We start from the raw sequence: 60,948 nt of genomic DNA, 5'->3' as shown, positions 1-60,948 counted from the left end.
CAAATTGTGAAATTATTTGTTCTAGTTCTGTGAAAAATACCGTTGGTAGTTTGATAGGGATTGCATTGAATCTATAGATTACTTTGGGTAGTATAGCCATTTTGACAATATTGATTCTTCCAATCCATGAACACGGTATATTTCTCCATCTGTTTGTGTCCTCTTTGATTTCTTTCATCAGTGTTTTATAGTTTTCTATGTATAGGTCTTTTGTTTTTTTAGGTAGATATACTCCTAAGTATTTTATTCTTTTTGTTGCAATGGTGAATGGTATTGTTTCCTTAATTTCTCTTTCTGTTTTCTCACTGTTAGTGTATAGGAATGCAAGAGATTTCTGTGTGTTAATTTTATATCCTGCAACTTGACTGTATTCATTGATTAGAGAGCTGAACTTTAAAGAAAGCTGAGCACTGAAGAATTGATGCTTTTGAACTGTGGTGCTAGAGGAGACTCTTGAGAGTCCCTTGGACTTCAAGGAGATCCAGCCAGTCCATCCTAAAGGAAATCAGTCCTGAATATTCACTGGAAGGACTGATGTTGAAGCTGAAACCCCAATACTTTGGCCACCTGATGTGAAGAGCTGACTCATCTGAAAAGACCCTGATGCTGGGAAAGATTGAGGCCAGGAGGAGAAGGGGACGACAGAGGATGAGATGGTTGGATGGTATCACCGACTCAATGGATATGAGTTTGGGTAGACTCTGGGAGTTGGTGATGGACAGGGAGGCCTGGCGTGCTGCAGTTCATGGGGTCGCAAAGAGTCAGACATGACTGAAAGACTGAACTGGACTGAACTGAACTGAATGATAAGTTCTTCATAAAAATACAAATTGTTGTATAAAAACTGAGCAAACCAGTTGGTATATTTAGCCACACTACTTAAAATGTATCACCTTGAACAACAAAAGGATTTCAGTTTCACTTGAAGGATAAATTACATCAAGAGTACATCTCACTTGAGGTTAACACTTGACATGTACATTGCCAAATGTATCTGTTTTTCAAATCCATTCCTTTAAGAAAACAAAAGTGCAAAGTATAAGCTCTAGAATAAAAAGAACTGGTAATCAGTAGCAGAAGCCAGCCCTCCGATTCCTGAAATGCTATATGGAACACAGAGTAAGGTAGGACTTTAAGATGAATGCAGTTTATGTCACGGAGGGGTAGCACAACTGTCAACACGGCCCTGGTTCACTGAAGAATCGTCCCATTTGTTCTCTTCAAAACATACTCAAGATGCAAGCAGAATCACAGCAGGCTTACAGGACTTTGTGGTGCCCCATGACTTACTGCAAAGCTTGCTGTCCACCATGCCACCTATGCGGTACTCCAACAAAAACAGTTTAACCTAAATCCAGTTATGAGAAAACAGGCAGAGCTTCTGCAGGACAGCTGAACTCAGGATCCCAGAAGATAGGGACCTCCTGCAGATTAAAGGAGACTGAAGCAGACGTAGCTCAAACGACAAAGAATCTGCCTGCAATGCGGGAGACCTGGGTTTGATCCTGGGTCACGAAGATCCCCTGGAGAAGGAAATGGCTACCCACTCCAAGTATTCTCGCCTGGAGAATTCCATGGACAGAAGAGCCTGGCGGGCTACCATGGAGTAACAAAGAGTTGGACACGACTGAGCGACTAACACTTTCACTTTCAAAGCAGACATAAATAAATGCAACGTCTGCCCCTTGGCCAGATCCTGAACTGGAGAAAAACATACAAAGGACATTTTGGGAACACCTGGGGAAATTGGAATATATGCAAATTTTAGACATGGAATTATATCCATGTTACAGTTCCTGAAAGTGGTAAGTGAATTGTCACATAGCCATGCCCTTGTTCTTGAGAAACAGATGATGAATATTCAGGCGTGAAGTGTGATATAGACAATTTAAAATTCACAGATAATGTAAGCAGTTCAGGGGGGAAAAAAAAGGTGTGTATGTGATAGACAGGGGCAAATCTAGTAAAATGTTAACCATTGTGTAAGTCTAGTAAAGAGTATAAGGATACTCAGTTTATTTTTCTTGCAAATTTTTCATAAGTTGAAAGCTTTCAAAATGATAATACAAAAAAAGTTAAAAATTATATAAATTTTCTACTTCTGCTGTTTCTGTTATTGCAGGACCAAATCTTTACAGCTCTGTTCAGCTATCTTTAGTTTGTCTACAGAACCACTGAGATTCTTCACTTGGTAAGTCTCTTAATTAAAGAGTTCATTCTGTCCTCCTGGAGTTTTACAGCCCATAGCGTGCCACCATTTCCTCTTAAGCAATTTATCTCGCTTCAGCTCTGACAACACCACCCTTTGGTTATTCACTTTACTCTCTGCTCCTTTGGCCTCCTTGGCATTTATCTTGCTCTCCTATTCTATCACATTAGGACCAGATGTCATCCTCCAAGTTGACTTCTGAGATCTTGACCTTTCCCATTTTTCCTGCAGGGTCATGAAGCACCCCCACTCACGTGGTTCTCCTTCCATGACACAATCTGTTCTACATTTCTGCTTTATCTTTAGGCACATAACCTGGAAGATCTTTGGAACTCCTGCTAACTGAATATGCCTAAATCCATTCCACTCTATCCCTTTGGAGTGTCCGACCTATGTAAAACTCTTCTCATCCCCCCAATTCATAACCTAGATAGAAAATATCCTATTGACTATATAATCCAACTTAAAGGAAATAATGAACACCACAAAATATACTGATATGTTCATGCCACTTAAATAAAGGATCATGGGGATATGATTGGCTCTTAAAGCTAAACTACCCAGAAAGTGCATCTTTATTGGTATGTCCAATAATTGGGAATATCTCGAACCAAGGACAATAAATCACCATTTTACATTTTACCTCAGTCTCTTAACACTTCCAACTTTTAGTGGGAACTTCAGCCACCCTGAATATCTCTGCGTCATTTGGAAGATCTCCAGCAGGAGTAATCTATATGCCTGTCACTATAGACCTGTACTTCCCATTCAGGATGCTATAGCCTCTCCCCTGCGAGCAGCTCTCGAAGGGCAAAGAAAGCATAACTCAACCCTCAACTCAGTCACAACTGGCTCTGCTGTCTCCATCTGTCCCTACAACTTCCTTGTCACATCCTACTCCCACTAAAAAGTTTAATAGGATTTTTTCACTGTGCATCACTTTGTTTTAATAAACAATTTGCAGTGACAAAATATTAAACTTGCATAAGCATCTATTTACTCATCAGTGAGGCAGGAGAAGACTGTCATCACTGACATACCTTCTAGCCCTGAGAGTCCCTGATTACAAGAATGCTACATAAAATCTTCTGCAATTAAGATGGTAATACCTTGGTAGACTTCCCTGGTAGCTCAACTGGTAAAGAATCTGCCTGCAATGCAGGAGACCCCAGTTCGATTCCTGCATTGGGATGATCCCCTGGAGAAGGGACAGGCTACCCACTCCAGTGTTCTTGGGCTTCCCTTGTGGCTCAGTCAGTAAAGAATTCACCTGCAGTGTGGGAGACCTGGGTTTGATCCCTGGATTGGGAAGATCCCCTGGAGGAGGCATGGCAACCCACTCCAGTATTCTTGCCTGGAGAATCCCCATGGACAGAGGAGCCTGGAGGGCTGCAGTCCATGTGGTCACAGAGTCAGACATAACTGCAGGCCTAAGCACCCATGAGTTGATAGCAATAATTCATTGTTGAATATACTAACAGACAAATGGTGTGCAGAATTCTCTATACAATTAAAAGGAGTCACAATTCAACAAATACACCTCCGTACAAGCCACAGAGATGCACTCCTGGCCCTGCCCTCCCAGGGCTCTAGTCCAGACACATGTGCACGTGCATGCTGATGGAGTTGGGAGGGTGCAAGGTGCAGAACGGCAGAGGGAGGGTCAAACATAAAGCATCGAATCACATTGAGAATTCCACCTCTCTGTCTTAGGGACTTCAGAGGTATAATGATGGGAATAGCTGACATGTTTTTAGGGCTCACCACGTGCCATTTAGTCCATGCCTTAGCATGTTAGTTGCATGTTAAAATGCAGTCTTGTTATCTCTAATTTTCAGAGTAGGACTCTATGGATCTTAGTAGGATACTAAGATCCAGGAAAGTGGAATTGCCCAAGTCCATAGTACTAGTAAGTGGCAGAGTGGATATTAAGCTCCATTTGGCTCCAGGACCTGCTCTCTTAAGAACTACTATGGCCCCCAAAGCCAGCAAGTGGGTTTCCTCACTACCACCCTGGGGCCTCCTGCAAATTTAGCACCTCCTGTATGAGGTGTATTCCTTCTTGTGACGCTGGGTCAGAGCTGGGGCCTCTGTTCCTCCTCCATCGTTGTATCGTGGTCTAGCAATCCCCACTTCTGCCCGCCTCCCCACCCACTGGAGGCTCTTTGGTCTCCTTTGCACCTCTGCCCAACGTCACCATAGCTTCAGTGGACTGGCAAACCCAGGGCATCAATTGTCCTGACGTTGTTCAGCTGGGTGAATGCTTGGACGCTGTGCCCCTGTGGAAGGAACAGAATCATTGCTGACCCAGCTGGTACAGGAGGGGCCATTGATGTCCTCTGTGTACGGAGCAGGAGTCAGAGACAGTGCAAGGCTGCCTGCACCCCTTTGCATCACCATCTTCCTTGTGGCTCTCCTGAGCCTGCTCATCTGCCAGGTATACTGGGGCCAGGTATAACACCTTCATAGCAGACAAGCAGTCTACGGTCCTCCTGGGCCTCACCTCTGGGATTATCTTTTTCATCCCAGTCCTGACCCTAATCGGCATCCGCTGGACAGCCCACATCATCCCTGACATTGACAGGCATGTGGGCTGGGCCATCCCCGCCCCTGGCCCTTTGCTAAGTGAAGGTAGGAGGCTGCTGAGCTCTCATTGCAGCTCTGAGGGCTCCAGAGCTCCAGCCCTTACCCGGAGCCTTGCTCTGCCCCTTCCGGTACCGCTTCAGGAGCCTCTGAACATCCAACTAAGAATTCTCTCTGAGCAGAACAGAAGACTGAAGACTCTCAACAATGGAGGCTTGTTCAACTGGAGTCGTCAGAGAGAGAGTGATGCTCGTCTCTGTGAGGCTGACTCTGACCCCACTCTGGGCTGTGCTGCCGGCGTTCCCATCCTTGGATGCCGGAGCCAGAAGCAATACTCTGAGGTTTCTACGTCTTCATCCCCCCTCCACCTCCTGGAAGTTGGAGCTCCTGCTCACACCCTCCCCTCGGCGGCAGAGCTGAAGCTGAGGACCCACCACGAAAGGCAGCTTTCTGTCCTGACAAAACAGTCTCTCTGAGAGGAGTAGCTGCGACTGGGGGAGGAGACTCCCACACCCACCTCCCTCTCAACCTCTGGAACACCCCACTCCCATCCAGAGGCATGACTCCTGGAACTTCAGCAGGTAAGTTACCAAAGAGCCTTCACCTCCAGGACCTCTGACCTCTGGCTCCTGTGTCCCCTCCAGTCTGTCAATGTGCCCTTGGAGAGTAGGGTCTTCTACCCCTTCCCCCAAGTCCCGGCTGGGCTTCAGCCCCTCCAGCCTTTCACTTCCCATTCACTGTAAGCGTCTACTTAGGCCCTGCCCCAAACTCTTAAGTTTCTTCCTAAATAAAGTTTCTAGCCATGCGTGTGTGTGTGTGTTTGTGTGTGCTTGATGCTGGGAAAGACTGAGGGCTGGAGGAGAAGGCGACGACAGAGGATGAGATGGTTCGATGGCATCACCGACTCAATGGACAAGAGTTTGAGTAAACTCCAGGAGTTGGTGATGGACAGGGAGGCCTGGCATGCTGCGATTCATGGGGTCACAGAGTCGGACACAACTGAGCAACTGAACTGAACTGAAGTCACTTCAGTGATGTCCAACTCTTGCAATCCCACGGATGGTAGCCCGCCAGGCTCCTCTGTCCATGGAATTCTCCAGGCAAGAATACTGGAGTGGGTTGCCACGCCCTCCTTCAGGGGATCTTCCCAACCCAGGGACCGAACCCACATCTCTTATATCTCCTACATTGGCAGGAGGGTTGTTTACCACTAGCGCCACCTGGGAAGCATGTTTTAAAAGGAGGAATGAAGAGACATCTACAGTCCAGGGGGTATCTTTACCATCCGTGAGCTGGGTTAGAAACTCAGCAGATCAGTTTATAACTACGGCAAAACCATTGAGGTTTTCAATATTTATCTTTATCAATTTTATCCTGAATATGAACATGAGGCATTCTGGATCAGTGTTCATATAAGAAATACACTGCCCCCTCCCCCTAGGGTATTGCAGTAAGAGCCAGGTCAGGTGTCTCACACAAGTAGCTGATCACTCTGTAAGGGAGTGAAGACGAACAGCGGTTTTTCTCTTTTGCTTACTAAAAAAAAAAAAAGAAGAAAAAAGGAAGTACCTGTCCCCCTCCCTTCCTGAAATAGTCTCTTTAGAAATATGTCCGAGTCCTTGCTCCTGATGTGACTAAAAACTCCAGGAGCCATATAACCCCATTTATGAGCTAGAGACGTCTCCAAGGTCTGGACTGCAAACCAAAGGATATAGCACTGCTACTGGTCATCCCAGAACCCTGGGGCTCAACCTAGGGGCCTAGTCTGTGTTGTAACAATTCAGCTCTCTTAGGGACATAAGAGAAATTGTATTATCACTTCAGATCAAATCAATTACCCAGACAAGTGGATCCAGATCCAATTCTCATGATCTGTGAAGAGCGCCAGGAGGCTCGAACTTTTTTGCAGGCACCATGAAAGCCAGAGAACCGTTATCTCCCTGTAAACACCCACCATGTTCTAACCCAAGAGTGCCTAGAAATTTCTGATGTTCAAAAAATTAATTTTATCCAATAAACTTTTGAATTTATACTTTGTGAAAAGGTAAGATATAGTTCCTAATTTGCAATGTTGCATGCGGTCAAGTTATTACAGGCCAATGGGACTGGAAACTACTGCTTACACAGTTTCAGAGCAGATCCATCAATATCACAAACAGGCAGGCTAACTGTCAAAGAGCAAGAAAAGATTCTAACCAGATATTTTACCTCGGATCAACCACATGAAAATTGCTGCCTCACTGTCACTGCACACAGTGGTCCTGAAGACCTGTACTATCAATAGAAACTTATCTATCCAGACCCCTCTGCAGTTCACAAAATGCAACGCCCATAGAACAGCTCATTCATCTCCATAAAAATCAGTCAGAAGAGTGATTCGTATAGCCCAGAAGAAGTGAAGTTTCTTGACCAAAGTGATGAATAAAAAATGGAAATCAAATTCTGATTCAGATCTTTGATTACAAAACATGAATCCTTTTCACAAAGTGAATTCTATTTAATTCTAGGTAAGTAATTAATAATGTTTAAAATATTATAATGTTAATTAATGCAATAGTTACAGTATATCTCATCCAAGTTCTAATGACATGAAAATGTTAAAAATTCTTAAACTAGACCAGTTTAAGAAGTTGTGGAAGAATTTGCTGAAGTCCTACATGTTACCATATGGCATAAGTCAAATACTGGAAAGTGCAGCAGTAAGTGGGATAGTAGAGTGCATGGTAATCTAAGATGACATCACTTTATTTTTAATTCCTCTCCCGACAATTCCTGGCAACCACCTATCTTTTTACTGTCTACATAGTTTTGTGTCATAGTTGGAGTCACATTATACAGCCTTTTCTGATTATCTTCTTCCACTTAGTAATATGCATTTAAGCTTCCTCCGTGTAATAGCTTCATAGCTCATTCCTTTATAGCATTGAATAATATGCTATTGTCTTACTATAACACAGGTTATTTACCATCCACCTTCTAAAGGCATCTTGGTTGCTTCCAGATCTGGCAGTTATGAGTAAGGCTACTGTAAACATCTATGTGCAGGTTTTCGTGTGAGTTTTCAATTCTTGTGGGTAAATACCAAGGAGTGTGTTTGCTGGATTATATTGTAAAAGAATGTTTTGTTTTATAAGAAACTATCAAACTGACTTCCAAAATAGTTTTGCATTCCCACCAGTAAGTTCCACATCCTAGGCAACACTTAAAGTTGTCAGTATTCTGGATTTTGGCTATTATAATAGGAGTGCCGAGGTATCACACTGTTGTTTCAATTTGCATTTCCCTGATGACTTATGGTGCGAAGCATCTTTTCACATGCATATTCACCATCTGTATTTCTTTGTGAGGTGTCTATTAAGGTCTTTCACTCATTTTTCAATCAAACTATTTTCTTACTGTTGAGTTTTAGGAATTCTTTTATAATTTGAATAACTACTTTATGATGGAAAAGGAGTGGTCAGATATAAGCCTTACCTTATATCTAATCTTAGTGAGAAAGCATCAATTTTCTCAGCATTAAGTATGCTGTTAGCTGTATTTTTTGTTTATTTGTTTGTTTATTTGTTGGTTGGTTGTTTTTGTAGATATTCTTTATCAAGTTGGGGAAGGTCCCCCTACTCATAGTTTACTGAGTGTTTTTATCATGAATGAGTGTTGGATTTTGTCAAAAGCTTTTCCATCTATTGATATGATCATTAGATTGTTCTCTTTTAGTGATAGAGTAATATTAGTCAATATTTAAATGTTGAACCAGTCTTGCATATGTTGGACAAATTCCACTTGGTGGTGGTGTATAGTACATTTAAATAGTTGGTCCTCCATATCCATGGGTTTCATATCCACAGATTCAAACAACCCTGGCATCAAAAATATTAGAAAAAAATACAGAAAGCTCCAAAAAGCAAAACTTGAATCTTCTGGGCATCAGCAACTCTTTTTTTTTTTTTTTTTTAACTTGGTACCTGGCTGCCGGCTCCTTTTTATCTTTTGTAGTTTTTTTTTTCATTTATTTATATTAGTTGGAGGTTAATTACTTTACAATATTGTAGTGGTTTTTGCCGTACACTGATATGAATCAGCCATGGATTTACATGTGTTCCCCATCCTGAACCCCCCTCCACCTCCCTCCCCATCCCATCCCTCTGGGTCTTCCCAGTGCACCAGCCCTGAGCACTTGTCTCATGCATCCAACCTGGACTGGCAATCTGTTTCGCAATTGATATATACATGTTTCAATACTATTCTCTCAGATCAACCCACCCTCGCTTTCTCCCGCAGAGTCCAAAAGTTTGCTCTATACATCTGTGTCTCTTTTTCTGTCTCAGCAACTCTTTACTTAGCATTTGCACTGTATTTACAACTATTTACATGGCATTTACATTTATTAGGTATTATAAGTAATCTAGAGATGATTTAAAATATACAAAAAGATTCATGTAGGGTATCTGCAGATGCTACAGAATTTTATACAAGGAACTTGAAGATCCATAGATTTTGGTATCTGCAGTGGGTCCTAGAATAAATCCCTGGTGGATATTATAGCACAACTGTATGTTATTGAATCTGATTTGCTCATTTCTTTTTTTTTTTTTTTTTTAGGATTTCTACATCCATGTTCATGACAGACATCAGTCCATAGATTTCTTTTCCTATAATGTCTTGTCTGATGTAGTGTTGGTAATGCTGACTTCATAGAATGAGTTAAGAAGTATTTCCTCATATTCCCACTATTTCTCTCCTTTGAAAGAAATTAAAAGCAACTTGTATAATTTCTTCCTTAAATGTTTGGTAGAATTCACCAGTTGACTCATTTGAGCTTGGTGCTTTCCATTTTAGAAGGTTATTAATTATTGATTCACTTTCTTTAATAGATATAGGTCTATTCAGATTTTGTATTTCTTGTGTGAGTTTTAGCAGAATATGTCTGTCAAAAAATTGGTCCACTTCATCTGGGTTATCAAATTTAAGGGCATAGAGTTGTATGCTGCTGCTGCTGCTAAGTCGCTTCAGTCGTGTCTGACTCTGTGCGACCCCATAGACGGCAGCCCACCAGGCTCCCCTGTCCCTGGGATTCTCCAGGCAAGAACACTGGAGTGGGTTGCCATTTCCTTCTCCAATGCGTGAAAGTGAAGTCGCTCAGTCGTGTCCGACTCTTACCGACCCCATGGACTGCAGCCCACCAGGCTCCTCCATCCATGAGATTCTCCAGGCAAGAGTGCTGGAGTGGGTTGCCATATAGAGTTGCATAGTATTCCTTGATTATCCCTTTAAGGATCATGGGATGTATAGTGATGTCTCTTCTTTCATTTCTGATGTTAGTAATTTGTGTGCTCTTTTTCTTAACCTGGCTAGACACTTATCAATTTTATTCATATTTTCAAAGAAACAGCTTTTGGTTTTACTGACTTTCTCTATTGATCTCCTGTTTTTAATTTCATTTATTTTTGCTCTGTTTTCGGATCTTTTGGAGCTATAATTGACATCCAGCACTGTATAAATTTAAGGCATACTGCATAATGATCCACTTATGTACATCATGAAATGATTATCACAATAAGTTTAGTAAATATCCATCATCTCATACAGATAGAAAAAACTAAAGAAATTGAAAAGGTTTTATCCTTGTGATGGAACTCTTAGAACTTACTCGTAACAATTTTCATATATAACATAGAGCAGTACTAACTTTATTATGTTATACATTATATCCGTTGTCCTTATTTATCTTACAATAGGAGTTTGTACCTTTTAACTATCTTCATCTAATTCCCTCTCCCCCTTCCCCTGCAACCACAAATCTGATCTTCTTTTGATGAGTTTGTTCATAATTTTTAAAATTTTAATATCATTGGGGTATAGTTGATTTGTTTTGAATACTAACTAAACAACACTATGTTAGTTTCTGGTGTACAATGTGGTAATTCAGTATTTTTATACATTTCAAAATGATTGCCACAATAAGTCTATAAGTGTGACAGTTACCATCTGTCACACGAAGGTGTGACATTATTATTGACTGTATTCCCCACAGTGTACATTTCACACCTAAGACTCATTTATCTGGTAGCTGGAAGTTTGTGCCTCTTTATCTCTCTCACCTGTTTCTCTCATTTCCCCACTCCCTTTCCCTCCAGCTACCAGCTATTTGTCTCTGTGTGTATGATTCTTTCAGTTTTGCCATGTTTGTGTTTTAGATTCCACATGTAAGTGAAATCATTCAGTATTTGTCTTTATCTGGCTGACTTATTTCACTTAGTATAATACCCCTTGGCGTCCATCCATTTTGTTACAAATGGTAAGATTTCATTCTTTTTTTTATGGCTGAGTAATATTATATATATATATATATATATAGCATATATATATATGCTATTAACTGGTGCTTAGGTTGCTTCCATATCTTGGCTATTGTAAATAATGCTGCAATGAACAGAGGGGTGCATATGTCTTTCCAAAGTGGTGTTTTTGTTTTCTTCAGATAAATATCGAGAACCGGAATTGCTAGATCATATGGTAGTTGTATTTTTAATATTTTGAGAAACCTCCAGTTTTCCATAGTAACTTCTTTTAATTTCATTGATGCCTGCTCTAATTTTTATTATTTCTTTTCTTCTGCTTAGTAATTTAATTCACTCTTCTTTTTCTGGTTTTCTCAGGTAGAAACTTAGATTATTGATGATAGAAATTTCCTCTTTTCTAGTATGTGCATTCAATGCTATAAATTTTCCTCTAAGCACTGCTTTCACTGTATCTCACATAAGTTGCATTTTAATTTTTATTCAGTTGAAAGTGTTTTTTAAATTCTTGTGAGATATCTTCTTTGACTAACATGTTATTTAGAAGTGTTGCCTAATCATAGCATATTTTGGAAATTTTCAATTACCATTTTTTTTCTTGATTTCTAGTAGATTCCACCATAGTCAAAGAGCAGACATTTCATTATTTCTGTTCTCTTAAATTTGTTAAGTTGTATTTCAGAATGTGGTCTTGGTGAATGTTCCCTGTGAGATTGAGAAAAATGCATATTTTATGGGTTGTTGTTTTTTTTATTTTGTTTTTTGTGGGGTTTTTTTGTTTGTTTGTTTGTTTGTTTGTTTGTTTTGGCTGTGCTGGGTCTTAATTGTCACATTCAGGATCTTCAGTTGTGGCATGTGGGATCTAGTTCCTTGACCAGGCCCAGGATCCCTGCATTGGGAGCACAGTTTTACCGCTGAACCATCAGGGAAGTTCCTGTACATTTTACTATTGTTGTATGAAGTGGTCTGTAGATGTTATTATATCCAGTTGATTGGTGGTTCAGCTATAGTTCAACTGAGGTCAACTATGTCCTTACTGCTTTTTTGCCTTTTGGATCTGTCCATTCTGATAGAGGGAAACTGAAATCTCCAATTATGATAATGGATTCATCTACTTCTCCCTTAGCTTATGCTTTACATGTTCTAATGCTGCATCACTTTTTTTAAGCAAAGATTTCCTGTATAATTTTTAAAATTATATGAATAATGCAAATGCTTAGCACTTAAAATTATCAAAGCTTAAGTAAAAAAACTTCATTAAATAATGATGATTAACTCCAATAATTAGTTCATTTCTGCTATATAATGCCGATCCTATGTGATACAATAACTGCATCCTCACTGTTCATTTTTTCCACTGCTCTTCTGAATTCTAAAGGACAGAGGAGGGAGTAATCAGAGAGATACAAAGCAAAACACAGTCCAAATATAGTGCTCCCAAGCTGGTAAGTTTTGTTTTTACAGCTTAGTAAAAGCTTTATACTAAGTACTTAGTGTACTTAGTAAAAACTTTGTCATAGTTTAAGAATGCATGCTCTTTAAATAGAAATTACATATATACATTTAGTGTCTATAGACACTAGAAATATGTTAGAAAGGGTGGGTCAATGTATTCCTCAAAAGTTGGGTAGGTTTTAAAAAGGATGAAGTAACATGACTTTCAAGGTCCAGGGAAATCCCGCCTGAGGGGTTTATCTTCACTGTGCAGGAGTTAAGGCATCTCTGGGACCCTTAGAGTTTGTCCAAACTGGATTTTCTGGTCTTCAGGATAGCAAGTGCATCTTTCACTCTGTGGTAAATAACATTCTTCACACTAATTTATCTTCATGATTAGTATAAGTTTGTGACAGATACAAGAATTCCTGAGTCAGCCAGAAGCATTAACATGCTCTGGAGAAACAAAATCTTCAAACACTTTGATGTGACTATGTAAATTACGAACCTTACATGGAATTCCAGTTGGGATAAATGCCACATCTCTAGAAACTGTATAAACTGTATGATAGCCCAGCCTTGAATTCCATATTCTTTATGAAGATATTTTCTTAGTGATCAATCTAAATACCAGCTCTAATCACTGATAGGATCATGGCTGCAGGGTTTTCTTGAACATTCTCTTCTGATGCCTTATAAAAAAATCTTCATATCTTCTTCGTGTCTTCATTAACATATATTGGCCAAAAGGCTCCTGGCTTCTCTTCCAATAAATTGCTTTATTGTGAGTTCTTGAGAATTTCCATCTTGCACAACTTTAAGCACTTCTTGGTCACACTGTCCTTTAAGAATTCCCACATAGACCTCAGAACATTAGCTGTATCTGATGTCTCAGTAAAGACATTGCTCCACATTTTTAATCTTCTGGAGTTTTAATCCATACGCATTATGGACCCCATTATGGGACCTCAGTCTGACCAAATAAAGTAGTTAGGCAACAGAGAGACAAAATTCAATTGTCATCTCACCCTGCATACTCAAGTAATGGGATGCTGGCTTTGGTTTGATCATCAAACCTGGAGGACATGGTATCTCTGAACTCCCCTGATAGCCAGTCCTTAAGTATCAACATCATTAATTCTTTTTCATTTTCCAAGAGATTTGGAAAATCTTCAAATCCATTCCAGAAGTATCCTACTGTGGCTTCTGTGATGATTTCATTGTTCCTTGGTACAGACTGAATGTTTGTGTCCTCCCAAAATTTGTATGTTGAAACCTAATCCCCAAATGTGATGGTATTTGGAGGCGGGGCCTTAGGTTTGAAGGCAGAGCCCTTGTGAATGGGATTAGTGTCCTTATAAAAGAGACCCCAGAGAGTTCTACAACCCTCTTCCATCACATGAGGACACATGAAGACAGCCACCTATGAACCAGGAGGTGGCCCTCACCAGATACCAAATCTACTGGCGCCTTGACCTCGAACTGCCCACCTTCCAGAACTGTGAGAAATAAATGTTTGTTATTTTTAAGCTATCCAGTCTATGGTATTTTGTTATAGCAACTCAAACAGTCCTACAATTTAGTAGATCTACTTCCTGGTCACCAAACTTTTTGCTGAAGGACTCAGGTTTCCAAAATTCAGTGTCCAATTTATGATGGCTGGTTGCCCTTGTTTCTACTACTCTCTGAACATATTCCAGATGCTCTTAATATCGGGATCTTGCAAGTACTGGAAGCAATTACCCCCACAGTCAGTAGTAAAGAGCATAGAATGCCTAGTATGTCATGTGTCCTCAAAGTTCTTACATAAATCAGAGAAAGGCATTTTCTACCAAAGAAGGAAAAATGTCATCAAGGATTTTTACTGTGCTCCTAAGTTCATTATATGTCTTTCCCCCTCCCTGTGGACATGCCAGGGGGTTAGATCTGACAGCCAGTTTAAAGGGGAAGCGCTAAACGGACAGGCTGATTTCATGCTGCTAGCTGGCTGGGAGGCTGCGCCCCTCCTCGCAGATGCTCATCCCAACACTGAGAGATTCTGCAGGACGACAGCACCAAGAATATTTTTTTTTTCCTGACTAAGGCACTCTGTTGTATGTCTTCCTTTGAGACCGGCTTTGTAAAGACTTCAAACTGCCTGTATGAACAAGGACAATTTACCTTACTACTCTTACAAAATGAACAGATTTCAATATCATAGAGAGTGATCTCTATGAATGAAGAATGATCTGCGTAGGCATCAAGTTCCCTGGTTCATGTTTTTAACTCTTCATGCATCTCAACCAAGAAGAAGTCTTGTAGGTAATACCCCATTGGCAGTCTTCCCCCTTCATCTAGTAGCAATTCACACAAACGCCAAATTCACACTGAGGATACACTCAGTGCAAACTGAAGATGGTGGAATCACACACATCACACGTTTCCTGAACGCCTTTGACAGCTCACTCCTAGCAACCCACCAAGAGACCCTCTTACTATGTGGCATGGTTTCCTTTTCAGAAACTGCCATTTGATACAGCTGTCTCCAATACTGGCCAGGATGTGCTTTTCTATACCGACATCAGTCCCTATCATTTTTGGTTACAGGTACCCATAAGCTAATTACTTCATTGTTATTAGAAACATTTTGACAAAGGCAAGGTTGTAATAACCTAGTAAAAAAGAAAGTTTTCTAGAATCCATGTGAGGAGGAGACTTGTAATCACACAGCTCCCTTTTCTCTTCCATCACTCACCTCAGAGAAACAGTGCCTAGGGTGACTAAACTGACATTATTTTAAGTGTACTAGACCAAGAGTGCCTTGGGAAGCAGAAAATCTAACTAAAGAATGTAGAGATTGGTGGTCATTGATGTTGGTCAACCACTAAGCCATGTCATCAAGAGCCTAGGCTTTATTTGCTCCATCATCCTTAGCTGTGTGTCTTCCCAGGTGGTGCGGTGGTAAAGAAACCACCTGCCAATGCAGGAGACACCAGGGATGTGGGTTTGATCCCTTGGTCAGAAAGATGCCCTGGAGGAGGACATGGTAACCCACTCCCATAGTCTTGCCTGGAGAATCCCATGGACAGAGGAGCTTGGCAGGTTACAGTTCATGGGGTCACAAAGAGTTGGACACAACTGAACATGCATGTGCAACCTTGATCCTTAGCTGTTAGCTTTACATCGTTGTGTCTTTCAATTTATGGTCTCAAGATGCCCACTGAATTTTCAAACAAAGAAGAAGAGGGAAAGACCACTTCCAGTCCCTACCATGCCTTTTATCAAGGAAGAAAAAGTTTTTCCAGAAGTCCCCAGTAAACATCTTTGCAAATTTCTTTGGCCAGTCTGGGTCATTTGGACACTCCTACCTCCAAGAGAATCTGGAAATCAACTGTATTGAAAAGAATAACAGAATGAGCTTAGATCAATTATGATTCATCCTCTGGAGCTGGGCAGACTGTTGCCTGTATTAGTTGGCTATTGCTGTGATAATGCTTGATAACAAGCAACCCCAAATTCCCAGTGGTTTACAAGAACAAGCATTTTGTTTCTTAATTATGAGCAAGTAGGTCATTTGTGTGGAGTAGGAAATGGCAACCCACTCCAGGATTCTTGCCTGGGAAATCCTTTGGACAGAGGAGCCTGGTGGGCTATAATCCATGAGGTCACAAAGAGTCAGACACGACTGAGTGACTAACACACACAGGTCATTTGTGACTCTGCTGGTTTGACTGGCATCTACTGGACTTGAATGTAGGCTGTATGTGTTTTCATGTCCACTCCATATATCTTCTTATTCAGGCAGTACTGGCCACATAGTATATTCTTCTCATGGCAAATGATAGGTGCACAAGAAGCCAGGTAAAAATCATCCCAACACATTTAGAGAATCTGCTCATATCCTGTCCAGTAACATTACATTTGCCAGACAAATCACCTGGCCAAGTCCAATACAAACTAGGCAAGAATATATGCTCTGCCTATCCCAGTGGAAAGGGCTATAAAGTCATGTGCCAAAAGGTGTGTTAATGGATGTATAATTAGAGAGAGAGAATGAAGGATTGGGAACAAAAATTCAGTCTCTCCCCTAATTCCACCAACCTGGGGAATGAGAGAGAAAGGAATGGCTCTTGGGTAGGCATCAAACAGAGTCTTCCCACCAGAGTAGTCAAAAGAAGCCTTAGAAAGTTATTTTTCTGATTTAGAGAGGGAAGAGGGGAAAGTAAGGAAACAGTAAAGTTACAAACTGCTTTCCTGGGCAGGGGTTTCCAGCTATAACATTGATGGATAGTTGAATAGGCTGACATAGACTGTTTAACAACTGAAACTCTCAGTTTCACAGCCTGACTGCCTGCGGTGCCAGGTATGACACTAAGTACTTCGAATGCATTAACTCACTTTATCTTCACAACAAATTTATGAAGCTTTTTCACTTTACAGTTAAGTGGTCAAGGGACTAAGGCAGCTGCGCACACATGGCAAAACTACCACTGAAGCCCAAATCCCTCGGATTTCATTCACTCAGGCATCTACTATTTACCAGGTGTTGACTGAGGATGCAGGCCAATAACACAGTCCCTGACCTCCAGGACTTCAGATCTCAGTATCGAAGTTTCCCAGCCCACTGGACTTTACATGTCAACTTAAAAAAATGAGTCCAACTGGAGGAATCAAGCTGCCTGACTTCAGGCTCTACTACAAAGCCACAGTCATCGAGACAGTATGGTACTGGCACAGTGACAGAAATATATATCAATGGAACAGAATAGAAAGCCCAGAGATAAATCCACGTACCTACAGACACCTTGTCTTTGACAAAGGAGGCAAGGCTATACAATGGAAAAAAGACAACCTCTTTAACAAGTAGTGCGGGAAAACTGGTCAACCACTTGTAAAAGAATGAAACTAGAACACTTTCTAACACCACACACAAAAATAAACTCAAAATGGATTAAAGATCTAAATGTAAGACCAGAAACTATAAAACTCCTAGAGAAGAACATAGGCAAAACACTCTCCGACATAAATCACAGCAAGATCCTCTATGACCCACCTCCCAGAATATTGGAAATAAAAGCAAAAATAAACAAATGGGACCTAATGAAACTTAAAAGCTTTTGCATAACAAAGGAAACTATAAGCAAGGTGAAAAGACAGCCTTCAGAATGGGATAAAATAATAGCAAATGAAGAAACAGACAAAGGATTAATCTCAAAAATATACAAGCAACTCCTGCAGCTCAATTCCAGAAAAAGAAATGACCTAATCAAAAAATGGACCAAAGATCTAAACAGACATTTCTCCAAAGAAGACATACAGATGGCTAAAAAACACATGAAAAGATGCTCAACATCACTCATTATCAGAGAAATGCAAATCAAAACCTCAATGAGGTACCATTACACGCCAGTCAGGATGGCTGCTATCCAAAAGTCTACAAGCAATAAATGCTGGAGAGGGTGTGGAGAAAAGGGAACCCTCTTATACTGTTGGTGGGAATGCAAACTAGTACAGCCACTATGGAGACCAGTGTGGAGATTCCTTAAAAAAAACTGAAAATAGAACTGCCATATGACCCAGCAATCCCACTTCTGGGCATACACACCAAGGAAACAGATCTGAAAGAGACACGTGCACCCCAATGTTCATTGCAGCACTGTTTATAATAGTCAGGACATGGAAGCAACCTAGATGCCCATCAGCAGACGAATGGATAAGGAAGCTGTGGTACATATACATGATGGAATATTACTTAGCCATTAAAAAGAATTCATTTGAATCAGTTCTAATGAGATGGATGAAACTGGAGCCCATTATACAGAGCGAAGTAAGCCAGAAAAATAAACACCAATACAGTATACTAACGCATATATATGGGATTTAAAAAAATGGTAACGATAACCCTATATGCAAAACAGAAAAAGAGACACAGATGTACAGAACAGACTTTTAGACTCTATGGGAGAAGGCGAGGGTGGGATATTCAGAGAGAACAGCATTGAAACAAGTATACTATCAAGGGTGAAACAGATCACCAGCCCAGGTTGGATGCATGAGACAAGTGCTCAGGGCTGGTGCACTGGGAAGACCCAGAGGGATGGGATGGAGAGGGAGGCGGGAGAGGGGATCGGGATGGGGAACACATGTAAATCCATGGCTGATTCATGTCAATGTATTGCAAAAACCACCACAATACTGTAAAGTAATTAGCCTCCAATTAATAAAAATAAATGGGGAAAAAAATGAGTCCAAGACAAATGTGTTTTATTTTTTAAATCAATATACTTTATGCCAGTTAAACTTCTAAAGGCTTATCATTTTATATTCCAATAAACCATCATGCCTACTCTTTGAGATAAGTACTATTATTCCACAATTTAAGTATGAATAAACTGAGATCCTGAGAGGTTACCTTTGTTCCTTTCTGAGAGGGAGTGTTCTCACATCATGTATGGATGTGAGAGTTGGACCGTAAAGAAAGCTGAGTGCTGAAGAATTGATGCTTTTGAACTGTGGTGTTGGAGAAGACTCTTGAGAGTCCCTTGGACTGGAAGATCCAACCAGTCATTCCTAAAGGAAATAAGTCCTAAATATTCATTGGAAGGACTGATGCTGAAGCTGAAACTCATCTGGTGTGAAGAAATGACTCGTTGGAAAAGACCCTGATGCTGGGGAGGTCTGAAGGCAGGAGGAGAAGAGGACGACAGAGGATGAGATGGTTGGATGGCATCACTGACTCAGTGGACACAAGTTTGAGCAAGCTCCAGGAGCTGGTGATGGACAGGGAAGCCTGGTGTGCTGCAGACCATGGGGTCTTTAAAGAGTTGGACATGACTGAGTGGCTGAACTGAACTGAGAAACCGATGGAGCAGGATTAGAAACCAAGCCACTTGACTCCAGAACTCACCTTTTCACCACACCTGCCATGTGTAGTCCATGACCAATAGAATACAGGTTTCTGCAAGTAAAGTAATAAGTCAATACAGCTTTTCCTGATGCATTTTCTCATTAAAAGATACTAGCTATAAACTTATTGCATAAAGGCCTGTTAACTACTTTATGTTAAAAAGGGTTCCTCACACTTAACACAGGCTTTCCAGGTGGTGCTCAGTTCAGTTCAGTTCAGTCGCTCAGTCGTGTCCAACTCTTTGTGACCCCATGAATTGCAGCACACCAGGCCTCCCTGTCCATCACCAACTCCCGGAGTTTACCCAAACCCATGTCCATTGAGTCGGTGATGCCATCCAAGCATCTCATCCTCTGTCGTCCCCTTCTCCTCCTTCCTTCAGTCTTTTCCAGCATCAGGTCTTTTCAAATGCGTCAGCGTGGCCAGAGTATTGGAGTTTCAGCTGCAGCATCAGTCCTTCCAAAGAACATTCAGGACTGATTTACTTTAGGATCGACTGGTTGGATCTCCTTGCAGTCCAAGGGACTCTCAAGAGTCTTCACCACCACAGTTCAATAGCATCAACTCTGCAAAAGCGCCAGGTGGCGCTACTGGTAAAGAATCCGCCTGCCATTGCAGGAGATGCAAGAGACCCAGGTTCGATCCCTGGGTTGAAAAGATCCCCTAGCGTAGGAAGTGGCAAACCTCTCCAGTATTCTTGCCTGGAGAATCCCATGGAGAAAGGCGCCTGGCAGGCTACAGTCCGTGGGGTCACAAAGTCGGACATAAGTGAGCATACTTTAAACACTTGGGGTCGTGGGTCTGGTATTTTTTAAGTGTTTCAAAATTATAAACTAAGAGGGAAGATATTAAAATATAAAATGACAGTCGTAGTTTCTTTTTCCTTAAATCTCAGAGACTGGATTTCATTGATTCCACTACTTTATCTGATTGATGTTCACATAATCCTTTACAACTGCTAATTAATCACACTACATTTCAGCAATAATTATTAAACTCACCTCGTATGGGGGTGCTGGAGGCACCTCTGGCCCCCTCTTGCCTGCCGGTCCCACCGAAAAGTCAGAAGTGGGGCGCAGCCGGTCATGCCGGCCCCCGGTCCCCGGCCAACTGGCGACACAACTGCGGGCGCGACTTGTCTGCACCCGGGGGGCGCTGCTGAGCGCTGATTCCCCGGAGCTGCTCCGGCCGCCGGCAGCCGCCCGCCTGCTGCCGCAGCACTTCGGTCCAGAGCCCCCGACTCCGCGGTGAGGATCAGACCCCCCCGCCCGCTCTGCAGCAGCCCGGCCCTGCGTCCTATCCAGGGCGCCTTTCAAACGGAGCAAATTTTTCAGAGCATCAAGCAAGACTCTAGTCATTATCAGAAGTGGAGTCATTCAGAAGTTGTTCTTAAAGCTTGTGTTTTGGGAAGTCATCTCTTTCCTCGGCATGCCCAGCGTCTAGGTTCTCCAGGTTCCTCCTGGATGAGCAACAACCAGTCCTCCTTCGTCGCCCAACAAGTTGGAATAATGTGTGAGCATCTCTTAAAAGACTAAAAAGATCATATTTGGGAAGGGTATGAGCAAATCCTCTACAGCTAATTAGCAGAATGGTATGACTCTTTTGTGAAATTCACACATCGTGAGATTATGCCACAAGATGGGAGGAGGCCGACAAATTAAGTGTCCTGAAGCTTTTTGCACATCTGGGTACCAGGCTAGCCATCAGAGAGATGGCTGGTATGTACTTTTTGCAGCTGGTTTGGTTTCGCATTTCACTCCAACTTTACTACATCCTGAGAACACTTAAGTGTTTCTACAGGTCCTTTTTATGAACTTAAACTTTCTGATTGCAACAAGGATCTCATTTCTGTTCGCCCAATAAATAGCCATGCCCTACTGGGATAGATTTTTCAAACAAAACACTTGGAGGAACAACTTAGCAAAATATACCTTCAGCGGCGTTTAACGAATGGAGTTTCCCCATGCACAATTTTGTAAGACGTTTGTGTGTATCTTTTACATTATTGCTTGTTTTGTTCAATTAAAAAAAAAATCCTTGGGGATTCTGGCTGTGAATGTGACACATGATTAACTGTGGTTAAAAGACTATGATCTTCTACAGATCATTAATGTTTTGTGACCATGTATTTAATACATTGCCACAGTGGATTCTGTATAGGAATTATGGTTAAATACAGGGGCTGTTCCCAGGCACAGAATGTGAATCATAAGTTAGTACGGACATCAGATGTTCTTATAATGATATAGCAAAGTCTGTGGTCCTAGGTCTGCAAATGCGTGGTGGGGAAGTAGGACAAACCAGAAATGAACCACTGACAGCTGGATTCTCTCTAGCTGGTATTAGGAAAATACTTTGACTCCAACACTTAAACACCCACGTGGCGCCTGTGTTCACTCAGTCGCATAAAGAGCTCCCTGGACACTGAACCTCTAAAAAGAAAACACTTCCTCTGGAGTGAAAGCATCAGGATTTATTTGGGAGCTTAGCAGAGGTGAGCATAGGGTGGGCCTGATTCAGGAGGCATTGCTGCTTGGCAGAAACCACTTGACCTTTGTATCTGTTCTAAAAATAGAACTTGGATTCTTTGGTCAGATTCCCCCAAATTCTTCTAAGAGGTGTCCACATCCAACTGGCTTGAGCTTGGTTTTGGCAGCCCTTCCGTAAAATTGCTTATGGATTGTTTTTCACATTGTTTCCAAGGCAGAGAAACAGAAAGCAGCCTCTGCTGGGAGAAAGTAGAAGTTAAATATACATTTATTTATTAACAATGACTTGTTCCGGACCACATTTTATAAAATGCTTTGTTTCTTTTATTATTGTTTCTAGAAAGAAAAATTCTATTAAGACTAAGAGTTTCAATATGGAATAATTTTTTAAATAGGATTTATTTGGGGACTTCTCTGGTGGCTCAGTAGTAAAGAATCCACCTGACAATGCAGGAGTCATGGGTTCGGTCCCTGGTCCCGGAAGATCCCACATGCCAAGGAGCGAGTAAGCCCTTGTACCACAACTATTGAGACTGTGCTCAAGAGCCCTTGCTCACCAACGAGAGGAGCCGCCACCATGAGCAGCCCGCCACCACAACTGGAGAGCAGTCCCGCTCGCCACAGCTAGAGGGCGCCTGCACGCAACAGTGAAGACCCAGTGCAGCCAAAAGTAAATAATACAATTATTAAAAATAATAATAAAATGAAATAGGGCTTATATTGAAAAATTGAGTTTAATTCCAATGGGAAAAAAATTTAAAGGTAACCTTATTGATAAATACAATTGCAAAATTCCTAAATAAAATATTCACAAACTACACTTGAAGGAAAGTTACAGGCTCAAAATAGCCTGGAGTTAAAACTCCCCTCCGGATCCTCCCCACCATTCTATGCAAAACAAAGAACTCTCTTTCTCGAAGAAAAAAATGGGCGTTAAGGTTGATTACACCCAGCTCCCAGCCGGTCCCAGCCTCTGGCCGATCTCCAGAATTCCTTACCCCAGCTTTTTAAGAGATAACTAACCTGAACAACCTTGGAGAAGAACAGGCCCCCTTAAGACAGTAGATTTCTACATTCATGCCTGTATATACTTACTCTTTTCTTGGGTTAGGGCAGCAGCTCACCAATCTGACTGCTGCCCCTTCTCGCCTCATTAAAGGTGATCTGTTCCTGTAAAGTGAAGGTCTCCTTTTTCTGAACCTTGCCTTCTCTGACTCCCTTACCCTACAACACTCATCACTGTACAAGAAAAAACACTACATCATAACCAACGGTGGATCTAGAAATGCAAGGATTTTCCAACACTGGAAAATCTATTTATGGAGGTGACTGAAATATAAATAATATTTAAATCTTTAGTAATAAAGGAGATTCCCTAAGAAAGACAAAGTAGATAAAGTGATTCCCAAGAGTGTGATTGGCAACATTTAAAACGTATGCAAAGGAGATCTGAAAGGAACAGCCAGTTAAATGAGGGTAGAACTGGCAAGAGGGATGTGCGGTGTCCAGGCATTGGAGAGAAGGAAGTGTTTCAAGTGGTCAAGCCTTGAGATGTCAAGTAAGATGAGGACTGAGAACTATTAATTCAGAATGGTACTGGTCATTGTTTCTGGGATAATCACAATTTCTGTGGAGCGATGAGAGAGAGACCTCATTAGACTGGGTTAAGGAAAAATATGAAGTGAGAAAATGGAGCTCAGACTATAGAAAATTCTTTTAAGAAGTTAAGAGTTGAAGGGAACAGATAAATGGGGTGGTAACTTGGCTCTTCTAAGAGGAATTGGTAAAAGAAAGGTGTATTTCTTTGTATATTGTTTTATATTTGTTGGTGTTATTTAAAGATGATAGGTACTGGACATATTTTATACCAAAGGGAAAAAACTCAATGAGTAAAAGTTTGATGATGCAGGAAGAAAACACATAATTATGGGAGTAATGCTTTCTCCCTCTGCCAGGAACACCTTGCCAAACTCCAACTCAGGTGAAAATCAACTGTCTTCCATGCTTCTGAGCTTAGTAGGGGAATGGGGTTGGGTGGGTACTTGACTACAAGTCTCAAAAGAACACTTAACGCTAACCAACAATCCTTCCACACTTTGCTAATATGATGACTTCGCCTCTCTCCAAAATAACTACATCACACTCTCTTCTCTCTCCAAAAGCATATGTTCTTTTCCTCCCCCACTAAAATAGGAGCTGTTAGGTAGACATCCTCTCATCTTCACACTGACACATGCACCTGTCTTCTTTCTTCTCTCTGTGTGGTGTGGACCCCACTTCATTATAATAGGACACCAGTTAAAGGATAACTGAAATACGCAGACTTTCTTAGAAGAAAGCCTCAGTCCAAATAAAGCTGAAAAATCACTAAAACTATACACAATAAAAATGTGAAATTAATGGAAAAATTCAATCTCCTTGAAAAAGTTATATTCACAAACTGACCTGGGAAAATTAGATTTGGTAGTAATAATGCACCCAAATAAAGGTCCAGTGCTATGTGTCATCAGCAATAAAAATCTTTTTTAAAGACTCCACATAAGTACAGTATTTCTCTGATTTACTTCACTTAGTAAACTACCCTCAAAGCCCATCCATGTTATTGCAAATGGGTGTGATAACCTTTAATGTTCTTTAGAAAGAACCTCAGTGTCTTTACCGAGAAACAAATTTCAAGCAATTTGCTGCTTTGCATTTAAATAAAGAGCTTGGCCATAGCCCTTTCAACCTAACAACAAGTAAAAAGCTATACATACTGAAAAATCCACAATCTCCTTGGATCCATAAAAAGGGAAGGACACACCACAAACTTCTGCCCCCAAGATTGGAGAGACAGACAGCAAATACAGAGTTACGACTCATCAGACCAAAAACCCCCTCGGGAAACAGTTGCAAGCTAGGAAAGCTGGGCCTGTAACCGATGCACTGCTGGAGGCTCAGTGTGGACCACTCTGAGAATTAAAAACTTCAGGGGACCCAGTCATAGAGAGCCCCCGCAGTATGGTGAGATTTGTTTCCAGGAGCTCAAGCAGGTTCACGTATTAAATGTTGGAGAAAAATGCTCTCCTGTTTCCAGCAGGAGGTGGGGAAAGGGGCCTATTTTGAAATATGTCAGCGCGTTCCCAACTAGGCCGGCCCTCAGGTTAAACAGAGTTAACCAGATCCCGACATGCTGGAGTGTTATTAAAACCTAACTCACCTGTCTGGGGAAGGAAGCCACTCCAGTCAGCTCCAGCCTTCCTCACGGGGAGTGGAAACAGCCAGCCCCAGGCCACTCTCGCCATCCTCTCCCACCTAACTGAGAAACATGTGATTCTCACAGTCCAGAGGTGCAACCTCATTGAAAGACTGAGAGCTAATCACAGGGCTGTAGAATCCTTCCCCCACACCATCTACCTCACGACCGTCTTACTAAAGGCCCAATTCAGCATTTCCTTTTACCCAGTAGATCGTGTCTGGTTATCAGAAGAAAAAGAATTACAAAACATACTGAGAGCAAACACCACCACCAAGACCTACATAGTATTCTAATAGAAGAATGCATTGTATTCTACTTATACAGTCTCCTATTTATGTTTAAATTTTCCACCATGCTAAAATGATAAAAACTCTTGTGTATATATAGATATTTGTAATTTGATATTTGTAATCAGATGGTAAATTTCCTTAGGATGCATTGTTAAAAGTCATTTGCCAAATGTTTGAAAATAATAGATTATCAGCTAGCTTAGTAAACAAATACCGTACAATATTATTTATACACGGAATCTAAAAAATACAACTAGTGAATGTAATTTAAAAAAAAAACAGACTCACAGAGAACAAATGGGTGGTTACCAGTAAGGAGAGGGGAGGGAGGGGGCAATATGTGCATGCGTGCTTAGTCACTCAGTTGTGTCCGATTCACTGTGACCCCATGGACTGTAGCCCACCAGGCTCCTCTGTGCATGAAATTCTCCAGGCAAGAATACTGTAGTGGGTTGCCATTTCCTTCTCCAGGGAATCTTCCTGACCCAGGGATCAAACCCAGGTCTCCCGCATTGCAGGCAGATTCTTTACTGTCTGAGCTACCAGGGAAGCCCAGGGGCAATACAGGAGTAGGGAATTAAGAGGTACAAACAATTAGGCACAAAAATAAGCTACAAGGATATAATGTACAGGAGGAGGAATATAACAAATATTTTATAACTATAAACTTTTTGAATCACTATACTGTATACCTATAATATATAATTTTTTAAAAATTCAACCTTTGGCATAGGAGAGAAGAGCATGGGCAGGGTGGGGGAAGAGGAGAAAATAAGTCAATCTAGACAAAGATATGATCAACCTAGATAGCATATTAAAAAGCAGAGACATTACTTTGCCAACAAAGGTCCATCTAGTCAAAGCTATGGTTTTTCCAGTAGTCATGTATGGATGTGAGAGTTGGACTATAAAGAAAGCTGAGCACGGAAGAATTGATGCTTTTGAACTGTGGTGTTGGAGAAGACTCTTGAGAGTCCCTTGGACTGCAAGGAGATCCAACCAGTGCTTGGTGTTCATTGGAAGGACTGATGCTGAAGCTGAAACTCCAATACTTTGGCCAGCTCATGTGAAGAACTGACTCATTGGAAAAGATCGTGATGCTGGGAAAGATTGAGGGCAGGAGGAGAAGGGGACAACAGAGGATGAGATGGTTGGATGGCATCACTGACTCAATGGACATGAGTTTGAGTATACTCTGGGAGTTGGTGATGGACAGGGAAGCCCAGCGTGCTGCAGCCCATGGGGTCTCAAAGAGTTGAACACGACTGAGTGACTGAACTGATCTGAGACTTATGAACACATTTATTTCTCTTTTTAAAATGTTTATATTAATGTTTTGAGTATGATAAAAATATCCTTGGATTTCAAAGAATGTGTGGAAAAAGTAAGTCTGCCTCTCATATATCTCCCAGTTCCTAGTTTTCTCCCTTGTTTTTTCTCTATGCTTTTAGATATCAGGGTAAACCAAACAAAAAAACCATTTTTGTAGATCAAACACAGTTTAAAGTTTTTCAGAAATGCAATATGGTTCCACCTAATATGATATACATGTCCATTTACTTTTCCAAATATATAACCATAATATGCTCAGTGACATTTTTATATATTTCAGGAAGTTTTGCTGTCAACTTCTCTCCTCAGTGGGGACAAAGAAAGTGAAGTCGCTCAGTCATGTCTGACTCTTTGTGACGTCATGGGCTGTAGCCCATCAGGCTCCTCCATCCATGGAATTTTCCAGGCAAGAGTATGGAGTGGGTTGCCGTTTCCTTCTCCAGGGGATCTTCCTGACCCAGGGATCGAACCTGGGTCTCCAGCACTGCAGGCAGACGCTTTACCATCTGAGCCCCCAGGGAAGCCCCTCAGTGGGGACAAAATATCCACAAATCAGGTTTTAAAAATTAAAACTGCCAAGGGACATCAGATAAGTGGAATAGAGGTCTTGGGGGTGGTGTCATTCATTTTCCTAAAATGAGAAATTGTTTCCTTTAACTTGAAGAGAGCAACACTTTTGAAGTCTCTAAGTTACATAAACAAATGATAAGAAAACATACCATGTGAAGAATATCTCCCACTATCAAAGCCCAATGACTTCCTACAGTAGGAGAAAGCCCAGCCTCAGGCTATGAAGGCATTCAGGCTGGAGGGTGCTGTGGTTCTTCCGTGCTTGTTCCTATAGCCAGGATTTGGGGATAAAATTGCCTAGAATAGTTTTTGTACCATTAGAGGACCATGGGTGAATAGTGTGTCTGTTACAGCGCCACTTCCTGAAGTACCTTTCCTGATTAAAAAAAAAAAGAAGAGGAATTTATTAAAAATACTTAGCTATGTAAGTAAAATAATATCTTTTCAAGAAAATGCAGATTACAGAACTGGAAGAAACCATGGAAACTCCATGGTTCTTAACAGGGAATCATATCTGTTTCACCATGGCATTTTGGCTAATTGTTCAAGGACAGTAAAATGATTTTTTTTTCAAGTTTGAACCTGGATCTTCGGACATGGCAGCCTTGGAAAGTGATCCTTCCTATTTCAGTTGTCCAGCTTTTCTGAACAACAGCTCGGTCACCTCTTCAAAAGGCATTCCTTATCATTCTCTCCACAGAGTGCATCTGGAGTTACTATATCCTGATCGATTCTGCTAACCTATAAAATGCATCTCCTTACTCCCAATCTCTAAAGTAAAATTTTCCCTATACACAGTATAAATTCTGTCTATTCATGTATTGGGTTTAATTTGACCTTCCCCTGCCTCTGTGTAGTGTCTTCAGTTTCCTGTTAAAAGCATTTGGTTGTACGTTAGGCTGTTTGTTTCTCTGGGAAAGTATGTTCTTGTGTCAGTTTAGAAAATGGTGGTTGGGCTTCCAAGCCAAAAAATGATTCAATCTATAATTTACCTCAACCATGATGCTGATGCCCCCCTTTTCAATTATCCCTCCATTCCATTGAGCAAGCACTGACGCGGCATGTACTGGAAGATTTTATTGTGCTCCTCATGTGGGATACCAGCAACAAAAATTTCTCTTAACTTCAATGGGAAGCATGACCACTGGCTGCAGAGTCAGAAAGAATCGCTGGGCATAGACCTCAGTGTTCACTCACTGTATCTGAAGTGCCTCTGGTCCTCAGGGATACTCTTGTTTTCAATAAACAACTATTCTGAAAAATAGCGTGTAATCAAGCTAATGAAAACATGGCAAGATTCAAGTGGGAACAGTTAGTTCAGACAGTATTTCATCTAGTAGTTAAATAAGTGAGCCAAGGTAAGTCTTTCTACAAACTGTTTGCTTTTATTTCAAGTTAGCAGCAGATATGTAGGGAGCATTAGGGCGATAGCAAAAAGGAAACTTAGAAGACTGCTTTAAACATTGCCACTTCTCAAAATGGAAGTAAAAGCATGTGGGGAGAAATTAACAACGGAGAAGATAGAAGGGTTATCTAGGTGCCTTCCATGAGAGGCAGCACTCGTTCCTACAACTTGGTTAGGTGTGGTTTGTTCTGGTTCATTTGTAAGTGGTTTTATGAGGTTTTCCTAAAAGCAACAATGATGTCGCTGCTGTGTTATCAGTTTACATCATCTCAAAAACAAGAACACACACTTGCACAAGACTCAAGACTCCAGGTCACACTTACATCCCTAACCCTCTGCCAAGTGTGTCTCAAATTACCTATAAGGTCACCAGCAATAAGTCATGTAAAGTGGATGGCTCTGTGAAAAGCCACTATCACTAATGAAAACAAATTCTAGTGTCAGGCCCAATGTCAATAAGCCAATCACATCCTATTTGGAAGGAAAGGACAGAATTTATTGTGTGAACAGTGGTTCGTTAACACAACTCTTTTTTTTTTTTTTTTTCAGAATATTAGTTTGTTTGCCTATAAGTGGATACATTTGCTGTACAAAGACGAATATTTTCATGCTGAGTGGAAGGTAAACACTGTCGTAGAGTTTTCTCTCTTCGATGAGCTTTGCTGTATGGGAGGAATATGGAGGCTGATGGGAAAACAGGGAGAATGGTTATGGAATAAGTAGCAAATATTTTCTGGTAGTTGGTTTACATAAGATTCAGTTCAGTTCAGTTCAGTCGCTCAGTCGTGTCCGACTCTGCAATCCCATGAATCACAGCATGCCAGGCCTCCGTGTCCATCACCAACTCCCAGAGTTTACTCAAACTCATGTGCATTGATTTGGTGATGCCATCCCCAACCATCTCATCCTCTGTCGTCCCCTTCTCCTCCTGCCCGCAATCCCTCCCAGCATCAGGGTCTTTTCCAATGACTCAACTCTTTGCATGAGGTGGCCAAAGCATTAGAGTTTCAGCTTCAACATCAGTCCTTCCAATGAACAGCCAGGACTGATCTGCTTTAGGATGGGCTGGTTGGATCTCCTTGCAGTCCAAGGGACTCTCAAGAGTCTTCTCCAACACCACAGTTCAAAACATCAATTCTTCAGTGCTCAGCTTTCTTGACCGTCCAACTCTCACATCCATACATGACTACTAGAAAAACCATAGCCTTGACTAGATGGACCTTTGTTGGCAAAGTAATGTCTCTGCTTTTAAATATGCTGTCTAGGTTGGTCATAACTTTCCTTCCAAGGAGTAAGCATAAGATTACATAAGATTAAGTACAATTAACCTGTTCCTCTGACTCACTAGAAGGCTTCTCAGTCCAAGAGGCAAGGACTGCACCTGGTATTTGAGGGAAGTCAAAGACCTTTCTAATTACTTACTTGCCAGAATATCCATTAGCACAGATCATGTGTGTTAGTCATTCAGTCATGCCCAACTCTTTGTGATCCCATGAAGTGTAACCCATCAGGCTCCTCTGTCTGTGGAATTCTCCAGGCAAGAACACTGGAATGAATTGCTACTCCTTTCTCCAAGGGATCTTCCCAACCCAGGGATCAAACCTGGGTTCCTCCAATTGTGGGCAGGTTCTTTACCACCTGAGCCACTAGGGAAGTCCAGCACAGATCATGTGAGTGGATTAATCCATCGTCAACTGTGGCCATCTAAGAGAAAATTTCCCTGGAAAGTAAATTGACCTTGTTGAGACTGAGATGTTATAACGGATGGTAAATGCACTAAGAAGGGAAAGAGGATTAACATTAAAGGACAGTTTCCTTAGTTGAATTCAGGACACATTGTGTCAAACTAACAAATATGAATTTGTAGCACCACCAGGTACGAGTTCTCTGCTGGAAAAGCATAAAAGATACAAAAAGGGCTAAGATCTTTGAAGGCAGCTTACCTCCTCATAGAAGCTTCAGGCTTAAATCCCACAGGCTTATTTTGAAACAAAAAGAATTATATACTTTTAAAATATTACTTCATATTTCTGCATATGTTTTGCCAGGGAAGACTTCAGGTTACCATCAAACAGAATCAATGCTATTCTTGCTATTTGGTATCACATATAAAGCCATACATTGTCATATCTGGAGATGGAACACAAACTTTCCAATCCTACTGTGTGATCTCACTCAGTAAGAATCCATTTCTGGGCCTCTCCAATGGATCAATCATGACAAGCTGTACCAACTATAGAGATGCTAAAATGACAACAAAAACAAAAACAACAACAAAGTTCAACTATATTTGACACAGTTGAAGATATTTGATTAATGTTTGACCGTTTTTCCACTGATGAAAGAAATCAAAGAGGACACAAACAGATGGAGAAATATACCGTGTTCATGGATTGGAAGAATCAATATTGTCAAAATGGCTATACTACCCAAAGCAATCTATAGATTCAAAGCAATCCCTATCAAACTACCAACGGTATTTTTCACAGAACTAGAACAAATAATTTCACAATTTGTATGGAAATACAAAAAACCTCAAATAGCCAAAGTAACCTTGAGAAAGAAGAATGGAACTGGAGGAATCAACCTGCCTGACTTCAGACTATACTACAAAGCCACAGTCATCAAGACAGTATGGTACTGGCACAAAGACAGAAATATAGATCAATGGAACAGAATAGAAAGCCCAGAGATAAATCCACAACCTATGATCACCTTATCTTCGACAAAGGAGGCAAGGATATACAATGGAAAAAAGACAACCTCTTTAACAAGTGGCGCTGGGAAAACTGGTCAACCACCTGTAAAAGAATGAAACTAGAACACTTTCTAACACCATACACAAAAATAAACTCAAAATGGATTAAAGATCTAAATGTAAGACCAGAAACTATAAAACTCCTAGAGGAGAACATAGGCAAAACACTCTCCGACATAAATCACAGCAGGATCCTCTATGACCCACATCCCAGAATTTTAGAAACAAAAGCAAAAATAAACAAATGGGGCCTAATGAAACTTAAAAGCTTTTGCACAACAAAGGAAACTATAAGCAAGGTGAAAAGACAGCCCTCAGATTGGGAGAAAATAATAGCAAACGAAGCAACAGACAAAGGATTAATCTCAAAAATATACAAGCAACTCCTCCAGCTCAACTCCAGAAAAATAAATGACCCAATCAAAAAATGGGCCAAAGATCTAAACAGACATTTCTCCAAGGAAGACATACAGATGGCAAAAAAACACATGAAAAGATGCTCAATATCACTCATTATCAGAGAAATGCAAATCAAAACCACAATGAGGTATCATTACACGCGTCAGGATGGCTGCTATCTAAAAGTCTACAAGCAATAAATGCTGGAGAGGGTGTGGAGAAAAGGGAACCCTCTTACACTGTTGGTGGGAATGCAAACTAGTACAGCCACTATGGAAAACAGTGTGGAGATTTCTTAAAAAGCTGGAAATAGAACTGCCATATGACCCAGCAATCCCACTTCTGGGCATACACACTGAGGAAACCAGATCTGAAAGAGACACGTGCACCCCAATGTTCATCGCAGCACTGTTTATAATAGCCAGGACATGGAAGCAACCTAGATGCCCATCAGCAGACAAATGGATAAGGAAGCTGTGGTACATATACATGATGGAATATTACTCAGGCATTAAAAAGAATTCATTTGAATCAGCTCTAATGAGATGGATGAAACTGGAGCCCATTATACAGAGTGAAATAAGCCAAAAAGATAAAGACCAATACAGTATACTAACACATATATATGGAATTTAGAAAGATGGTAATGATAACCCTATATGCAAAACAGAAAAAGAGACACAGATGTACAGAACAGACTTTTGCACTCTGTGGGAGAAGGCGAGGGTGGGATGTTTCGAGAGAACAGCATAGAAACATGTATATTATCTAGGGTGAAACAGATCACCAGCCCAGGCTGAATGCATGAGACAAGTGCTCGGTCTGGTGCACTAGGAAGACCCAGAGGAATCAGGTGGAGAGGGAGGTGGGAGGGGGGATCGGGATGGGGAATACATGTAAATCCATGGCTGATTCATGTCAGTGTATGACAAAAACCACTACAATATTATAAAGTAATTAGCCTCCAACTAATAAAAATAAATGAAAAAAAAATGTTTGACCGTTTTTCAACTAGGAGGAAAATTACAAAATAATAAAACATTTGTTTAAACATGTTCAACTTTTTGGTAACTTATCAGTAACAAAGGAATTTAACTAGTTATTTTCAGCATTTGGTATACAGATGCCACAAATAATATATAGGGGCTTTTAAAAATAATGACTCATTATAATGAAAATTCTCTTTACAGATTCTCCCATGCAGACAACAGACTATATTTTTAGAAATCTCATTTAAAAGCATGATTTCTCTAAACCATTGACTATAGGACAAGATTATTTTAGACTAGAAGGTATTTACAGAAAACAGAGACAAATGGCTTTTCTAATATGATTCTGAATTAAAACCATCACACTTACTTTTTTATAGTTTTTTCCCAACTGTTGCTATTCACAAAAACTTTCTAAATTTTAGACTACTGACTTTTCTTAGTAATACAAAACTTAATCCTATGCTTAGATTAGAGAAGAACTTTCACTAGAATGTTAGTAGTTTAAAAGCACTTAAACTTTTATTTGAGGCAACGCCAGTCATACTGTTTGCGCTGTGTGCTTCACCAGTATCTGGAGAGTCCTCCTCAATGTGGAATTAACAGATCACCTCTCGGTAATGCATTCCACCATCATCGGGATATAAACAGGAAATCATTTTTTTTCAGCTTACCAAATCAAATCCATGTATTTTGTTATAGTAAATTTTCCTATAATTATAAATGCTAGGGAGTCTATAAATGCCACTTCAGTGTAAATGAATTAATCTTTATTTTGTGAATCTATTTTTAAGTCATCTATCTGAAATCACATTATGCATTTCAGAAATGTGTTACTGTTTATTTTGGAGCATGGCAGTCAATGTTTCAAAGTCTGAAAAAAAAAACCATACCCAAAACACAAAGGTTTTTGCTTGATTCTTCTCTATTCATTCAGAAAGAATCTAAATGAGATTCTAAAATGTTCAAGGATTTTTTAAGGAAGAAATACCTTGTTGTCAGTAAGTACACATCATTTAAAACTCCATCTTTTAAAATATGTTGAGTTGCACAATAGCACAGAATGTTTGGCAACCAGTGTTGAAACTTACAGGGCCTGATGTTCCCTCATCTGAGATATCTGATAAGCAAAATCTCTTTGATATGCCTTCATCCAAGATTTGGTGGAATGTATGTAAACTAGAAAAGAATTGGCCACAAAGAATTAGCTGCCAGGATTCCTCTATCCTAAGACGTACTTTTCCCCAGTTTAACTTTTCTTAAATCAAATAGTTTTATGTTAGTGTGATTATATTTAAAATAGTGTCATGTTCTTTTCCAGTGAGCTGGGAGGATTTTTGTTTATTCTTTTGTTCTGCCTTCTTTTTTTTTTTTTTAATGAATTCCCTCTGCTTTCAGAGAGATTTGGTGTGGACTGGTACTGCTGGAGCTTTCAGGTCCATCACCTCCTGCCAGCTTTCCATGAGTGCTTTGCCATGAAAAAGGAAGGAAACTATTTTCAAATTAGGGGTGAATCTTATTAATACAATGGATGTTGTCTGGACAAGTATCTGTACTTTACAAGTATATTGAGCATGCTCCTTTTAATATCTTTTTTTTTCTTCCTGAAACCCCACAGAGAATGTGTTAATCATATTAAGATATTGGTTTTAGAACCATGACCTAAGTTTATAGGTGGCTTTCAAGGAAATATTTATATAGCCAAGATTTAGATTATAACTGTCACCATAAAGCTAGCTTTAAGGGGAAATCACTCTTGATAAAAATCTAAATAAACCAAAATCAAAGAGGTTCATTTTCTGCACTGCAATTCTTCTTTTTTTCATATTTTTCATTTTTCAGTAGTAGCTAATAGGCTATTTAAGACTAACGAAACTTGAATTCTGAAATGAACATCTCAAATCTTTGTAAATCAAATATCTCTCTTCAAGAATAAGAAAGACTGATACAGCTGGAAGTATTCTTCTAAATTACGAATGGGTGTGTGTGTGTGTGTGTGTGTGTGTGTGTGTGTGTCTGTCTGCTGTGATATATTTTGTATATGCTATATATGTAACTGTGATGAAAGCTACATCATTCTTGTGGTTTTGTTAACCACAAAAGTTTGACTTCAGACTTGACCAAGTGAAGAGAAGCCAAGAGCAATTACTAGTACTGGGAAAAGACAGAACTTGGCATTGCAAAATCTGGGATGAAGTCCCTGCTCAATCCCTTGGGTTAGTCCCTTAATTACTCTAAACCTCATTTTTCAACATCTGACATTAAAATAAATAATATGGTACTTCTTAGGATGGCTGGGCATTCAAATGCCATAATGGAAATATATATACTTTACAAATTATAAAATGCTCTACAAATGTCATTTTAAAACATTTGGAAAAATAAAATCTGAGACAACTACCTAGCTGAGCAAGGCCTTCGGGAATTATTTAAATAATCAGAAAAGAAGAGCATTAGAAGGTGAACTTGGCACAATTAAGCAGGAAATAGTCACAATTCATGCTGACTTACCAAGCCAGTGTTATTAACTCCAGGATCCTCATGCCCTTGGCCGTGGAAGGAAGCCTCAGTCTGTGGACCTGGGAGCTATGGGGAAAATTTTCAGGTTTCTGAATGACCAGGATGAGTTGGTTTCTTCATTCATACTCTGTACTAGGCTCTGGAGATACAGAGAGGGCTAAGAGCAAAGGCATCTGCTCTTCTGTAACTTAGAGTCCAGTAAGAAAGACACAACTCAATCAACTAATTACCTAAATATGTTAAAATAGTGAAAAGCCTTTAAGAGTTCAGGTGGCTCTGAAGCATATGAAATGCAGACTTAATTTATTTTGCTTTTGTCAGAAAGCTTTCCTAAGGAAGTAATATTTGGTCTAATACATGACAGCAACAATGAGATGAAGTTGGGGGCAGGATGGAGAGGATCGTAGCAGAGAGAAATGTTTTAGCAAAGACTTTGAGACAGAAACGGCTGAAAGGAGGCTGTGTTGAAGGAGCCTGAACTGGAGGCGGTCAAAGAAATAAGCAGAAGCCAATCTTCATCCGAGAACAGAGACGCGACAGTAATACTTTCTTGAAATAACACTGTGGAATGAATTGGTGGGCTGCGAGGCAAAAGTGAAAAACAGTAAGTTTGATTAACATGGCAAGTTTGATTCAATGGAGAGAATTTGCTAGTTTCAAAAGAGGTCTGGGTACCATCCCATATCTGTGGATGTGGATTAAGAGAAAAGGTTCAGGAATAAGCCTTGAGGGGCTCCAGCTTTTAAAGTCTCAATAAAGGAGGAGAAGTCTAGAAACAAGAGGTAGAAAGATAAGAGGGGCATTACGAGTCAGAAGGGGGGGACGTTGCTGCTGAGCGGTCTAGTAAGGCAAAGCATGAAACAATGCTCATCGGTTTAGTGACATGGAGGGCACTAAGTCAGTGAAAACTATACTGGAGGAGAGATGGGAACAAATGTCAGCCAAAGAGTGAGAGGAAATAAAGAAACGGGACTAAGTTGTTTAAGACATTTGGTTATGAAAATTACAAGTAAAAGACTGTGGTAGCTGAGGGGGGAGATAGGGAAATATAGAGGGACATTTTGCCCATCCCCCAAATCATCAGCTGGTCACTCACTCTACTGGTGTAGAATTTCTCTCTCCCTTAAATTTGGGATGTTGTTGGTCCTTAGAGAATATTTGAAGAGGAGGATGGATAGTCTAATAAATATAGTCTCCAAAATAAATAAATAAATGGGTTATTCATGTCCTCACTACCTACCATCAACAAGTCCCACACCAGCATTTATGAGTTCTAAAAGAAACTTTCAATGATATGGTACTGGAAGAAGGAAGAAAGAAAGATGCAATATTTCTCAATGTAAGTGTGGGCTTTCCTCTCATTCAAAGACTTCTTTTCCCAGACAATTATTTAAAGCCATGTTCCTTCCTAACACCTCTTGTGGGTCCATTTAATCCATCTCTGTCTTCACTGGCTTGGAAACGTCTCCTCTGTATTAGGCCCTAGACAGGTATGGCCCCAGGGCTCAGGGGAGATGTCATCATCTTTCTACCCCAGTCGTCTTTCCTCACCCCTCATCCTCTCACTGCAGAGACTTCCCCTGAGCACCCAGCCACTGGTGTTATGCTGGGCTGTGCTGAGATTGCTCAAGATGAGATTCCAGCTCCTCTTGCCACTGGCAGTTCTCTGCCTCTCAGTGATAGTAAACCGCATACCACAGGCTGGCAATTGGCACTTGTCTTGCAAGCCTGCTGAGTCTGGCCCCCAAACATAGGTTTAACATCTTCTAGATCCTGCTGCCTCTTTTTGGAAGCTTTCTTCAAGCTAAACCTAGATGCTAATGGGCAGTGTAGTATATTCTACAACTGAAATGCATTTTTGTCAAAAAGTAAATTTACTTTCCATTACTGATTTAATTTAGTAACCATTTAACTGAAATACTTAGAATTGCTGTGTGTGGGTCTGACTATTGGTGACCCTGTGGACTGTAGCCCTCCAGGCTCCTCTGAACATTGAATGCTCCAGGCAAGAATACTGGAATTGGTAGCCATTTCTTTCTCCAGTGGATCTTCCTGACCAAGGGATCAAACCTTCGTCTCCTGCAATGTAGGCATATTCTTTACCATCTAAGCCACCAGGGAAACCCAGTTAGAAGCCCTAAGGATCACCAATACTTGATAAAATTTTTTAAAAAATTTTGAGAATGTTCTGGAAGCTATTTCTCTTTTGCTGTGTAGTCAGATGACTCTTGAGTACAAATAAAAGGATTACATCTGTAGGACATATGTTGCCATCTGTTTGAAATGGAACAATGACAAATAACTCATATATGGCATCAATGTATTTTTCCAATTTAAAAACAACTGAAGTTAGAAAGCTGTATACTTTAAAATGCAAAGCAGGACAGAAGATGTGAATAGATGTTTCACTGATGAGGCTATATGGATGACAAATAGGCACATTAAGGGATATTGAACATCATTAGCTATCAGATAAATGCAGGTTAAAATGACTGTGAAATATCACTGTATCACTATACCTATCAGAACAGCTAAAAAATAATTAGTAACAACCAAATGCTAGTGAGGATGGGCAGAAAGTAGATCACACATACATTGCTGGTAGGGAGTGAAAAGGTATAGCTGCCCTGTAAAACAGCTGGCAGTGTCTTATATAACTAAACAAAGAATACTATTCAACCCAGCAAATACATTCTTGGGCATTTATCCTAGAGAAATTAAAACATATGCCCACACCAAATGCTGTACATGAATTTTCATTGCAGCTTTATTTGTAATAGCCAAAAAGTTAAAACAACCCAGATGTCTTTCAACACGAACAGTGGTGCATCCCTACCATGGGACACTACTGAACAATAAAAATAAATGAACTGTTGATATTTGCAAGGGGCTTCCCTGGTGGCTCAAAGAGTAAAGAGTCTGTGTGCCTGCAATGCAGGAGACCCAGGTTCTATCCCTGGGTCAGGAAGATCCCCTGAAGAAAGGAATGGCTGCCCACTCCAGTGTTCTTGCCTGGAGAATTCCATGGACAGAGCAGTCTGGCCGGCTACAGTCCAGGGGTTTGCAAAGAGACATGACTGAGTGACTAACACTTTGACTTTCACTGATATCTGCAACAACTTAGAGGGACCTTCACAGAATCATGCTGAGTGAAAAACATCAATCCTAAAGGTTACATCATATATGATTCCATTTACATAATATTTTTTAAATGACGAAATTTTGGAAATGCAGAATGGATTAGTGTTTGCCGGGGTGAGGTATAGGGTGAGAGGTATAGAGGGGACAAGACGGGATATGGTTATTAAAGTGCAACGGGAAAGGTACTTATCCAGTATCATGACCGGTGACAGATACAGGAAAACCTACATGTGATAAAATTGTATACAACTAAACACACATGCACACACACAAGTGAATACAAGTAAAACTGGGGACATCTCAATAAAATCAGTGGATTTTATCCTGATCCTGGTTGTGATGATACAGTAGAGTATACAAAATGTTACTACAAAGGGAAACTGGGAAATGTATAAACAGGGTCTCTCTATATTGCCTCTTACAACTGCATGTGAATCTATAGCTATTAATATCTCAATTAATATCAAATAAAAAAGTCTTTGTTGTTGCTTAGTCACTAAGTTGTGTCTGATTCTTTGGGACCCTGTGGACTGCAGCCCACCAGGCTCTTCTGTCCATGAGATTTCCCAGGCAAGAATACTAGAGTGGGTTGCCATGTCCTTCTCCAGGGGATCTTCCTAATCCAGGGATTGAGCCTTCATCTCCTGTGTCTTCTGCATTGGCAGGCAGATTCTTTACTTCTGAGATAGAAAGGAAGTCCAAAAGTCCTTACCACAGTTTTTTACCACCATGTGTTTCTTTTCTTTGTGAGGTAATCCTCTAAGCAAAATGGTGATGAGCAGTGAGTATTAGTGAGCACACGCTTTGCCACATGAAGGTTAAGACAGCTGTGTCAATAGGATGGCTGGAAAATGATAGTTCAAGTAGGTTTTATTCAGATAGTCAATGAGTACTTTATACTCTTTTCAAATAACATCAGGAGCCAATTTACTGTGCAAAGACCACTGCTATTAATTTTTCCCAAACCTTTTTTTTTTTGTCCATAATCCACTTCTATGAAAATGTAAGTAGGAACCTCCATCTGGGTGGGAGTTTGCAAAAGCTCTGTAATTTGCCTAAAAAATTTTGACCTTGTTTCTTAGCTATGAGGTGACTATATGAGGAACTCCTATCCATTTATAACTCAGAATCTTGCAATTTTGGAGTAGGTTTGGTTTTGAACCCTCTTCTCTGCTCTTTGTCTCACAAGCTCATCTGAATCCTGAGGGGGTAACTCATCGCCCTAGCTTCTCAACAGCTTATCACTGCAGCAATCAGATCACATTTTAAAAAATGCATTTCTAACTTATTCTAACACAGATATGCGACTCCCCAGGTGGCAGTAGTAGTAAAGAATCTGCCTGCCAATGCAGGAGACACAAAAGACATGGGCTCCATCTCTGGATTGGGAGGGGACCCCTGAAGTAGGGAATGGTAACCCACTACGGTATTCTTGCCTGGAAAATTCTGTGGACAGAGAGGAGCCTGGTGGGCTGCAGACCATGGGGTCATAAAGAGTCGGACACAACCGATCAACTGAACACAGCACAGACATACTTTCACAGCACAGCTTAACATTTTCCTTTCTATTTTAGAAAGGTTTGTGATAAGAAATAACCTTCTGAAGACTGTTTCTGCATCTCCTCAAACTGTGAATTGAATGCACTGTCTACCATGTTATTAAATGTCTCCTATGTAATAATTTCTGTGACAAATTTTTCTCAGAGTATTGGAGAAAATGAAATGTCCCTTTGAATACAAAAGTATAATTATATTAGGTCATGAGAAATATAGAATCTAACATGACTTATTTCTGTCCTACCTAGAAACTCAGATCTAAGCTTTGTTCTCATTTACTACTTTTACCTAACTAGAGATATTTTTCTCTTCCTCACACCTGTTTACTTTCAATATAATTTGTCTTAAAGGTTTTACTTATTAAAATTTTATCAAAGATCTCAGCCAACTTAAGTTCATTTAATTCTAGCAATTTAATAACATCACTATAATACTACTTAAGCATTATGTATTTTAATTCTTTTTCCAAAAAGATAAACAATGTACTCTAAGGAAATAAAACTAGCAAAAGGACACATGCAGGATTACTTAATATATTTGTGTTTCAACTCATTTTAAAACTTAAGACTCAGGGATATTTAGTTCCCTATTTTAACAAACTCATAAGTTCTCTAGATTGAAGAAAAATTGGTTGCCTGTATCTAAATTCAAATTGCTAAGTATAACTCATATGGTAGGCATTAAAAAGAAAAAAATCCCACTCTGCCAGAAATTCCTTCAAATTGTTTTTGGTCCTAAATAGAAGGAATGACTTTTACGTAAATGCATTTTCTGCTCGGGTGTCAGCAAAGGCCTAGGTAACCATCTTTTCTCTTACCCTCTGCCAGAAGCCCAGGATACATTATCACTGTGTACCAGCTGGTCCAAGCTGGCAGTCTCTTTGTCCCAATTTACTTCCATCTCTACCCCTCTCTTCTCTATCAAAAGTGACTTCCACTGGAATTTCAGAGAAAGCTGGACAGAGAGCGCCAAGCCACGTGGCCTCCCGGCCTGGCCCTTCCAGAGGCCGTCTCCTCTTGGGGCTCTCAGCTGTCACTTTCCTTGGTTGCTCTGTTAGTTCCCAATGTCGGCAGTTCCAGATGTGTGATCTCAGACACTTCTCTGGTTTACTACGAATTTTCCTGATGACTGCTCTTGCAGGTGATAGTTCTAATCGGTGATGCCCATCCTATTAGCAGCGTTGGCAGTGTTCTCACTTTCTTACATGTCTACCATGATCCTATGTCTTAACTGAGACTGACTGATTTATGCAGATACAATCAATGCCCAGTAAATGAGAAGCCAAGCATCATTACTCTGCTCATGGCAAAAAGTCCAGACCTAGACCCCAGCTCCAATACTCTGGCCACTGATGCGAAGAGCTGACTCATTAGAAAAGACCCTGATGCTGGGAAAGATTGATGGCAGGAGGAGAAGAGGGTGACAGAGGATGAGATGGCTGGATGGCATCACCGACACAGTGGACATGTCATTGTTGTTGTTCGGTCACTAAGTCATGTCCAACTCTTTGTGACCCCATGGGCTCTAGCATGCCAGGCTTCCCTGTCCTTCACCATCTCCCGGAATTTGCTCAGACTCCTGTCCAATGAGTTGGTGATGCCATCCAACCATCTAATGAGTTTGAGCAAGTTCCAGGTGATGGTGAAGGACAGGGAAGTCTGTTGTAGAGCAGCCCGTGTGGTCACAGTCAGACACGGCTCAGTGACTGAACAAGACCCCTTCACCACTGTGAACTCCTCTTCATCTTGTTCCTGGACCCTGAGATTCCTTCTTGACTTTTGGATCCTGACTTTTTTTTTTTTTACCCATAGCACTCTTCCTTAGGTACATACTACAGACTAGCTCTCTGGATGCCTCTGACCTACACGGGTTACATAATAACTCCCTTGTGTAGTGCTGCATAGGCCTGTCTTACTCTGCCTTCAACTCCATCATGGGGCCAACAGCTCTTGCAGGGGTTACACTCAGAGCCTCTTAAATGAATGCTCATTCCTGTGCCTCCACAGAAGGTGCCCCTAGTAAGGCAGAGAGGAGAATACTCAGAGCTGCTTCACAGACTTTCTCCTGCTCTTTTTGGAACCAGAGACTGAGCCTACTCTCGTTACAAATAAGCCCTCGAATATTCGGGAATGTCCACCCGACGGCTGCTATGTGGAGTCCGTCACTTCTCTATATCCAATTCAGCATGAAGACAGCTTGAACAAACACCTAAATTCCATTTCATTTTTTTTACTCACCCAAGACACTAATCCAAAGCAGATCACAAGAACATCCTTAGCGATTTCATAGTTCCCCAAGCTGGATCAATTTATTGAATTCTAATATTCAAAGTGGTCACTGCTTATACTGACAATTTTAATTTATACTATAATTTTAACTATTAACTAGCTAATTTTAACTATTAACTAATTTTAACTATAGCACTTAGATGGTTCCAATCACAGTGCTCTCCTTTCAATTCCTCAAATACACCAAACGCCTGGTAACAGTACTTACTTGGCCTTACATAATCTAGCTTCTGCCAACTTCTCCATCCTCATCTTTTACCACTTCCTTTCCCACTTCAGTCATACTGAACTTGTTTCGGTTCCTCGAATGCTCTTACTGGGATTCGCACTTATTTGTGCTTTTGTCTGACACTATTTAGCCCCCAGCTTTTATTCACCCTTATAACAACACCTCCTTAGCCCAAGTTTGGATCGTATGGTCTATCTGCGTACATGCCTGGTGGGGAGCTATATAGTATCATGATATAATGGGAATTAAAATTACATTTGTTTAGCTTTTTCAAAGTGTTTCCTGGTTATATCTGTTTACTTCATGGTCTCTACCATTAGACTACAAACTTTGTGAGGTCAGAGGCCGTGTCAACATAGTAAGTGGTCAATTCATATTTGTTGAATGAATGAACCATCAAACTATAATTTTCCAATAAATCTCTTCAAATGAAGTGCACTTAGATTGTTATATTAGTTATAGTCACACACTTGTGAACATGGAAAGCCTATGCTGCTAATGTTGCCTCACCCCATATCCCTATATCTCACAGTCTCACAGCTGAGGTTTACCTATTTTGATAGTGAGAAGTAAAACGGGGCTGCCGTGGTTTTACTGGTGTATTAATTTCCTAAAATGAGGGGGCAAAAAGAAGCTCAGACAGCAAATACAACATCATGTTCACAGACTAAGCATTCAGACTTCAACGAAAGGTACTTAAAAAAGCCATCTCATTCTTTATTCTTATGTGTGAAAGTATTGACTGTGACTGTGTGTAGTCCAAAGTACAGAAACTTCAAATTTGGCAGAGAATGTTATCTGGAAGGTGATGTCTGGCCAAATACTGAATTATTATGTCAGTACTCTCTATCAGTCACTTTTGCTGTGATTCTACCATAAGCTTCAAATTGAGTGAATATTCAAAAACAGCCTGATTTTCCTTCTTCAGACAACTTTAAAAACAGTATCTTTGAGAGTCAGTGGAAGTGGTACTAATAAAAAGATCTGAATTGTTTTTCCCCTGACCACAGCCATCCCCATTTTTGTTAAATCACCAACCATGCTATGCTTTGGTTTTTTTGCTCTCACTGAAACGTGTTTATGTATCTTACCAAAATAGAAACACTGTAATCAGTTCCTCTGAGAAGGAAGTAAACTTTGGCTCTTCCCGCATAAGACAAGGTTCAGTTCAACAGTAAGTCCTGATCAGAATACAAGGAGTGCTGACTCTTTTTAAATCAGATTTCTATGTAAGAATAGGTTTCAACTATTCCAGAAGGTTCAATACCTGTTGAAGAATAAAATACTAATTTTTCTCCATGTTTTTTTTCTTGAATTTATTACACCTAATTAATAGGTTCATTTAAACAAACATTTGAAGATACCATTTTATTCTTAAACCTTTTAAGAATGAAAGAAATAATAACCATTTCAGCCTCTAATATCTAAAATCCAGATTATCCTTCAAATAGTTTTATCATTAATCAAGACAACTGCCCAAGCAAATACTTTAATCCTATTCAATGTCTTCAACTCTTCAAAGACTGACTTGAGACCTGAGATCAAAACAGGCCTGAAAACTCTCCAGGCTTCTGAGACCCTGGGACACGCCTAGATCAAGACTCAGTCAGTGCAATTAGGTGTGGGGTGGGGATGACTTGGTAAAGAGGTCAGTCCTGTGGGAACAAGACACAGAAAAGAGAAGTATTGCTGGTAAGGAGGAAGAAAATATGGCAGATTCTAGTCTTGAGTTGAGCCACAGATTTTTTTAAATTGAGATGCCATTGGCTTATGCCATTATGTAAGTTTCACGTGTATAACATTGTATTTCTACTTCTGTAAACAGTGTGTTCACCATGCAAAAAACTAGCTTATACCCAACACCAAACAGTTGATCCCCCTTTACACCTTTTGCCCTCTTTCCTGCCCCTTCTTCTCTAGTAACTATTACTCTGTTCTCATTATCTACATGTTTATCTGGTTTGGTTTATTCATTTATCTTGTTTGTTTGTTATATTCCACATATAAGTCAAATCTTATGATATTCCTCTTTCTCTGACTTGTTTCATTTATCATGAAACTTTCAACTCCATCCATATTGTTGAAAATGGCAAGATTTCTCTCTTTTTATGACCAATGTTATTCCACTGTATACATATTCCACTAATCTTTATCCTGGGGCTTTCCTGGTGGCTCAGTGGGTGGGGAAGATCCCCTGGAGAAGGAAATGGAAACCCACTCCAGTATTCTTGCCTGGGGAATCCCATGGACAGAAGAACCTGGTGGGCTGCAGTCCATGGGGTTGCAAAAGAGTTGAATGTGACTTAGTGACTAAACAGCAACAATTCGGGCACTTAGGTTTTTCCCATATCTCAGTTATTATAAAGAATGCTGGGATGAACATAGTGGTATATATATTTTTTTCAAATTACCATTTTTACATTCTTTGGATAAATATCCAGAAGTAGAATAGTCAGACCATATGGTAGTACTGTTCTTAATTTTTTGAGGAGTCTCTATATTGTTTCCACAGAAGCCATAGGCTCTCTTGAGATATTGATCCAGAGAGAGAGATATCTGGGATAGGTAACTCAACAGCCTTCCTAAGTTATTACTGCCATTTGACCAAGGAAGGCAAGCTCCAGTCATGGGTTGTTCTGCTTATTGTTTTGAGTGAAATGATCTCCATTCTTACCTATTGCACATGTCTGACACATGTTCTATCTCATTATGTAGCTATCCTTTTAAGCTTCTTGAGGCAAGCATCTGTGAATTATAATATTCTATACCATCACACATCTGTGCCTGGCACAGTGAGGTGAAGTCGCTTAGTCATGTCCGACTTTTTGTGACCCCATGGACTGTAACCTATCAGGCTTCTCTGACCATGGGATTTTCCAGGCAAGAATACTGGAGTGGGTTGCCATTTCCTCCTCCACGGGATCTTCCTGACCCAGGGATCGAACCTGGGTCTCCTGCATTGCAGGCAGACGCTGCACCATCTGAGCCACCAGGGAAGCCTGTCACAGAGCACTATGCAAATGAGATTTGTTAAATCAATGAATAAATTAATTTTTATAATGCTTGAGGTTCAGTATAACAAATCACTGAGAAAAGCATATCTTCAACATAGTTCAGTCTGTACTATTTATATGATGAACAATATACAATTCACTACCTATTAATACTTCTAAATGCATAAATTTAAAGAAAACATTAATTCACCAGCACAAGATGCAAGGCAATGTCTTCTTATTTGGAATATGCTGGTAATTAAATGGATCAATAAGCTCTGGGAGCTAGTGATGGACAGGGAAGCCTGGCATGCTATAGCCCATAGGGTCGCAAAGAATCAGATATGACTGAGCAACTGAACTGAAATGGAACAATAGTCAGCATTTTGAATTGCTTAGTTTGAGACTAGTTCTGCTTCCTCATTTTTGCTAACCATCATGTTTGTCATAGGCAGTCATACTCTGTATTTATTCCACAATATTAGTTCATCTGTAAGCAGATATGGTGTTTCCCCTCTTTGACATCTTCTATTTCAACTTCCTCCACAACACATCTGTGCCAAGCAGAGATGCATAGTTGTGCACATTATTATAAGACACAGATGCTTATCTCAAGAAGCTTAAAAAGATAGCTGTATAACTAGATGATACCTAAATTGTTTCTCACCTTCAACTTGTTCAACAAAGCATAAATAATAAAAAATAATATTCATTGAGCTTTGTTATCCCTAGAACATGACAATAAATGTTATATTATTTAATTTTATAGCAACATTTTACAGCTGGGAAAAAACTAGAAGTTCAGGAACATGTATAAATGGTCTATAGTCATATAGAGGTCAACGCTACTGTCACTAATGCCTAAACAGAGCGCAAAAGAAGAGGCAATGTAGGAGAAATAGTGTTGATATTGGCAGTTGATGGCACAGTGGTAATTGTTGATAGGGTGGGAATGCATGAAACGACTATCTCAGGGAGAAAACATGAATGTGAATAAGCAATTCCAAATTAATCCTGGGTGAGGAAACAGAAAGAATGAGAGAAATTGAGAAGGAGCCACAGAACAGGTAAGAAGAGAACTAAGAAAAGGTAACACTGTAGAAATCAAGAAAAAATGACCAATAGTGTTACTGCTACAAAGAAGTCAAGGAAGATGAGGCCTAAAAACAGGTTCTGGATTTGTCAGTAATAAAGTTATTAGCAATCCTAACCAGTATATTTTCTGAGGGGTTGTGGTGATAGAAGTCAATTTGCAAAGAGAGATCAGGAAGTCAAAGAGAGAAAATAGAGACAAATCTTCTACACATTTTGGTGTCAAAAGGAAGAAGATAAAGCAGAACAGTTGGCCCTCCATGTTTGTGAGTTCCTCATGTGTGGATTCTATCAGACTTGGATAGAAAATATTGGGAAAGAATTCCACAAAGTTACAGAAAGCAAAACTGAATTTGCTGCACACAGCAACTATTTACACAGCATTTACATTGCATGAGGTATTATAAGTATTCAAGAGATGATTTAAAGCATGTGTGTTAGGTTATATGTTAGATAAGGGACTTGAGCATCTATGGATTTGTGCATCTTAGGAGGATCTTGGAACCAATCCCCCACAGACACCAAGGGATGACTATAGTTTGAGGCAGAGGCAGAAACAAGGGGCGATTCTTTAAGTTCTTTATGGCTCTAATCCTTTTATAAGGGAGAGAACGAATTCCCTCGGGAGACAGAAAGAGCAGAGGGAGTGGTGGGTGAAGTTATTCAGGCTGGAAGGATAGGAAAGGGAAATAAATGGGCTTCATTGTATCTGTGACTTAAGAGATAAAGTCGTATACCTAGAATGAGAAGATGAGTAGGATAAAGAGTTGCAGAAAGTTTGAAAATAATTGGGACCATCCCAATGAAGAAAAAGAAATGAAACTTTTAAAAAAAGAAAGGAAGGAAAGAATATCTGGAAGCGCCAAGTGCTCAGAGGGAGGGTGGACTCACCATAAATTCCTTAATTTTCCCAACAGGACTCAGGTCAGCAAGTTTTCTGCCCACCATGGCTCTTAAAATCAACCCTTCTTTCTAGTAAAATGAAAAATTGAATATGCAAAACCAGATTAGCCAGATTTGAGCAGGGGAGAGGTTATATTCTCCAAAATAAACTACACTCAAGATAGAGCAAGGGTTTCAAAACCAAGTTGTGAGACAAAATAAAAGCTTCTTTGTATCTTTACCCTCTCCACCCTCCAGTTATTTTTCCTTCTCCTGGAGAATACTTCACTTTCCTTTCCTTCCGCCTCACCTATTTTTCTCAAACTCGACCCACGTTGTGCCATCTACTGAATTCAGAACTAAAAAATGCAAGTGTTATTTTTTAGTCCAAGCATCACATGATTGGAGAATATTTCATTTTTATTTCACATTGTCTCAGGTCAACGTGCTAGGTTAAGGCTGTCACAAGTCTCAGAGATCACTCCTGAGAACTGCAAAACAAAGAATCCTGTGACAGAAATGCTGACAATGTGGAAAGACTTTGTGATTTGCTGAGTCACTAGTCAGACCTTGCAATTTTGAATACTTTCTTTTGGAATTAAAATTCCATATCCTAACATGTCCACCTCTCTATATATATGGATTAAAAATCATTTAAAATTGACTTGCATTTGTAAATGAAACGGTAAATTATGTTTTTGAGTACCTCTCCCCCACCATACACATTCAACTTTTAAAATGGTCAATTTCTCATTAATTCAACCTTTTCTTTTACTGAAAATTTGGTGTAGTTTAGAAGTGACCTAGTTGTAAACTTCCATTTTGCACATCTTGCAAGAAGCAAGAAGAGTAAACACAATTTCAAAACTTATGTTTACTCGAATGGACAAATTGTGTTGAAGTTTGGAAGGAATATATGCTAATGGAAATATTTCTATATTTCCATGAATGAAATGCCACATATGAATCAGTGCCACATTGTCTAACTATGGATTTGCTCACCATTCTTTGATATTCCTTAAAAACCACCTCTACTAGAATGCATGTTAACTTAGATGCAGGTCCTGTCTCTATCTGAAAGTACAGTTGACCCTTGAACAACAAGAATTTGAACTGTAAGTGTTCACTTATATTTGGATATTTTTCAACAGCAAATACTACAGGAATACAACAGTAAATATGCATAATTCGTGGTTGGTAGTATCTGCAGATATCCAACCTCTGATATGGAGGAACCACCTATATAAAGGGTCAACTGTAAGTTATACTTGGGTTTTCAACTGTGCAGAGTTGAAAACCTGGGGGCGCTTGGCGCTTCCAACCCCAAGTTGTACAAGGGTCAAATGTAATAAAATTACATTCCTACTTAAATGTTTTATTGGTTTAAGTAGTATAATAATTCTAATCAGCCTTGATCATAATTACTTAATGTATTAATATAACCTTATGTTTATCTTACTTCTACCTTTTAAAGTATACATTGTTCTTATTCCTATGAAATTCCTGAAAACAAAAACATTTATTTCACCAATGTCAGTCTAAAATGCTTCTTTAATAGCAGATCAGAGGTACTATTTCAAAAGGAACAGTTCTCAAAGGCCTTGACAGTTCCTGCCACATAGCTGAGTTAAAATGAAGGCTCACCATCAGGCAGCATTTTGAAAGCCTAGTATGAGATATTTTCTCTACTTAAAAGTAAGAAATAGCATCTGCTTAAAAAAAAAAAAACTTTACTATTTACATTTTGCATTAATTTTGACTGGTTATGTGTTATTTATTGATATACATAATTGTTTAAGACTTTTACTATAAGTTGATCTTATTTAAAACAATCTTTCTCTTCCATCTGTTTCAGAGTAATTGGCTAGCACTGACTTCTCCAAGTTTGTAATTTCTGGAATCTGCCTTAATTCTGTTTATCTCTGATAAAATGGTCCAATGTTTAGAATTCTCTCAGTGCTACAGACTTAGTTGTGCTACAAATATATATAGCTATCAAGGCACTATGCTGGGTGTAATCCAGAAAGGCACTCTGCACTGGAGGAACCGACATCTGGCTGAAGGGTCCAGTCAGGGTCAAGAACCTGCGTGAAGCAAGATGACCTTACAATGGGTGCACGGTATGCAGAGCTGAGGGGAGCAGCAGTCACAGCTTGGTGAGATCAGTGTACAGGACTATTTTATGGGGAGGTGATGCCGAGCTGGGTCTTAAAAGAAAAGGTCTTGAAGATCCCTCACAGGTGTGAAGGAGGCCAGCCCGTGCAGGCAAAGGCCTGGGGATACAATCCCCCGAGAGCTATAGTGATGTATTAGAGGACCTGTATGGCTAGACTTTCCAGGGCACAAGAAAAGGGGAGGTGCTCGTTCTCCCTGACTTCATAGTGATCAGAAGATTGGACTTCAGTCCTAGATTCAAATTGCTTCAACACTGAAAAATATCTGTGATCCTTTGTTCCTCTGCTCTTGAATGTAAGATGTTGTAGAAATGGTCTCTAAACAGGCCTTTCACTCTGGGAAAGGAAATGTTCAAAGAGCAAAATTTTAAGCTACGGAGCCCTTCTCAGAAGGAATGTTCTATATATAAGAGGAAGCCAAGGCTCAGTGAGCTTGTGGGTTGAGAGAGAAGGAGATAGGGGTCAGGACTCTGCATGCTTTCTTGTAAGGCTCCAGACTGGGGTGACTGTGGCTGGTTGTCCCAGAAATGTTTTCTTGTCATGAAGGAAAGTCATGTGAGAGACTGTCTCCTTCCTGATTGTTTCACTTTTAACTCAACAGAACAGCTAGAAAGCAGATTTCCCAGACACTTCACAAGGAGATAAACAGCCTGAAGAAAATCTGACATCTGCAAATCAGCATAGACTAGCTCTTAAATATTTTACATGAGTAATAAATTAAAAGAGCAGCCAAGCAGGACATGGCAGATGAAAAACTGGGTGGAAAACCGAAGCCTGGGCTAAAGATAAGTACCCAATAAAAACCATTCTTTTCAAAGAATGCCAAGAACTCAGATTTGAAGATTGGCCTTGTCAACAATTTAAGTCTCTGATTCCTCTCAAGAAAAGACGTGATAAATAATTAAGAGTGAATTATAATGAGCACATCCTTGAAAGCATTTTAACCTGTATTTGTCCCACACAGAGAAGTCATCGCGGGTAACTCTTCAGTCACTTCAGACTCATCACTGACTTCTCTGGTAACAGCTGACTAGTACTGGTAACATCTTTTGACATCAAGAGTCAAGAAAAGCCTCTCGAGATCATTTGTCTTGCTTTAAGTTGACTATTGATGTCACGCTAAGTATTTTCAACTCTGAGAAACTGTTCAAGCTAAAAAACACGATAGCCTTGATTACTTCCTTTCATTGCATTTCTTCAATTGCTAATTCAACGTTGGTAAATGGATTTCTTGCTAGGCTAATAAATAAGCTGCTGAGAAAAAAATTATAATGAGCATGTTAGTGGTTATCTATAATGAAAAGTACTTAAAAGCAGTTCTTTTATGCCTCTTAAATGTTGGGTGTGGTACTAATTTACATTATAAAGAAGATGACTAACTTAGCAAATGCACACATGGGTCTAGCCAATTACCACAAACGTGAAGTAGGAGAGGCCAAAGTAATGGCCTGTCCTGATGCATGTTTGCTCACATGCATCATTTGAAGCTAGATTGCAGCTTTTGAAGCTAGATTTAAAAGCAAAAACCTATTACCCTTCATATGAGGCTCCATCAGTTATTAATTAAAGATTACGCATTCTTACACATTAAATACATATGCACAAGGCCTCATTTTAAGACAAAAATAAAACTTTATAAATAGACTGCAAAGTATGACCAACCTCCCTAGCCAATTGGCTGGGTTGCTCCCTGTTGTGAAAACATCCCAGGAGAGGAGTCTGTCATCTGTTAGGAGGCGTCCAAGGATCTGAGTGCTTGGGAGGCAGAGTTCTTCTCTAGCTCTGGGAATCCAAGCCCTGGCTGGAGGCCAAATCAGGAATTACTGTGAAGCCCTTGAAGCTTGAGGTTACTTGAAGCAGTAACCTCAAAAGATACAGTAATCTGAAAAAAGATACACAAAAAAATCTCTCTCAGGTGTTTCATATTAAAAGTTTTGGGTGGAGTTCTACAGACAGCAGATCCAAAACATAGGTGAGGCTCTAACAAAGCTTGGTGATAAGGCAGATCAGTATACCTTGCTGATGATTTAAAAACCTAATCTAGAGCACTGCCTCAAAATTAAGAATTAAAACACTAACACAAACCTAAATTTTTAAAATTATTGTTGAACTCTGCTTCCTAAAAAAGATCTTTCAGAGGGACTTCCGTGGTGGTCCAGTGGCTAAGACTCTGTGCTCTCAAAGCAGGGGGCCCAGGTTCAATCCCTAGTCAGGGAACTGGATCCCACATACTATAACTAAAGTTCACACATGCCACAGAGAAGGGTGAAGATCTCGAGTGCCTCAACTAAATAAACAAATAAAAAAACCCAAAACAAAGATCTGTCAGAATCCTTTCAATCTCTTAGTTCTACAGGGCAGTATTTAATCTGTCTAACATAAGTGTGGTCACCATTTTACGGTTGGCAAACATAAAATCAGAGAGGTAAGGAATTTTCCTTACATCACACAGTGGGTAAATGAGTTTGTAATAGAATTCAAGCATCTTCCACCAGTAGCTAGAAACGACAACAATCATATAGCCAATTTTTTTATTATCAGGGTTTTTCATTCTTCACGTGACTTTTTGTGTTTATTTGATTCTATAACTTATAATGTAGGTACTACTGGCATTTTCTTTCCACGTGTGAAAAACCAAAGCACAGAGAAGCTATCTGACTGCTCCAGCATCATACATTGGTCAGCAAACATGCAGGCAGGAGGGACATTTACAGTCCCTGCTCTTAACCACTGTACCAAAGTGGTTTTATTTCTCTACCCACTTCTACCTCTTTTTCAACCTACTTCCCGACAAAAATTTGTGGGTTATTTGCCTCTCAGATACCATGAAGGAACTCACCATAGAGTAAGTCCTCCCTCGAGACCCAAAGGCAAAACAAAACCACAAGGGTGACTTTTGGTCTGACAATCTGTGACCCAGGATCTGCCAAGAAGAGGCACCGCCTTACAATTCCTGCACAGCCTCTGTGGTTGAGGGCCTTGACCCCAAGACTCCCTAATTCCACCAGCATTCACATTAGTTGTAATCAAGCATTCTTTCCATGTACAACATTGTTTGTTTTGTAGAAATGTAAAAAACACATTTCAACTATTCATCTGTTGCTTAAATCTCCTCTATGAATACTCTGGCCAGGCGGTCTGGAAATTTGAAACCTCCCATGTTAGCACATTCCATCTTGGACAGCTTTAACTGAGAAATGTTTTTTCTCATATTGGAAAAAAAATCTGCCTGTGACTTCTTTTTGTTTTTCCAATTGTAAGTATTAAATCTGTTTATTTGTTTTTATTTTGAGAAGTTAATGAACTATATAGACCCTATCCCCAGAAAAAACAATGTAGACTATGGCCATTCACAAAAAGGCTGACAAGTAGCCCTCTGAAGGCATACAATGGTCTGTGAACCTCAAGGTTAGAAACTCTCTTCAATAACAACCCTTCAAATGCTGTGAGTGAGAGCGCACTCTTACCCTCTGGGCTGTGAACCATGTCCAAGAAAGGACTTGTGTTCTTCTCTTGCCACTGACTTACATCGGCTTAGATTGTGGTCATTCATTCAGCCTAGGGAGAGCGTCCTGAACCTTGGCTCTGTGATCTGATCTATTCGCTATGCCTTCTTCAAGTCAGCTCTAGTCTTGATCACCACAGCCCTGGCCAAGACCTTAGACAGGAAATAGCTGGAAATAAAACCCCAAATGACAGGATAATCGCCCTGTGAGGTGGGAAGTGCCCACTACATTTTTCTGCCAAGATCATATACTGGGACTTGAGTCTGTGAATACACAGGGAAGTGTGCACACTTCAACAAACAGAATATAATCATATGCCATTAACTTTATCTCTCAAGAAACCTACTTTTGTTTCATTTCTTCAGTGTTGGGTTAGTTCAGGACCTAGACTAACCAACTCAGAGGATATGAAAACACATGAGAACCACATGATTCAGGGTCTAGGTACCAATTGCAAAACTTCCTTTTACATCTTAGAATGTGGCCTCAGGAAACCCAAGTATTTCCCCAGGTCTAAAGTCCCTCCAACGACAGTTTTCCTAAATAAAACAGAGTAGCTGCCTATGGGCTATCTCTTTGGTGTGAAGAATTCTCATACCAGCAAGTTTACAAATGCCAAACAGCAAGTTTACAAATGCCATGTTGTGTATTAGGGTTTTTTTTTTTTAATGGTTTAATTTACTTGTTTTTAAATGAGTTTTTTCATGCCTCAAGGATACCTCGTAGTGTTCTAGCATTTTGAGGACGAATTGATATTGACCCTGTCTGAGTACTTTGAAGATTTTAAAAATTAAATCATATCACTTCTAGTGTTTGTCATTTCAAAACTAAGAGCTTTAATATAGCCAGCATTGTAGAAGAAGATTGGAAAAGAATTGAATCAGAGGATCCCACTCTGTCTTTAACTACACAAGTGTTAACAAGCAATTCTTCTGTCCTTTCTGGGCCTCTTATTTCTCATGCATAAAAGTTACTTCTCCAGTTTTCAAAAATCATTTTATTCTAATTTTGTTAAATTAGATGGATGTGCTAAAGCATCAGAAGCAAGACAAATAGCAATATCTGGATAAGGCTGAAAGTATGATTTTAACATACAAGGGCATCACAAAATATCCTTTCACTCTAGTGGTGATGCATGGTGGGTCACAGTACACAATGCCTCTATTCCAAAGGTTCCTAAACTTTGGAAACACTTAGGGAACTAAAAAAGAGTAAGTATTAAGTCTGTTTATTTGTTTTTATTTTGAGAAGTTAACGAACTATATAGACCCTATCCCCAGAAAAAACAATGTAGACTATGGCCATTCACAAAAAGGCTGACAAGTAGCCTAAGTACTTACTCTTAGGGTGCCTAGATCTCACCCCAAAATGTTCCAAAAGGCATGAGATTACCTCGACCAGTAGAATTATAAAAACTTAGAAAATGTATAAAAACTTAGAAAACATAAAAACTTCTTCAGTTTAGAACCACTGTTCCATTCCAGCTTTCAATTCTGAATGTACGTTAAGAATCAACTGATAATTTTTCAAAGTCTGCCAGTGCCTAGGTCCACCCCCAGATTCTGACTCAATTGGCCCATGGGACGAGGGCATTGATGTGTTTTAAAACTCTACAGGTTATTGTGATACACAAACAGGGGTGTGAACTACTCTTCTAATCTCTACTTCACATGATCCTTCTAGTTGATCATCCTGACATCAGTCCCACACCGGCCACTTAACAAATGAAAAATCTTTGGACCTAATTACAAGGTACAGCTCCACCTCCACTATATGAACCTGGTGTCATAACTTCCTGCTTTTTCTATAGGACCATAACTTCTTATCTTGTCAATTAACCAGTGCTCCCGGTGTTCTGTGACCTGAATTTCCCAGCTATGGGCTCTCAAGTGTTTCTTTCAGGTTGTAGTCCCACTTCTTTCTATCAACTTCTGTTTGCCTTGTGCATCAATTCTCTCTAGTACTTTGAATGCCCTTGCCTACTCTTCCAAATGTCCTCTATATCTTGGATTATTCTAATCAAATTTCTCATATGATCCCAACTAACTACTATTAAGTGCAAGACAAAAGGATATATCCAACTGAAAAAAAAAATCTGCCTAATTTCGCCAATGGCTGAGCAAATCCTAGGCATAAATATCAAGGAAATTGGAAACACACACACATACACAATTTCTAAAACTATAGCACTTTTTTCCATTCTACACTGGCTTCAGTTCTGGCAAAGTACTTAAGAAACACAAGAATCAATCTTGGAAAACTACAAAGATGAAAATTGTACATTTTCAAGAGAATTAAGGAGTTACCAATAGAAGGTGAAAGCAAAGATTAGAACCTCAGTCTAGAAAAATGAAAGCTGATGGAGAATCATTTTTTAACAGTGACTAAAACAATATTATTTTCTCAAATATGGAACATATAAGCTGAAAGAACAATGTTCTAGGAAAAATGAAATACTGTATAGTAATTATTAAATAAACATAAGGAGTTTATACAGAGTAAAAATAAATAGGTTCTCTGAAGTCTTAGATAAATTTGGCAAATAATTGAGATTGTTCAGAAAAAAGCACGTAGCATTTGGGGAGTAATTTACAAGTTTTTAAAGTGCTTTCATATACATGTTCTTATTTGAGTCTTGTAAAAAGTCAGAAATTAAAACTGTTCTGAGTATATTCTGAACAGTTTGAGGCAGTATTATTAAGGGATCCAACATCTGCTTTGATGAAAGTTTCTTTGAGATGCTGTCAGAGAGTGAGCTGGCCAGATCTTTGCTCTAGTGGCATTTATACTCTTTATGACCAGAGATGAATTTTCCATAAATCTAGTGAAGTTTTAAGCTTTAATAGCTTCTCTTGCAAGGATTTTTTCCAAGCCTTAAGAGAAGCCCTGGCAGTAGGTTCTCACAGATGTGTGTTTTTGTCACATAGCCAAAGTAAGTTATCATTTGCTGTGACTTTTTTCTTCATTCTACTTATTTTTGTACATTCTCCATATTGGAAATTTTATATTCTTTTTCTTAAATATGAACTATGGTGCCTCTCCTGCTTATGAGCTATTATTACTAAGTCATGGTGTCCTGCTACCCACTGCAAGGCCCTTAGCATCCTCTTTGTTTTCTACCATTCTTTTTCCATCAACACTCAGCCTTTGAGCTTCAGGTTTTCCTTGCTGTCTCCTCAGCCATGTTCCTCATTTCTGAAGACCATCTCCTCACAGGAAACGTCTTCCCCTGGAAGACTCGGCATATCAGGTCAAGCTTTCCAGTTAATCCCTTTCTCTTCCCTGGACCGGTTCTCCTCCTTTTCCTCAACTTTGGAGGTTTCTCAGCCTGAGAGGACAGTTTCTACTTGGAATTCTGTCCATGGGGTCCTCCCAGCTTCGCCCTTTTGTTTCAGGCGCCCGAAAGGGCTGCTCCTCAGAACCTTCCCTGCTGCCTCTGCCCACACTCAGCCCTTTCGGCAGTGATGGTCTCCTTCGGTGGTTTCTCCTTTCTAGATTTTCATTCCTTCACCACCAGGGGAAAATACACTACATACTGGAAATGCCTTTTATCTTGAGCTGTTTTGGCACAAGTGCCACAGAAGGGCAGGAGAGGAAAAGATTTGCGGCAGCTGCTCCTGGGCCAACCTTCCCCACCCACCCCCCACTCACTGTGGATAAGCTGTCAAAATAGACACTGGGAAATGTAAACAAATAAAAACACAGGTTTTCTTTCCATGAAACGTGGTTTTGCACACCTGCAGTTCTCAGGTCAGCCTGAGGGAGGCAGAAAGAGCAGTGTGGGGCTGTGCGTCGCGGAGGGATCCGTTTACACGCGCGCACACGGCGTAGAACATGGGTCAGGTGTTTTAGGGTGACTTCAGGCGCTTAGCTGCGAGATAAAGATCTGCTCGAAATTACCCACCCAATATAGGAAAAGGGAAATTTTTTATTTTACAAAGATTTCGATAATGCTGGTTTAAGCTTAAAGAACAGTAGCACTCTGAAGTTTATCTAGAAGATGTAATTAAATGTAGACCATCTCAGTCAGTGAATATTTTAGTTATCATGTTTGTTTGTTTTCTCATTTAAGTAATACTAAGTAGGGATTCTGAAAAAGATTTAAAATAGGTTATACTGCTGTGGTATCCTAATACTCCTCCCAGAAACCCTTCTAATGGGTTAAATAAGACTTAAGTAAAGTAAATAAGACTTAAAGTAAAAATAGTATCACGAAGCATTTAAATGAGCATCCTGGGCAGGATCCGCATTGTGTTTAAATAGAGATAACACAGAATTGACAAAAAAAAAATAAAATAAAATATACAAAAACAGGAAGAGATTTAACCTTTGCCTTAGGTTTCAGTCTAGGAATTTGCAGTACTTTAATGCTACACATTTTGTTCAACCTACAAAAACCCACAATATTTATGGAAGCTCAAGGGAGTCAACTTCTCACTTCAGGTTCTCAGTATAATAAAACACTAGTGCTGTGCAAAACTCACAAATTTTCATACATAGGAGAAAACTGTGCTGATTTCCTGGGTGCAAAAGATTTAGTAATAAAAATAAATGAAAGTATAGGTTAACACGTAGCCCCAGTATTTTTTCACACCTATCATTTTCATATCTACTAATTTGAGGACCCATGTCCTGGGATATCTCTTTGGGGAGAAGAAACAACCATGTACAAATAATAACCAAGTCCTGTGAATTCCTGACAGTTCTAACATTTTTGACATAAAAATTTTTAGTTAGATATGTATGCCTTGATTTTATCCTATCTCTTATCACCACCCTGGGCATTCTCTTTCTTTCAATAGTTCAACAGTATACACTCACTGAAAATGCTGAATCACAGTGATATGAGCTAATCATGCAATCTCCTGCTTAGGATTACAAATAACGAAGAAAGATCAGTGATGATTGGATGAATAATGACCAATATGGAATTTAGTCCACTACTTATATTGGCTGTCTTTTTGTAGGGGGGATTCCTTGATGGCTCAGCAGGTGAAAGAATCTGACTACAATGCCGGAGACACAGGAGACTCGGGTTCAGTCCCTGGGTTGGGAAGATCTCCTGAAGGAGGAAATGGAAATCACTCCAGTATTCTTGCCTGAAAAATTCCACATCGAGACGAGCCTGGTGGGCTACATTCCAATGGGTCGCAAAGAGTCAGACACGACTGAGCAAGTAAGGAAACACAGACACTCCATTTTTAAGCCAAATTCCACAAGGCCACACTGCCTCGGGCATGAGGAAACAACTGGCCTAACAAAAATACCGATCAGATTCCTTACAATATTAGACCAAAGCTTACACCATTAAAAAAAGAAAAAGCTGAAGAAAAAGAGAAACATGACAGCAGTTTCCCAAAAGGATTGGATTAGCTTTGCTGAGTCATCACAGAAAAAAAAAGGACTCACGTTCGGCAGTAGCATCAATGCCCCTAACAAGCATATGCAGACTGAAAAAGCATCATAACCCAAACAGCATAGAACACACACAGAAAAAGTTGGGCAGACCCATCTTCTTCAAGCAGGGGCCACAGCAATCATCTTTCAAATGTCAGAGAAATATCCCAGAACCCTCATATACAAATTAGTAAATATTTGTTCTGAGCATTAAAACAACTAGTTTCATGTAACTTACTTTCTCTTCTTTTCTTCTTACTGTACCTTGCTGTCCTTCTACTCTATTACCTCTGTGTTTGGCACATAGTTGAGTTTTACATGTGAATAAACAAATGGTAGAAAAGTGAGTATCCTGGGGTATGGTACAGCTGTATTTAATTCTTAAAAATAAGAATTCTTAAGGATTCTTGAACTGGGAGAATTTCCCAAAAGGGGCCCCTAAAGGATGACCTATTCTCAATGCACTATCAAGTTTCATCAATTATTTTATTTCTTCATTTATTCAGTAAATATTTTTTGTCTATCTTCTGCACACCAAGAATTGTTCTAGGTTTCTGTGATTTGCTAAACAACAGCTCAGACATGGACACTGATCTCATAGAATTTACCTTCTAGGGTGGAAGGAAATAATTAAAAAATAAAAAAGGAAACACAAGAACACATGAATAATGATATAGTTTTGATTGTGATTAGAGCCAAAATGGAGCTTTTTTGAGAAATGGAAAGGTGAGAGCCAGATTGTACTGCACCTTATAAACTATCTCAAGGATTTTCTATTTTATCCTAAGATAAGTGGTAACTATTGTAAAGTTTAGGAATAGGCTATGGTTAAAATTTTATTTTTAAAAGACTACTCTAGGCGTCTATAAGTAAAAAGAATTAGAAGAGATGAGAAAAGCATGATTATGGCAGATGTGAATAAGAGTAAAGGTCCAGTTGGGGAGGCTACTGCTGTAGTTTAGGCAAAAGATGATGACAGTTGAGACAGAGGAGTAGTTGTGGGTACATGGAGATGTAACCAGATTCAAGATTCATCTGGAAGGTACAAGATGCTTATCAAGGAGATAATAGTCAAAGGTAACATCAGCGTTTCTGTCATGAGCAACTTGAAGCATGGAGGATAGGAAGACTGAAAATATTAAATGAAGAATAGGTTTAAGGGGTAAAATGCTGGAGAGGTAACCAAGAGGAGATAGCAAGTAAATGTATGAACAGTTTTGTAGCTCAGAAGGGAGATCTGTGTTGGAGAAAGCAATCCCCAAGTCATGGTGAATATACAGTATTATTTATAAGCTGTGGAAGTGAATTGGAGCTCATGGGAAAAGAATGTGAGGTAAGAAAGAAACAGGGTCCAAGACTGATCTTTGAAAAACCCCAGTTGCTAAGCAGAGGAGGAAGCTCTACCAAAGGTGAATGAAAAGGGTTGTCATGATGGGGTAGAAAAAACAGTAGACTGTGTGTGTGTTACACTAAGTTGTGTATTACAGAAGCCAAGCAAAAGAGAATTTCAGATAGAGAAAGTGATCACACAGGAAGTCAAGTAAGGGGAGAATTTTGCAATGGGGTCACCATTGAGATCTTAGCCAGGACAGCTAGGGTTATGGTAGTTTGGAGAGAACTGAGCTGTGAAAGGGAAGTGAAGGCATTAGGAAAATGTGCACAAAATTACTCTTCTTAGAAGCCTGATCATAAGCAGAATTTTGAGGTTCTATTCTCAGTTACAAAGTCTTCACTTCCCCATCCACAATGTGAGCGTGTAAATATAATCACATTCCAAAAATAACTCAGAAATGCACGGGCAAAGTCCGGTGATCGGCATCACTCCATTCAGTTGAGTTCAAATAATATTTATTGAGCACAAAGATGAACAGGACAAGGTGCATTCTTGCGAAAAGCTTATGGAGGAGACAGAATAACTCATACATTTTTTTTAAATGCAGTAAATTTGAAGATGAAAGTTTGCAAGCTGTGCTGTGGGAGCAAGGAAGGAGGGCATTTACCCCAACCAGAATATTTGAAAAATTTCTGGAGGAGAGAAGACACATGAACTAAACTGTGGAGGAACAAATAGGAATTAGCCCAGTGGTGAGAGGAAGTACAGACACACCATAGAGGAAATACATGAATGTCAGCAAGGGTCCAGGGAGGTGGAACACAACCTAAATTCTCTGTACATCCTGCCCATGATTTGCTTAGAGCCTCTACACACGCATCAGCTACTAGAATATAAGGCAGAGTGTGAGAGTTAGGTCCAGAGAGGTAGACAGGCCAAGCTCATGAAGAATTGTGTG

At 39.9% G+C, this 60,948-nt stretch overlaps 1 long non-coding RNA gene and 1 pseudogene across 1 annotated transcript; one reads left to right on the top strand and one right to left on the bottom strand.

Moving 5' to 3' along the window:
- The first annotated feature begins 252 nt into the window (after nucleotides 1–252).
- Nucleotides 253–5,595, top strand: LOC139038022 (uncharacterized). The gene is made up of 3 exons (XR_011490921.1): nucleotides 253–1,805; nucleotides 2,123–2,191; nucleotides 4,936–5,595. It is a non-coding gene; the product is annotated as an uncharacterized lncRNA (long non-coding RNA).
- A 7,104-nt stretch (nucleotides 5,596–12,699) lies between these two features.
- LOC110123076 (lysine-specific demethylase 3A-like) lies at nucleotides 12,700–47,646 on the bottom strand (annotated as a pseudogene).
- Between the last annotated feature and the right edge of the window lie 13,302 nt (nucleotides 47,647–60,948).

The sequence above is a fragment of the Odocoileus virginianus genome, chromosome 13, assembly GCF_023699985.2.
Source record: "Odocoileus virginianus isolate 20LAN1187 ecotype Illinois chromosome 13, Ovbor_1.2, whole genome shotgun sequence".
Taxonomy (NCBI): Eukaryota; Metazoa; Chordata; class Mammalia; order Artiodactyla; family Cervidae; genus Odocoileus; species Odocoileus virginianus.
This window is presented reverse-complemented; position numbering and strand designations above follow the sequence as displayed.